This window comes from Pinus tabuliformis, chromosome 9, assembly GCF_031772625.1.
Source record: "Pinus tabuliformis cultivar Carrire ecotype Pingquan chromosome 9, CPIR1, whole genome shotgun sequence".
Lineage (NCBI taxonomy): Eukaryota > Viridiplantae > Streptophyta > Pinopsida > Pinales > Pinaceae > Pinus > Pinus tabuliformis.
Window position 1 is genome coordinate 1623647068 of NC_142307.1, and position 72089 is coordinate 1623719156.

At 36.8% G+C, this 72089-nt stretch overlaps 1 protein-coding gene and 1 long non-coding RNA gene across 2 annotated transcripts; both read left to right on the top strand.

Moving 5' to 3' along the window:
- The first annotated feature begins 15367 nt into the window (after nucleotides 1–15367).
- LOC149155025 (uncharacterized) lies at nucleotides 15368–15649 on the top strand. The gene is made up of 2 exons (XR_016263765.1): nucleotides 15368–15473; nucleotides 15611–15649. It is a non-coding gene; the product is annotated as an uncharacterized LOC149155025 (long non-coding RNA).
- A 923-nt stretch (nucleotides 15650–16572) lies between these two features.
- Nucleotides 16573–37264, top strand: LOC149155026 (uncharacterized). The gene is made up of 4 exons (XM_089444299.1): nucleotides 16573–16716; nucleotides 17094–17463; nucleotides 36789–36910; nucleotides 36997–37264. Exons 1-4 carry the CDS (start codon nucleotides 16573–16575, stop codon nucleotides 37192–37194), a joined length of 834 nt encoding a protein of 277 aa, XP_089300425.1. The 3' UTR covers nucleotides 37195–37264.
- The last annotated feature ends 34825 nt before the right edge of the window (nucleotides 37265–72089 follow it).

Here is a 72089-nt window from a genome sequence, read left to right on the forward strand (position 1 = left end):
TGAATAGTTTTGTCTTGATGTCTTTTATGGATCTAAGAAGTTATAAGAAGTTATGGGCAGTGATCTGGAGGATGACTTGGAATTTAGGCTCAGAATCTGAGATCGCATGCTCCTAACTGGAAAATTTTGGTTTCAACCACATGGATGCAGGCTTATGCATGTGGTTGGAGACTTTCAACTACATGGAGGGCTTGTTATGGGTGCGTTTGGGGACCTAGGTCAGAGAAAAGGGTGTCCAACTCAGGTTTTGGTTACCTAGGGTGGTTACTCAGCCTCTAAGTGACCTTAGGCCCTGTAGGATTTTATGAGATGTAAGTTTGTCTTCCACGGTCAACGCCACTTCCTTCATGGAAACTAGGAGGTTGGGTCATGTCATAGTAGCTCCTTCTCTCATGTTTACCCTGGCAGGCTGATAAAACTGGGTAGATATGGGAGGGGTGGTTACAAATCCCATCTTCCTGATTGAGTTTGAGATTAAAAAATTAAGGACTACCTTGGAAGTAGACTTAAATTTAATTGCAGCCCAAAAGCATAGGTTGAAACAACTAATGGAGTTGGATGAAAAACCCCTAGTTGTTGGGAAATGAATAGATATCATTTAGGAGCAACAAGCTAGGTGGCATGGTAAGTTTCTTAAAAATAAGTTGTTTCGGAAAGGTGATTAGAATTTTCTCTATGATTAAAGATTCAATTATTTTAAAGGCAAGCTACAAACTAGGTGGTTAGGCCCTTATCAAGTAGAAGTAGTTTTTTAAAACAGGACCATTGACAACTCTCAAATATCCTTTTTAGTGAATGAACATCAGCTCAGGTTGTATCACAAGCCTACCTCTAAGGATTCATTTGTGAACATTGTCTTATCTACAAATTTAGACCTTGAAGCTGTTAGGGTAGAGGAGGATCCTCCTGTGCTTCTAGTTACTAGGTTTTTTTGAAATAAAATAAAATATATAATTATTATTATATAATAATAAAAAAAGAAAGAAAGTATTCAATGGTCAAAACCCCTTTGGGGCACTATTGAATAATTGTGATGATCGAAAACTAGCTCGCTAGATATCAACGCCATTTTATTTTTCTGTAACAACACTCCACTCATTTTCTTTCTCTAATTGTTTTTGTTTCAAGATTTGTTGTTACAGATCCTATTTTGAATTTATTTGGTTCATGTCTAAGTTCAGCCTGAGATTTATTTGTATTTTGTTGTTACAACAAAACATATGAACAAGAATAGATAACTTCATAGTGTTGATACAGTACTCCTTATTGCAGTACAATTCTTCATCACAATATACCAATAAAATTTCACCATTTAATTTGTACCATGAATTGACTTTTACATAATTCAGTTATACAGCTGCATGACATCACAATGGTAAGCTTAGGATAGGTATGTACCTTTTGTCTTATTTGTAGATTTGGCACTTAAGAAGCGACATTATAATCGTATGTACACAAGTTGAGGATGGTTGTTATAATTAACTAGGGCCGAGGAGTGCATTATTAAAATGATGCATGATGATTTCACCCAAATTTATTCATCCAATTTATATACACCTCACCCTATCATAATACTACATGATCAGATTGTCCTAACATCATTATTTTCTATGATTAATTTAATGTAACCATCTTCGTTAGTACCAATATTCCTTTATCATTATTACTTTTTCCTTTATTATTCTTGTTGTTACATTTGGAGATCATTACAATTGTGTGGAAAGTCATTTTGAATTAAAATCCCAGATTTGGTAATAAGGAGGAGTCACTGTCGATAATTCTGACATCTTGATATTCTCCCTTGAGCAAAGCATTTGTGTGCGTTGAAGTACTTTGTAATAGGTTCTTAGCAGTGTTGAGTAGTATGGTTGTGAGAAAATATGGGTGGAGCAGCGGTCAAACATGAATCTAACTTTGTTAATGTGTTGTTACTACATCCAAAAGCATTGGAAAATTTTTGAAACGTTGGATGGCTAAGATATTTTGAAAAATTACAGGGCTTTAGTGAATTGGTCGCTTTGGAATTTTCCCAAGCCTTAAATGAACAACACTCTGTGGTCAGGGGATTTAGGATTGTTCTTACGAAATAAATTATTACAAAAGTGGTGGGGCTTCCCAGGATAGGAGAATAGTGGTTCTCAAGAAAAGTGGTCAATCCCTCAACCAAGCATATTTTTACTGGAAGGAGAAGAATTGAGGCCCAAGGGTAGGGGTTATAATAGAAAATATCTTCCTCGCCCTTGGGATGATGTATCCCTCTTCATTCAAAAATCCATCACCTGGGAGGTCCATTTTGGGATTGTTTTAAATTATCACTTCCAATTGTTGGCACACCTAAGGTCAAGGTGGTTGATTAATCTGCCATATCACCTGTTGAAGTCATCACAACAAATGGTAGAGGCTATGAAAGGGGCGAAACATCCAGAAACTTGTCTCACTAACCATGCACTCATTAAATTGATTATAATGTATTCACTACAAAACAAGGAAGCTCGTGGCATGGTTTGATAATAAGACCATGTGCTGGTGCGAGAGAGGAGCATGAAGAAAACGTTGAAACAACACCTAGCGTTGAAGCAATACCTCGTGCTAAAACAACACCTATTGTTGAAACGACTACATAACCTGTAAGAGGAGCATGGTCGATACACCTCTTAGGACTAGTCATCAGAACCCTAAAAGGCAGAGTTCCATTAGAACGTCTCTTAGAGCATCCTCATGACGGAAAAAGGAGTGGATAGAATAGACTATGGTGGTTTCGAGCGATTCATCAGAGGGAAATCAAGGTGTGTTCTCGATTCAAAGGGAAGTGTTGGAGGAATAAACTATTAGAATGGCGGTTGTTCCTGAAACTGAATTCGAGGAAGTAAAAACCCCTAAAGGGACTGGGGAAGTATGAGAAAAGGTAAGGGTGGAGAAAATGAAATTGATAAGGCCAATTTGTGGGGGAACCCCCAAGAAAATGGTGCAAGTAGTAGTCACACGAGAAGAGACTTGGGCATCTGAAAAACCTACTACTACGGTTGAGGAGGAATGTGTTGATACAGATGAACTTGATGAGCTTGAGGAACAACAAGATAAAGAAAAGTAGGAGAAGTCTACAAAAGAAGTTCCCTCTACATCTAAAATCTTGGTTGTTACACAAAAACCTGAAGAAGAACCAAAGAAACAGCATGAGAAAGAAGAATCAACATGAGAACCAGTAACAGAAGAACGAACATAAGAACAAGAGGTTGTTGCTTCACCAAGTAAGACATAAATTGGCCCTCTTATTCAAATTGAAAATCTTAGAAAGAAAAATGAGGAGTTAAAGAAACAACTTTCCTTGGTTAAGGAATAACTCCATTTCAAGAAGGAAACTAGATTAGATATGTTTCGCAGAGATTGTATAAATGACATCATTTACTTTCACAAAGACATTTTGCAAGGGCTTCCAACAAATTATTGATGAAGGCAAAATCATGGAAACTATTATTGTTTAGTAGGACTGCAAGTGGGAAAATAGGATGAAGAATTTCAACCTGCTATTCCACAAGAACCTATTGATGACATTGTTGTTACACAAGAACCAGTAGTCAAAGAAAAGTAGGAAGAAGAAAAACAGTCTGCTAACCCACAAGAACTTGTTTACGATGTTGTTGTTACATAAGAACCAGCAGCTGAAACAGCATGAATTGAAAATATAAAGATTGTTGTTCCACAAGAACCTATCGATGATGTTGTTGTTACACAAGAACCAATAGTTGAGATAGAGAACAGTAGGAGAAAGAGGATGTTGAAACAACATCTGAAAGAACTTACTTTAAGTCTAAATATTTAATGAGGGTAGCATAGCAGTGGGAGAAATTTGTGGTTTTCCTAAAAATGAAGTCATGTTCCTAAAGCAGCACGAGGAAATATTCAATAAGCTTAAGAGGAAGTAGTCTGAGAAACTAAGAGTTAAAGATTTTGTAAAAATTTAGAGGGAGAGGAATCAAGCAATAAAGCAGGTGAAAGAGTTGTAAGGAGAAGTTTAGTTGTGACAACAAGAAACAGAGCCAATCTAAGAGCCCATTAATGGTTTATTGTGTGGTAGGCTTCCTTATCCTTCTTACCCTTTATATTTGCAAGAGAAACACTACATCTTCCAATCAACAACACTTAAGGAAAAGTGCCCAAACATAGTTACCGATCAAATGAGAAAATTACCGATTACCTGTTTTTTGAGGTAGCAAAAAAACCACCCAATTTTGAAACATGGTTATTCAAAATACACCTTTTTTTTTAGCATATTTTTGACACTTTCAATTTTCTTATGTAACATATTTTTTTAAATGTTAGTGATTTGTATGTTGATTTTGAAAAGTGTTGATGCAGCATCAACCCATTTTTTTTAGAGGGTTTATTTTTGACACTTCAGATTTTTTTTTTGTATCAGGTATGAACATTTGTTCTAAAATCTTAGTGGATTTCATGCTGGTTTTGAAAAGTGTTGATGCAACATCAACCCTTTTTGTTTAGAGGACTTATTTTTTACACTTTAAATTTTCTAATGTATTAAGTGTGGATAATTTTTTTTAAATATTGGTGATTTTCATGTTGGTAAAAAAAACATGACCAAAAATATAGAAATAAATAAATAAAACCATTAAAATGTTAAAAAAAAAAAAAAAAATTGAAACAAAAATTATATATATATATATATATATATATATATATATATATATCAAAAAATAAATTTAAAAATGGGGAAAATTTTTAAAAAAACATCAAAAACATTTTCTTTTAAAGTTAAAAAAATAAAATAAAATAAAAAACATGCATGATTAAAATAATAATGATAATAATAATTTAAATTTAAATTTAAAATAAGAATAAGAATAATAATTAAAAAAACAATTTAAAGCTTATAGTTTGTTTCTCGGTCTAACATTGGCTCAAAATAAGGGCATCAGAAAGATACAAGTCCTAGGAGACTCAATGTTGATCATAAAGCATATGAAATAAATTTCATCAGCAAAAAACATGAACCTAAATCAAATTTCTAAGAGATCCCAAGGGATGATTCCCTTATTTGATTTTGTGTCATTTTTCAATATCCTAAGAGGGAATAATCAGGAAGCAAATAAGCAAGCAAATTTGGCTTTCCAGTTGAATGAAGAAAAAAGTATAGTGAATGAGGTAGAGGAAACGGTATACATTCCCTAATTGTATTCATGGGTTTCGACTATTGGTCCGAGGATGGAATTCCTAGCTCATCCAATAAGTTAGAAAGTATCAACAAGTTGGAATTTGCAATGTTAGTTGCACTTAAGCTCTTCCTACCCCCCTCCCCATCACTTCATTCTCTCTCTTTTTGAAACCCCCCCCTCCCCTCTTCTCCTTTATTATCTCTCCTCCCTATCCTTCGTCACCTTTCTTCCTCTCATCTCGTTAACCCTCACATTCTTATCGTTCCTCCTCTTCTCCTTTTCGTTATGCAACCCCCCAACCCCCCCCCTGCCTTTTCTTTCAACCTCCTGCTTATTGGTCCCTATCACATCGGCCCATGCTTGGCCCAACCTGTCCTTGTGCCTCGTGGCAATGGTTATCTTAGTCTATTGCAGCAACGTGTCTACGTCCTTCATGATGGAACTACATTTAGGCTTGGGAGATCACACAACGTGAGAATCCAACCCCCACGACATGAATTATGTTGCAAAGGTCGGCTTTCCAGTACAGGCGAAGGCAAGTTAATGGGAGATTGGGAGAAACATTTATTTCCTCTACTCAAAATTTCTTTGCCCGCTCATGGGAAGAAGGTGTGGGTGAGGATGAAGGACCAGGAGAAGAGATGGTAAATTATGGTTGTTAGTTGGGAAATTAAGGAGAAGCATGGGGATCTTAGCTCCATGAGTACCGATCTCCAGTATAGCATCAATATCTAGACCTAAACCTTTTATTTAAGGAGTAATGGTTTGATATGCTATTATGGTTTAAGGTTAATCTTTGCTTAGGTGGCCTCTGCAAAGGCCTATTGGTTGAAGCTCGGGTCTCCAAGGATCTGTTGTGGGTTCTGGGTCAAAGCGTCAGCCTTCAGGGAGGTCTTTGGAGGAGTTTGTTGTTGCAAAGGGAATCTGGGTGTCGATTTACCTCTGCGTGATGATTTACAAAGTGTTGGTTGTCTGAGTGAGGCCACAAATTGTGAGGATAAGCAGAGTCAAGTGGGGGATCTGGAGCAGAACTTCATGGGCATTCTAGAGTTGGGGATCTGTGGTATATTGGAGTTGTGGGTCTGTGGCATTCTGGAGTGGGGCATCTGTGGCATTTTGGAAAAAATCATGAGCATCCATAGCAATACAGCAAAGGACAGCTCTTTGTCTGACTCTTGGGGTTGCTGCAGGCCTACGACAGGGGGGTTGAGGGAGGGAAAAGCTCGGGAAGTTGGCAACGATAGGTAGGCCTGCAATGATTCTGTGCAGTAACATTTGGTGATTCGTGAAGGTTTGGAAATTCTACAGCAATGTATCCAACAACAACAATTTGAGACTTTGGCCATGCAAGAGCAACAATTGGAAAAGAAGGAGCGCATTTGGAAATTAGAAGATGAGGTGGATGTGTTGCGTTAGCAAATTGAACAATTGAAACTCAAGATGGACGAGAGCAGCAAGAGAAAGGAAGAAGAATTCACTGGCCTGGATCTGAATAGTCTAGTGCCAATGGAAGAATAGTTTGTTCTCTCACTCTATTTTTGCAACAAAAAAATCGAATGACACACTATAAATGTATATATTTACTATTTCAGTTATGTCGATTGTATAGCCATAGGCTACCAGAAATGAGAAAATTTTCCAAGAAGCATGGGAAAAAATCTCCAGGAAGGGATAGGGAACAATTGATGTATCAGAAACCCTTAGCAGACTCAAAAATATGATGTAAAATGTCAATTTTGTGCATGAATGGGCGCGATATATATATATATATATATATATATATATATATATATATATATATATGTATATATATGTATATATGTATATGTATGTATATATATATGTCTATATATATATATATATATATGTATATATATATGTATATATATATATATATATATATATAAACACTACTCATTCTGTTTAAAAAAATAAAAATAAAAATAGCTAACCTAGGCCCGCTAAGGCAATTTTTTTTTAATATATATATATATATATACAACTTGAGTGGGCCTAATGGTTAAGAGCATGTGTATCCTCCTAAGAGGTTACTGGTTCAAACCAGAGGGGGGTAGAATATGTATGCCTTCGTAGACTTAGCAGCCAAATTGTTGCGCAGAGATGGATCGCTTGTCCCACAAACAAGGGGGTCTCATACACCAATTTGGTGTCTGGCTTGGCCATGACCTTAATATATATATATATATATATATATTGTGGTTTTTTTTATTTTTAACTTAAAAAAATAAAAAATAAAAATAAATAAATAAAAAATAAAAAATAAAAAAAATTGATGTTTTTTTTGTTAATTTTTTTCTTAATTATGTGTCTTTTTGAAAATTTTCTTCTTTTTAATTTTATTTTTAATTTTTTTGTATAAGTTAATTTTGTTTTTAATTGAATTTAGGCTTGTATTATCCATATCATGAAAAGCAAGAAAACTTTCGATAAAAATCACATCATCAAAGCTTTGTCAATGCGTTTCATCGTTGGGACAAGATGAAGAACAAGATCTTGGCATCAAGTTAAATAGATGAAGAAAAAAAAAAAATTAATTACGTTTTTATGTGTTGTTTTTTATGTTTTTCTTTTTTATATTTTATTTTTTTTTGTCTTTTTTTTTTATGTTTTATTACTAACATGAAAATCAACAAAATTTAAGAAAAAATATCTACACTTAATACATTAGAAAATTTTGTTTCATTTTTTAATTTTTATTTTTATAGTTTACAAGTTAATTTTGTTTTTGTTTACGTTTTTATTTTTTATTTTTATTTTTTGTCCTTTTTTACATATTTTTTATATTCGATTTTTTTGTCATGTTTTAAAAAAAATAATAATAATGTTTTATTGCTTGTTATTATTTTTTCAATTTTTTTGTATTTTTTTTAATGTTTGAACTTTTGTTTACTTTTGTATTTTTCATTTTTTTTATATATTTATTTTTTATTTTATTCTGCAGTGTCTGTGTCGATGCTCAACTAGCAAGCTGATCCCATTGTATGCAATTTGATAGTTGATTTTAAAATTTTCATATGAATCGAGTATGCCCCCACAATGTGTCAATTTCATGGTTGGTCTTTAAGTTTTCATTACAATTGGTCGAGTTCACCTACACAGCTTGTCAATTTGATGGTTGATTTTTAAATTTTTGTTGCAATGTATCAAGTTGTCTTACGTTGAGATTTTAAAATCGTTATACATTTAGCATTTAAAAAATAAATTACTTTTGGTATAATAACTCTTTCATTTAAGTGTTCAGTTTTAAAGTTTTTTAATCATAAAAATTTTCCATAATGTCATGCTTGAAATATTTTGAAAACTTAAGTTTTTTGTAGACATAATCTTTGGTTTTAATTCCATGGTTGAGAAATTGTCAAGATTTTAATGTTTTTCTAAGTCAAAATATTTTATCTTTAATGGTATTGTTGAAAACAATTATAAGTATTTTTTCTTTAGCACCATGATTGAAAATTGTTGGACTTTTAAGGTTTTTCAATTAAATGATATTTTCTATTTAATGGCATGTCTAAATAACTAAAATTAAAATTAAAAATAAAAATAAATAAAAATATAAAATAAATAAATAAAATAAATAAAAATAAATACAAACAAACAAACAAATAAAAACAAAAACAAAAACAAACAAACAAATAAAAACAAAAAAAATGATGTTATTCCAGCATCAACACTCTTCGTTTTCACAGTGTCTTTTGCGCGCGCGCACACACACACATATATATATTCCAACATCAACATTTATTGTTTTCAGCCTGTTTTTTCATGTTTTTTTTTGTGTTTTTTGGTTAAAGTTTTTGTTTTGAGGTAATAGTTCTCGTTTGATCGATAACTTTGTTACCATACAAAACAAGACATATACAAGACTTCTTGGAAACCTTCCAAAGTGTTGATTTCTCAAAACAGCATTCGTTGTGCAAGTTGTACCTACATGATCTCACTTGTTTTGGAGATCAATCATATAATTTCGAACCCCCTGTGGGAGATGTACAACTCTGGGCTTTTTTTTCTTTTATCCAAAATCAGATAGGATGGAAAGTTACCTATGATATTGTAACAACCAATGAGGGACGAGTAGAACTGTGCATTAGAGAAAAACTTGGTTCAGTTGAAACTGTTACACATAAATACAATAAAAGATGGCAATTTCTGGCCACTAAGACATTGTTGATGGATCATAAAGAATCAATTCTATAAAGATGGCAGATAAACATAGAAGGGATGAGATCTAGTGCCTTAGAGGGAAGCAAGTTGAGATGGAATTTTTCTCAACAAGGATTGAAGAAGGGGGGCCCATGGTACTATCATAACCTTGAGCAGGCAGTCTCCAGAGTTCATCTATGTTGACTATATTAAGAAGTGCATTGCAGGTTGGATAGGACTTAGAATCAAGCTCCCTTTATTTGGTTGCCCACCTATCAATATCAACATCCATATCATACTATCGATAACCTTTGGGAGGAGAGTTGTTCATTTCTCAAGGATACAGGGCCAGAGGTGAAGACATGGCAGAAACTTACAACCTCACACAAATTCACTCTCAGCATGTCATGGATCAATGACATGATTCTACATGAGGACATGTAGAAGCTTAAGTTGGGAGGAGATGTTGGATCACGGAATTGTCATCTTTTTCATACTTATTTTCCTATTTCTTTTGCTCCTTTTTTACCAACAAGACCATATATTATTATTGTAACATCCCTTATCCATCTAGGTATGTCATTTTTCACTTGTCACTTTCTTAGTCCAATTCCACTTATATTTGACATTAGAACTACTATCTCAAGCCACTTTTTTATCATAAAAACTAATATATGGGTTATTTTAGGTTTGAATGGTCTGTCGAAGCTTGTTGTTACAACATTACATTTCAATTCCTTTACTGATTTGGATTAAAGGCTCCGTGAGTTGTTGTTATTACACATTCCTAAGCGTGTGTTGCCTTACCCAATCAGTTATGAAGACCAAATATATTCTAAATCAATACTTTCAAAATCGGATGATTTTTTGCTATCTCTAAAATGTGAGAACTCAGTTCAGTACATGTTTGATAGGAAACTTTGTTACCCCCTTCTTCATCCAAATAATTTCTCTTTGTAGTCAACTTCTCATCAAGTCCCTTTCCTTGATAAAAAATCTTTGACTTACAATATATTTTGTAGTTCCCTACTTTACCATATTTCCAACATTTTCTCATCAACTAACACAAGGATTTACATCTCCCCTTCAACCTATATCTCACTTTGGAGAATTTATATTTACTTCCATACATCAATTGCCTTATCATCAATAGTGCATATTTGGTCAATATTTCTATTTTTTTTTGCCTCATCTCCTCTCACAATATATATACTACCACATAACCAAGCACCAACATGGTCATATTACTAGTCATGACTAGACTATCCCATGAGTTTGGAAAAGAACACAAAATCCTAATGCATTCATCCTCCCTTATTATAGAGTTATTCACACTCAATAACTCATTAATCATAGTATTGAATGCATTTAGGTGTTTTTTATTGAATCGTCCTCTCTCATCCTTGAACTAAAGTTTCTTACAAGGATACAACTTGTCAACCAACGATTTTGAATGGTACAAATTTCTCAACTTGTTCTATATTTTCTTGGTCATGCCCCCCCCCCTCTCAAGACATTCAACAATGCCAAATATACAAAACAATTTCAAATCATACTCCTTGTTTTCCATTCAAGTTTCTCCCAATATTCCACCAACGTGCTAATTAGAGGTGTTTCATGTTACATAGTTATCCACTACTCTTGATCCACAAGGAGGTGTTCCATTATAAGCTGATAGAGCTCAAAATTTTGGCCATTAAACTTATCGATCTCAGTTCTTATACTACTATCCATCCTTATTTAATCAAATTTCTATCTAAATAATCCCATTCGAACATGCTTATCACAAATTTAATCAATAATGTATTTCTTGAATAGATCCAAGTTTAAGATCCATAACCTTTGGCAATAGAGGCATCCCCCTACATCCAAAACATGCTCTGATACTATATGTATAGAAATTCTGGAAGTATTAAGTGATATTTAATGATATTTACCAATATCGAACACTCTTTATGTCCAATTAAATACTCCAATTACAGACTCCACTAGACAGATAAACCAATCTAGAAGATCAATTAACACAAGTCTTTAAATTCACATGAGAGAACTTAAAGAACATAAAATAAGTAATTGCACACCATAAAGATTCACACATATTCAAACGATAATATTAAATGGCATCCCTTGTAACCATTACCAACTTGGAATGATGGGATAAATGAATAAACTTGTGGCAAATGGTTGTGAAATAACAGTACTATTTCAATATAAGAGATTTTACCCTAGAAACCCTTAATTGAGAAAACCAACCAACCTTTGAGCTTCAATTATATTATATTCTCGACCGGATATTTAGCAAAATTAATATGAATTTTGACATTGCTATACACCTAAAACCAATGTATTTGTACTCACTCAATCTTTGTCGATTGTGAGTTTTTAATTACTCTTTATCAACCTTACATCATGCTCTATTTATGGGCACAAAAATCCCAATTTGTAGCTCTTAAATCAATTATAGATGGTTGAATCCTATTTTCCAAGATCCTAAGAATTTCAAGATTCCTAACCATTTCTGACACAATTCCAACTATAGTTAATCGCTTGATCACCAGTCGACCACCAATTTAAGTCAACTACAAACGTGTGCATAATTGTGATTCTTTCAACTGCTCTACTCAATTTTCTTCTACTCACTATCTGTAAACTTCAACCATGGTTCCTATCCTCAGCTCAACCATCAATTTTTCTTCAACTTGACCATCCATTGACCAACCCATTGACTTGACTTCCATCACCTAGTCAACTTGTTCCCCTAATTGGTTATCCCTAAATAAACCTATTGAGGCTCATCCCTAGTCAATTTTCCCCACTACTCAGTCAACTAATTGAACTCTAATTGACCAAGATTACCTGCAAATAATAAAATACCTCAATAAATAGTTGAAGAACTCAACTATGGATGCTTGTGTGTTGGCATGTGCTTGGTAAAAGCACAATTGATTTGTTGGATATATTGTTTGTGCATGCTAGTGACAATGAGAATGATTTGGAAATATTTGTAATGGTCAGACTCTACCTTTGTCATTTTCAATTCTTGAATTCATTGGAGTTAACAAACCTATTAATCATAGCTAACTCAATATGGGAGTTTGTTTGTTTTGTTAGAATTCATCACTCTAACAAATGGCAAGTGAAATAAGGAAGATCCATGACAATAAATGGATATCTTGAATATGAAGACAAATATGCCCAATGTGTGCATGATTTTAGGGGATGAAAATGGTTTTCCTATCATTTGTACCATTTTATCTTGTTGTAGCCTTACATAGTAATACTTTGCAATGCAAAATTCATTCCTGAATCTGCTTGGTAAAGCGCATTATTGCGAGAAGGAAGTTCTAGCTGCATATTTTTTTCCTCTAGTTGTTCCTTGATATCATATTATTTAATGAATTTTGCACTATAAATCCTCATTAGAAAGTGTAGAGAATGTAAGATTGACTTGGATACATCCCATATCTAGATTGTTATCTTAGATAACTAGCAAACATTATGGTTGGGTAATTAGTTGTCTTGATATATGGAAATATGTCCATAGGATGGTCAGTTTCTCAATATTTACAATTAGATTGATGTTAGGCCCTGGAGTACAACAGGTTCCCATTCAATCTATGTGGTACCAATGTTTTGCCCAAGGTACAACTAGTTCTCAATTGATGTGTTCAAGATAATAGTTCTACAGGTGAATGGAGGAGCATGAACACTTTAGTTCTAATATAGAAGTGAGTTGCTTGGGTCAATAACCATTGGTTAGTGATTATGTAAGTTAAAATTGTTCTCACTATAAAAGCCAAGGGTTGATTGCAAACTAAATTTTGAGGTGGAATGGTGAGATTGTAGCAAGGAGAATAGAGACATTGTTCTGGATATAACAAAGAGTTATTTTGGAAGCTTAGTCATGGTAGTTTTATGAGAACAAATTGAGATCAAATGATGTTGGGAAAATAAGGTAAATTGTGTGAGTTATGTTGAATGAAAGTGTTCTTGACCATATTGTAATGTAACACACACCTCATATCTATAGAAAGTCTATGATGTCATATTTTGATCCAATGTATTAGTCCTTGAAAAGTTTGAGCTTGTATCTTGCCTAGAATTTGTACTTAAAAGAAGTATTGTAATGATATCTAGGCATTATTTCTAAGCTTGTGCCCGGTATCTCCATGTGATTATGTATGTTAATTGTAGGTACTTGCATCTATGTAACATGTAAAGGGAATATTGTTGCATAGACATGCTTAGCCCTTTCCCATGTTCCCCTAATTATTTGGATAACTTGTTTGGTATAATGCAAATACCTATATTATAGAGTTGGTAAATACTTGGGAGGAGTGGGCCTTGTGGGCCATGTGTTAGCTAGATACTCTATAAGTCGACCATGTTGGTTGTAGACTCTAGGAGGTTCCTAGAAACCAAAAATTTTACATTTCGTGGATTCATTAAGAAGTTGAATGAACCATGTAAGCAAAGGACATCTTATTAGACTAGTTAGGTACCCATACATTTAAGTGGATGGTTATTCTTTTATATGGAGTTTGATATTTTGGTGAATTATACATGATCATGGTATGAGATGTAAGTGCTAGGAGGGACTAGATATAATCTTTGTTGATTATGAGGTTATTCAATTCATAGTAGAGCATTTGTTGCAAAGGACTACATGGTGATGAAGACCTAATCTAATAGAGGTTAAGACAAGACATCATTAAGGGGTAGTGTGAGAATATTAACTCATAATTGTCTTATGTGTGATCATATTTGTGGTTGTTATGATTATTGGTCATTAGTGTGTGGATTTCATCTCTATGTAAGAAGCTTGCTTCCAAGACTTTAGGAGGATGTTAGATATAGTTGGATTTGAGAGATTCCCTCCAACTAGTTGGTTCCTAATTTGGTGTGTGATTGAGATTTTTTCCAACTGGTTGTTAGTATAGTGTGTATTCTTGCATTTATATATGTATTATTACATTGAAATAATAGAATACTCAACAATTTTTGGTGTGTGTAACAATTTATACTCCCATTTTCAATCACATGGTAGCCTAGCCTTATTAAAAAGGGGGGCTTCAATAAATTTTGTCTTTTATGAACATGTGCTTTAGCAAGTGCTTCAAAAATAGTTTTTCTTCCAAAAATGGATATTTCTTCTCTTTTTATTAAAAAGAATTGTTAGGTCTTTTTCTTCTCTAATCAAAACATTTATCTATTTATAATCAATTTGTGATATATATATATTTTGAGGAAAATAAAAAGAAATGAATAATTTGTTCTATTTATCATAATTCAACCATATGTTTTCACCATTTTTTTCCCAAATTAGAGACATCCTCCATTCTAATATGTCTTCACAATTTAGAAAAACATAATTCACCTGAGCAGCATTATCAACCCTTTAGGCAAATAGACTTGGTTTATTAAACGTGATTTATTTTAAAATAAAACTTCCAAAATCAATATTCTTAACCAATTAAACCATTATACATAGTTTAAATTTAATAACGTGAGAATATTTTTAATAATATACATAATTTAACTAATAAAACAACTATTTTGAAACCAATTTATGTTTTCTAGTCTCACTTCTATCTTGATATTATAAATTCTTAACATTACACATGGCACATAAATATAAATATTTTAATAACTATCCATATTTATAAACAATTTAATTTATATAAAATAGTAGTTTAATCATCTCTACAATTTTGGTTTGTTGCTTCAAAAATAAATGTGTCTTTATTTTGTTGCTTTAAAAATAAATGTGTATTTGGGTTGATACATCGTATTGCTCCTCAAGTCCTTCCAAGAGCATATGTAAGAACTATATACCAATTGGGTGTACCTAATTAAATTCAATCAAAGAATAAGACATTGAAATTCAAATATATTAAAGATCCAAGTGACTGTATTAAGGACTTTACGTACTTCACGACAATATACAGAAACTTCACAGTGCAATTTCAGTCGGTTAGAGCTCGGACGTGTGGCGTTGTTCTGTCAGCCGGAAAGCATGCCACCTGCTCAAACCCTGCGCTACGCGGCACGTCAATAAGCAACTGGCCAGACAAAATAATCCAGGTTCGAAACGACGCAAGGTTATCTTCTTCCACCGTCGAAAATTGCAGAAAACAGCAAGTACATTCATATTTCTTCACATATCACGCCCTGGTTCTCTCAGATTTCTGAAAATATCGCATAATTATTTGCATTTGCAGTGAAATTTTAGGCCTCAAATTGTGTGAAAATGCCGCATCATTATTTGCATTTTGCAGTGAAATTTTAGGCCTCGAATTGTGTGGAGAATCGAACGAGTTGGCGAAATAGTGTTTTTTTTTTAAGGTAAGAACTCAAATTGTAGTCAACTTCCGTTTGTGCGTTACAGATGAATGGCTGTTTTTTAGCCTTTTCGAAAATTTGTAACAAGAAATTTATTTTCAGACTTCAGTTTTTTATGCAGTGGAATTTACGAAGAAGGCGAGCCTTTAATATCTGTGACGAGCTTCGTTAGCTAAAACGCATGAAATAGATGAAACTATGATTTTATTAACCCTTTCCGAGATAAATGCTACTTCTGAGCAATGCGGCGGTCTGTGAAGCTTGTCCTTCCTTTAAAATATAAAATATGAGTTTTTCTTTAATTAAGCTCTGTTCCTTGCAAAAACAAAAATCGCAGCAAAAATTCACGATTCTGCTAGAATTTTTCGCAACAAATTAGCAGTGTGTCTTTTATTTTTTTCTTTTTCGCGTGTAAGAAGTCGCAAACCCTCTTCAAACATACATAAGCAGAAGTCTGAAGCTGTGTAGATAATAAGGTTAGTTTTGCCGCCGTTCGTTAAAATATGTACAAATATCTTTAAAATGTAGAGTATGTAATCCATAGCCAAGATGACCTTTAGAATGTAAGTAAACAATTTAATTTAGCCTGTTCGTGAAACTAAACCTAAAACTAAACCATGTTAATTGTTTCCAGCCAACTGTATTAATCGGTTGACTGAAAATAGTTTTCCCGAATTTTTCGAACAGTCATTTTTTTCCATTTCTTTAAAATTAGTCTCCTCTTTGAACTGTTTCTGAAATAAATGTAATCATGCTGGAACTACATTATGTTGCAACTATGTCTCACGCTTATCTCAGAAATCTTGTTAATACTGTTTTCAGTTTCAATTACCCTTGTCTGACACCTTCAGCCTTTTGCTGTAAGCTGCAGCCTGCGACACGAGCTTAAGATCATAAAATGGCGTCAGCAAAGACAACGGACCAGTACTCGCAAGCATCACGGCCATCTGCTACAGAAAAAGAAAAGGGTGTACAACAGCAGCAAACTGCAGGTGAATCAAAAGATGCACAGAATTTCAATCCTTTCCAAGTCCAAGAAGAGGTATATCTGAATTCCATAATTTTCTTCGTAACAGTGATCAGTTTTCTAATTAAATTTTCTTTCAAAGTTTGGGATTTAAAGAGGAATGACTCATCTCGTATATAGCTCTATATATGACTGAGACTCAGAAGTTAAAGTTTTGAATGAATGTGTCTTTAAATCTTTGAATGAGCTCTATATATGACTCAGACTCAGAAGTTAAAGTTTTAAGGAATGTATCAATGAATACACAATGAGGAACATTTCAAGAAAATTCGTGTAAATTAGATCAATACAATCGGCCTCTTTGTACCGGTTCGTTGTTTGGCAGTAAATTTGGACACTAATTTTAGGTTATCTTGACCAAAATACCATTCTCTCTTTTGGGACACTTGTAGGCAAAAGAGGCAGCGAAAGAGGCGTTTGTAGCCCAGCAGGAAGCTCAGGAAGTAATCAAACGTGCTTATACCAAGCAATTAGAAGCTCAAGATAAGGGTCGGCGAGCTGCTGAGCAGCTGTTTGCACAGCAAGAAGGTGGTAAGCAAGCAGCAGGACTCGCCGCTCGTCAGGCAGCGGCTACTGCTGTTGAGGAGCAGAAATCTGATGCTCAGAAGCAGATGGACCAAGCAGTTATTACAGCACAAGTCTTGGGCGCGCAGATAGCAGAGCAAACCGTGGCCTCCAATCAAAGCTCTGCTAGTGCAAGGCTTAATCCAAGAGGGAATGTACTACAACCAAGTAGTGTGCCCTCATTCCAGCAGCCTGGAGGTAACGGTATTTAATTAATTCTGAAAGAGTAATTTTTGAGATCATACCCTTTTAGTTTTCTAGTTGAATGTTAGTTGAATGTTAATCTCATGTATGGTAATTCAACAATTGAAACTTGTAATCTCTCTACCCGTTTCATGGCCTTTTCATGGCAAAGTTACAGGCCAGCTTAGCTTCAGATTTCCCTGAGAAGGGCAAACCCAGCCAATAGTTAACACACAACGGAGTTACTCATCTCAGAAGAATTTGAACTCAGCAGCTTACCTGCCTCTTGAACTTTGAAGTAGCTGAAGAAAACTGCTCTTTAATCTTCATAAATGCAATAATCTTCATAATTGCAATATGTTCTTATATCTCATCGACTCTGCGTTACCTTTTTTTTTTCAAACAGAAAAAACCTCTTTCTATTAAAAATAAAGAAAGTGCCTATATCACTATTTCGCCTGAAGCGGAGCATGATAACAGAGAACATACATTCAATCCACTGGATCCGTGGGCTGAAAACTTAGAACTAGGTCAAGATAGAGACACTTCAATAAGCCATTACAAAAGGTAAAAATGATTTATCCTGCAAACCAGAAGACCAAAGGCTATCTAAATGGCCCAGCAAACAGAAGTGAAAGATAGTCATCCAGCCAAACAAAAAAGTGGAAATGTAAGCCTCCAGCAATCCAGAAGAACGAGGAATCTGAAATATAGTCATCCAACCAAACAAAAAAGTGGAAGCCTCCAGCAATCCAGAAGAACGAGGAATAATGATGAAATAGAGGACTCGTCATACTGATATGACGAAAAACTTCCAGCAATCAAATCAGACCACAGGCTAGGATAAAGACAGTCCGGACCAGGAAAGGTTAGATCTTAAATTGGAATTTGTCCTTCCCCTAGAAGGATGCCATTGTCAAAGGACTGGAAGGAGATCCAGTCAGTCCCCCAAGAGCAGCCAGCCTTTGATAAACGGTATGCTTCGCTATTTTGAATTCGATAGATGTGGGAGATAGAAAGACTGGAATTCAGAGATCAGGGCTCTAATTCTTAATTTCCAAGGCTCGAGAACAGGGGAGTTGAGGGAGCCTCTCATATTTACCCAATCAATAATAGACTTGGAGTCTCCAAAAACAGTGAGCTCCCCAAGACCAAGCCAAGTGGCACAATAAAGGATCCCCCAGAGAGCCAGTAACTCTACACGGCTGTTGGATCCAAAGCCACAGTTCCAATGAAATTTGTAGAGCGTGATGGCCCTAAGTGAATGGCCATGCCACATCCACAAAGACCAAAGGACGAGCCACCATAAAAAAAAATTGACCAGGAAGACTGACCAAATGTCATGAGGAGGAGGACATTTTGGATTAGAAAGCGAGGATGAGGAAAATTCCATATAGAATGAAATTATTTTGCAGCTGGTCTACCAGATGTCCGGTCTCACTTGGTCAAAAATAAGGGTATTCCTTGACCTCCAAATTCCCCAAATGATGAAGAATACCAAATACATGTGGTGTGAATGATCTGCTGACCATCTACCAAGGCAAGAGGCAATGTCACAACGGTCCCAATCTGTTGGAGAACCAAGTTGATGAAGCACTGAAATCCAAACCAATGAGGCAAAAGGGAAATGGATGAAAATATGGCTGATGTCCTCTCCGAAGGATAGACAATGTCCACAACTACTCAGGTCTTGGGAGCCCCTTTTGCACATGATATCCCAAGTGAGAATCTGTTTATGCACCACTAGCTAGGCAAAGCATTTGAGTTTAAGAGGGAAATTTCATTTCCATGCACGGGTTAGCCAAGAAAAAACCTGAACTTGTTTAGAGGGCTGGAAGATTAGCTGATATGCCTCCTTGACAATAACCTTTCCTTGTTGAGTGCCTCCAAACCATATCAATTTGTCTTCTTTAGGAGAGAGAATTATCCCAGAGAGCTTTAGGATAGATATATAAGATTTCCATTCCGGTATCGATGGATCTCGCATCTCAAGTTCATTTGCATCTTTCCAATGAGTGTAGAAAGAAGCGCAAAGAGATGTGTCTGCCATATATTTAATCACAAAAATGCCCATATTATGAAGATAATTAATGAGAGTAAGAGATAGTAGATGAGAGCCAGACATACCTGAGAACATATCCAAGTCAATCTATGGAATAGAGCTTGAGCCTACATCCCATCTGAGGTTCCCAAAAAACCAATGCTTGGTCTTAAGAAGACTACGGCAAGATTGTGAGATGTGGGGAGGATCGGAGCACCATCATGCAACCAACTAATAAGATCTTTGTTCTGTAAGTATTTAGTCTTTACGATATGATGCCAAAGTCCATTACTGCAAACAACCCTCCAAAAAAAATTAGGAGAAGAGCCATATTGAAAGAAGCCAAATCTTTTAGGCCCTAACCACCAAGAGTGATCAGCAGATTGAGCATCTCCATGCTAGCAAGATGGATTTTTCATTCTTTTTGTGTACCTACCCACAAAAAATGGGAAACCATGGAATTGATTTTGTAGACTACACCCATTGGAATTTTGTAAATATGCATCCAGAAAATTGGAATGTTGTGGAGAACTGATTTTATGAGGATAAGTTGTCCTCCTAATGTTATCCATTTGGGAGTCCACAAATTAAGCCTCTTGTCAATTTTATTGAGTATCCAAGCCCAATCCTTGTTATTGTAGCCATTTGACTTCAGAAAAAAAACCCAAATGTTTAAAGCCCCATCCAAATGTTTGATCTCTACGTCAAAAATGTTTGTATCTCCAAAATTTGTGGCGCTTCGAGCTCATTTGAGATCAGTATGATCTTGTTATGATTTATGTAGAGGCTCGAAACAAGTCCAAAGTCTTGAAGAATATCAAATATTGCCTACCATTCTAAGGGATCAAATTTTCCAATCACCAGCAAATCATCAGCAAAGATTAGGTGGGATAGTGGAACCCGATCTGCAATGCAACTTTGTGTTACCTTGTGGTGGCTTTGCTTATGTACGTTGTTAATATTCCACCGGTTAAAGCCAAACTACTCACAAGGAAATAGCCTATTTGATTCATGTAGCAAATAGAGCCACCAATTTTCCAAACTAGTCACAAGGAAATAGTTTGTTCCATTCATGTAGGAAATAGAGCAGGTTTCCCATGTGCGTTTTCTTTGCAAATCTGGCAGGAATTAGAGGGGAAAATAGGCTAGTTGACTAGAACGAAGTAAATCAACCGACAAACCAACCAAGAGGGCCCTTCAAGGCCTTATGGACATTCGTTAGAGGAAATTTCAATCGAACAAGGGTTGAAATCAGGCTAGAGCTAAGGGTTGGTTTTACTAATCAGACTATTACTTATGGGGCCTGCCTCCTACTTCCTTCTAGCTGGCGAGTGTGAGCATGAGCTAAGGTGCCTTACAGTCGAAACTCGAGATCTCCATGCTCCTTTTCATGGCAGTGTTATATGAAGGTTTTGCTTCAAATACCCTTGACAAACGACAAACCCAGTCAATAGTTAACACAAATGGGAGTTACCCTTCTAAGAGAATTTGAGATCGGTAGTTTACTTGTGCTTTGAAATTTGAGATAGTTGAAGGGCATTGCAATAAATTCTCATATCATCCACTCTTCCTTACCTTGAAGTGAGTTTAATTGATACTTGTGCCACCATTCTATCACATTATTTGAAAGCAGAACGATGTCAATATATCCCCAATTGAAGCCAAGCTACTCATAAGGGGAATAGCTTATTTAGGAATGGTTTGTTTGTGTAGAAAATAAACCTTATTTCCCAATGGTTTTTCTTTACAAATCTTGCAGTATTTTTCAAGGATTATTCTAACTAAAATATTTCTTCAAACTTGACAGAAGAAAATAGGAAACTTGGTTAGAATGAAGAACCCCTCCCCTGTTGAGAAATCCATTAGGATGGAAAATTAATTGATTTCTCTTATTATGACATTATCTTGTGATGTTTCATTATTAGTTTTTATTCTTTGAATTTATCTTGTTTTTATCATCAAGACTAATGTCAATCAATAAATAGAGGAGGACACGAGATGTAGCACACAGTCAGGGAAAAACCCCTAGGTAGGGGAAAACCCCTAGGTAGGGGAAAACCCAGTCAAGAACTCTTCCTTCAATAGATTCAAAACAAAACCAAGATGACCAAGACCCTCATAACCTAGACCAAAGACTTCTTCCATCCATCAAGTCAACCATGTCACATCACGCTTCACTTATGATTCCTGTATTGAGTGTTTTGTTATATAATACTTTGTTTGTGCAACATAGTCTAGCAATCCTAGACAAAATTTGGTATTTTGCTTCAATCTTACAACTATGTCATGCTTCAATTATACTTTAGTAGTGTCATACTTCAGTTATGTGGTAGGCTAATCATACTTTGCTCCTGTAGCAGCATATTCTTGCTTCAGTCTTGTGACAACCTACTCATGCTTCGATCCTTTGGTAGCCTATTGATGCTTTGGTCCTATGAGATCCCTAATCATGCTTCGAACCAATCATGCATCAGTTTTTTGATATTTCAGATGTCTCGGCCCGTAATTATATTCCTTCAATCTTCTAATTATCTTGCTTTACAACTAACCAAACTTGTTGCTTCTCCCTCTTGTTGAGCGAAGTTTAAATGTCTATTTATAGTTGTTTATGATTAAGAAATGAGCCGACACGAGTAGTTTCTGAGGCTGACATGCAAGGTGACTTGATGGAGGAAGCTTTTGACATCACAAAATAGATTTGAATTTGACTCTAAAAATCCTAAAAGCTTACAATGGAGGCTTGACCTATGACAATTGACCCGAGCATGAAACCCATGCTTTAATAAGTCAATTTAATTAATAATAATAATAAAATTTCTTTCTTTAGATAAATATATTTCATTATGAATCAAGTACAATTATGAGTATCGGATCTAGTTACATTCTTCAACACTCCTTCTTAACTAGGGAGGTATCCATACTTACATATATCTATAGAGGTACATGGAAGATCTCAAAACACATGATTTATGAAGAATTTAGGTGCACTTAGTGCCATGGACTAGATTCCTGACCAAGGTAATCTATCTGGGTGGGACTAAGATGGACTAAAGCTTCCATACACTTTAGTTACCATTAGGCTTACTTGCTAACCATCGACCTCAGGATCTAGTGTGTAATGCAAGGTCAAATCTCTATGACCAAGGCCACCCTCCCTACTTAGCTAACTAGACATCAACACACAGGTCGCCTAGATGTCCTCCCAAGCAATGTGTATTACACAAACAACATCAACAGCCTCGATTATTCAAATCGGTAACAAATCTCTCCCAATCAAACAAATCATTAACATCAAGCATGTAAAACATGTTTCCAAAACTCTAATATATTTACTTGTACAACCACAACCCCAATTAGTAACAACCTTTCGAGTACATAAGTAAACAAAAACCTTTGGGGTCTTCAAACATCTTGATGTTGCTTCACAATTTATCACAGTAGGACTTAGATGCTTCCCAAACAAATCTTGATATAATTTTACTCAATAATACAACTTATTTTCCTACTTCACATGTAGCAACATATTCTACAACACGATCCTGCTTTCCTTCCTTCTTTTAGCAACACCTCAATATACATTCTCCAATTTCTTCTTAAAGGTATCCATCCTTACTATAATACGCCCTCCCTCTCAACTTGGGAGATATACCCTTTATTTTATCCAAGCTCCCTCTTAAGTTAGGGATATTAACTACTTTCTATGATATCGGAGAATATTTTATGGCTTCCATCCTTCTTATCATAGTCATCTTTATCATCATCATTCATATAACTTCCTTCGTCATGCTTGCCAATCAAGTCAACTTTTCTTACGAATATCTTCAAGATTATGTACTTGCACACCTTAGATAGCAAGTACAACCAAATACATATATAGAAGCATGAAGTTAACCATATTAAAATCATACAATAATGGAAGCATTATACTTTAGAAAACAAATACCTAGACTTACGTTCATAATCACTAAGAGACATATACTTTTATACTTTACGTTCATAATCACTAAGAGACATATACTTTTATACTTTCTTGCTCTGGTTTTTTACAAGCACTAGATCACATTAGTAATTTAATCAAGATATCAATCTCATTATATCTAAGGCCTTAATATTTCTTTTAGAGATATGACAAACTCTTTAATGATATATTGCAAACCCTAGAAGCAATTCAAACAAACAATGCATCTAACAATTTTCAGAATTCATATGTTAGACTTCTACTAGGATTTAATGCAAACCCTAGATTCCATCTTTGAGATAATAAACCTTAGATATCAATAGTCAAAACCAATTATAGCACAATCTAAGGTTTCAACAATATGACCAACTTCTACTAGGGTTTGTTGTAAACCCTAGATTCATCATCAAGGCTAAACATCATATCCTAGAATATCACACTTCGACTAGGGCTTAGTTACAAACCCTAGAACTATGATCATCAATAATTAGGTTAGCACATATATGTTGTGGGGAAAAGTATCCGATGCGGATGACCCTATCCCTACTCTAAAGGTGACAGTCTTTAGCAACAACTGAAAGTAAAGCTTTGATGTTTTCCTTTATGAAAGTACAGAGAGAAGGAAGAAAAGATTAACCAACCTGGTGTCTTTCGCTTAGTCGATCCTTGTCCTCTCTCTTTGTCTCTTGTTCCTAACTCTTTGCTCTCTTTGCCGGTCCAGCTACACACAGATCCTGCACAAAACAAGAGAGGAAACTACAAGATACAAGTACTCATAACTGATACATGGATTAGAGTGAATCAAATATACATGTAAATACAATACATCAATGCAATGCAAGTATATAGGAGAACATGCAAAACTTTATTGATAGAAGTAACAGGGTTCTGAGAAGGTTACAACCAATGATGGCTCCAATCCAGCAGCACCTCCCCAGCAGCAAGAACTCTCCTCTTCACCTCTAGTAAAACAATCACCCAATAGCTCTAACTGTAATCCAACAGCACCTCCTTGCTTTACACAAAATTCCAGCCTCCTTAGACCTCATAGAAGAGCTCTATATATAGGAGAGAAGAAGAGAGGATGAGTCAGCTTGAGGCTGGCATAGAGCTGACTAGTGTCCTCTCCCTCTTCAGTTAATCTTCAGTTCTTGAGTCCACTTGGAGATCTTTGCTTACACATGGTGATCAAGTACCTCTTACTCATCACAGGGCGAATCTCATGAACCAAGTGTCAGTTTGGAAGCTTCCTGGGCAGTTGACACCTTGCAGGATGACTGTGCCACTTGGCCAATCTCGCCCAGCGCAGGTAGCCTTCATTAATCTTGACTTCCAGCGCAGGTACAAGGAGGAACAGTTGCATTCTAGCGCAGAAGCTCAGTGGAGCAGCTGACATGATCCAAAATTAGCCTGTTTTGAAGTGTTTTCAGGTGGAGAACTGATTGGAAGTGTTGTTGTTTGATGACCTTGTTCTTTTAGGGGTAAGAACAACATGTTTAGGGACTGAGGATCCCTGTAATTATTGACATTCCATGCTCCATGACGCGAGGCACAAAAATGTCTATAACAATATACATATCTAGGATTTCATAATCATGCACACATCATAGAAATGTTTATCAAACAAACTCGTGACACAAATATCAACACATTAAAGTTAGACAACAATTTTGATCAGGCTAGGGTTTCAATCAAACATACACCTAGGGTTTCATTCCCAAGATCTTATTTTAGATATCATAAGGGTTTTTCTAATAAACCCTAATTTACCAAAAACCCTAAAGGTCTAGGATTACCATCCAACCCTGGAGGACAAGGGTTTCTATCATCAAAACCTCAAACATCAAAAGAATAGTATTTTCTAGATTTCATCAATAACCCTAAGTAGGTTAGGTTTTTCACATTAGCATCGACATACCCTTAGGTTATGGTTTTACATAGAACCTTTTTAGGGTTCCACAAAAAGATGAATGATTTTAATGGGGGTAGATTCAATCTAATGATTAATCACCCAAATAAGAATCTTTTAAGATTCAAAATACCTTTGACATAACGATGTTAGTAATGTAACGCAAATTTCAAAAGATAATGAACATACCTTTTGTATTAAGATAATAATGTGTATAATCTAAGACGTACCTAGATATGTTCCTTAACAAACCTCATGGGATTCCTTGCCAAGTTCTCTCTTTGAATTCAGCCATGATATTTTATATTTGATTTCTTTGAGTTGGTTTGTTGAATGCCCTTTGTGTGAGGAGGCTTTAAGATCGAATATTGTCCATATTTTGAATGTGCCTAGGATGAATGCCCTTTTTGGTTACTAGGATCAATATCTTTTCATTTGGATTTCTACCTTTGAATGTATATCTATATGACAGTCTTTATAAGATATATACTCATCTTCCAGCGTCAGCTTTCTATATCACTGTCGAGATTCATATTTTTTTTTAGTAGAGGATCTTTTATCATTATAGCTTGCTTCTTTGATGACTGGTGATGATATATTCACACGTTTTGTGGCACAGAAAATATGATGATTCCAGACTATTTAAAGGAGCCTTATGATGCAAGAGCATCCAGCCCCTTAATTAATGGAGGAATCCAAAGCGGAGCGAAGAGGTGCATGTGGACCAGGGGAGCAAAATAGGAACTTTTCTATTTTAAAACAGAGAAAAATATGGAATGGATAAAGTCTCAAGGAGACTTGTTAATGTAATATGCCATGTGTTCATATGCATGTACGTGTAACGAGAGCTTTGGGACTTTTGTTAGAGGATTGATCGAATCCTTCCGTGATCCGATCCAACAATGTTTCCATATATATATGTGTTGAACCTGCGTGTTCAAGTGTTAAGGAGAAAGCATAGAATAGAACTCATGTAACAGAGAGTGACCACAATGTAGCTGAGAGGAGAACCCATTACTAAGGCTAAAATGCCTTAGATTTGTTGCTATGTTGTGAATAATAGGAAAATGTGTGTTTAGCATGAAATTGTGCGCTTGTGTGTGTTTCATATATGTGTGTGTGTGTGTGTGTGTTAATGTCTTCATTTCCTAGTTGTAAGTGTGTTCAAATGTTGCAGGTTGTTCAACCATCGATCACGAGAAGGATGGATGGCGACCCAGAGATATTTATGAAATTTATGCGTGCTTGACAAAGTGTGGCAGAACTGTGTTTAACACAAAAACCCTTCAAATCCAAGCAAGATTAAGTAAAAGAGGAAATAGCAAGAATACACAGGAACCGTTGAATTTTAAAGATCAACGGTCCAGATCCTTTATCGCATCGACGAAGCCCTTAGGGTGTTATTGAACCCAACCATCATCGCAGAGCGATTAGCGATAAAGCGATGGATCTTGGACCGTCAGATCAGAAACCTAGATCGATGGCCTAGGTGTGATCAGCAATCGCATTTGACAGAGGTCAAGATACGGCGGAGTTGAATAGCCGATAAGCGATATGCCGACAACGATATCGTCGATAGGTGACATGCGATGAGCGATGCGCTGACAATGCCAATGGACCGATCGTTGAAATGGAGGTGTTAGTAATCGGAGGTCGATGTTGGAACAGCGTTGCAAGAAAGCGATAAGAAACGGACCCGACGATATATATATTCGGGCTAGTAATATTTGAAGTCTGGTACTAAGGGCTTCAGCGCTTGTTCCTGTGTTTTCCGGTGTATTTCCCTGTAGACCCGATGTATGTATGGACGTGGGTTTTAAGGCTAACCATGTATTTAAAAATCATCCGATGGTGAAAAAGACCCGATTGTATAATTGCTCCGATGAAGTATAAGTCCACGGTTTAAAGGCTTAAAGCCTAAAGAGACGCTTCCGAAAGGCTTAGTGGAACCATAACCCACAGGCCTCAAGATCAATATTTCTAAGGGAAAGGAATTTTGGTTAACCCCCAAAATCTTCTTCCCATCAAGTGGTATCAGAGCAGATGAAGATTCTGCACACAAAGGAAGATTAAAGAAATTCCTAAGAGAAGGATTCCAGAGAGAAAGAAGGAGGAGCGGGAGGTATAGTTTTTTAAAGTTGGAGAGTTTATGATCTTAGTGTCGTGCAGATAGTGGCAGCAAAAGGTGAGACAAGTTGCAGCAACCTAGAGCATGGAGTGCTCATATGGTTCCAGAGGAGAGAACCTGAAGGATGCCAAAAGACTGAGTGAGGATGGCTTGGTGAGGTATCATGTAGCAGGGGAGGACTGTTACTACAAAGGTTGGTTGCAGCTCACAAAGATCATGAAGGCAATTCCACTGAAGAAGTGAAGTGGGTACTGGGTAGAATTGCTAAGGACAAGGAGAAGCATATGACCAGAAGGTCATAAATTTTTGTGCCTCGAGAGTCTGATGTAGGAGCATCTAGCACCCTTAATTAATGGAGGAATCCAAAGCGGAGCGAAGAGGAGCACGTGGAACAGGGGAGAAAAACAGGGACTTTTCTATTTTAAAACAAAGAAAAAGATGGAATGGATAAAGTCTCGAGGAGACTTATTAATGTAATCTTCCATGTGTTCATATGCATGTATGCGTAACAAGAGCTTTGGGGCTTTTGTTAGAGGATTGATCGGATCCTTCCGTGATCCAATCCAACAATGCTTCCATATATATGTGTGTGTGTGTGTGTTGAACCTGCGTGTTCAAGTGTTAAGGAGAGAGCATAGAATAGAACTCATGTAACAGAGAGTGACCACAATATAGTCGAGAGGAGAACCTATTACTAAGGCTGAAATTGCTTAGATTTGTAGCTATGCTGTGAATAACAGGAAAATGTGTGTTTAGCATGAAACTGTGTGCCCTTGTGTGTTTCATATATATATATATATATATATATATATATATAGTTGTAAGTGTGTGTTCAAATGTTGCAATTTGTTTGAACATCGATCACGAGAAGGATCGATGGCGACCCAGAGATATTTATGAAATTTGTGTGTGCTTGACAGAGTGTGCCAAAACTGTGTTTAACACAGAAACCCTTCAAAGCCAAGCGAGATTAAGTAAAAAAGGAAATGACAAGAATACACAGGAACCGTTGAATCTGAAAGATCAACGGTCCAGATCCTTTATCGCATCGGCGGAGCCCTTAGGGTGTTATCGAAACCCAACCATCATCACAGAGCAATCAGCAATAAAGCGATGGATCTTGGACCGTCAGATCAGAAGCCCAGATCAATGGCCCAGGTGTGATCGACAATCACATTTGACAGAGGTCAAGGGACGACAAAGTTGAATAGTCGATAAGTGATATGCCGACAGCGATATCGTCAATATGCGACATGCGATGAGCGATGCAGCGACAACGTCAATGGACTGATCGGCGAAATGGAGGTGTTAGTAATCGGAGGTCGGCGTTGGAACAGTGTTGTGGGAAAGCAAAAAGGAACGGACCCGATGATATATAGATTCGGGCTGGTAATATTTGAATTCCGGTACTAAGGGCTTCGGCACTTGTTCCTGTGTTTTCCGATGTATTTCCGTGTAGATCCGATATATGTATGGATGCGGGTTTTAAGGCTAACCATGTATTTAAAAAGCCTCCGATGGTGAAAAATACTCGATAGTATAATTGCTCTGATGAAGTATAAGTCCACGGTTTAAAGGCTTAAAGCCTAAAGAGATGCTTTTGAAACGCTTAGTGGACCCATAACCCACAAGCCTCAAGATCGATATTTTTTAAGGGAAAGGAATTTTGGTTAACCCCCAAAATCTGCTTCCCGTCACCTTACACCTTTGCTTTACTCTCCAAACAACTCAATTTTTCATGGGCTCCTTTATTAACCATTAGACCTTCAAACATAAGTTTTATGTCTTCGCTCATTTTTTTGTAGATCAAGGAGTAACCTTTTTCTTCCAAGACTATTTTTCCTTTTTGCCAACAAGGTGATATTCAACCTTCTTCCACCATAGCTTTGATACCATGTTCAGAAATCCATTAGGATGGAAAATTAATTGATTTCTCTTATTATGACATTATCTTGTGATGTTTCATTATTAGTTTTTCTTCTTTCAATTTATCTTATCCTTATTGTCAAGTATAATGCCATTCAATAAACAAAGGAGGACACAAGATGTAAGCACACAGCCAGGGAAAATCCCCTAGGTAAGGGAAAACCCAGTCAAGAACTCTTCCTTCAGTAGATTCAAAATAAAACAAAGATGACCAAGACCCTCATAACCTAAACCGAAGACTTCTTCCATCCATCAAGTCAACCTTGTCACATCATGCTTCAGTTTTGAGTCCTAGATTAAGTATTTTGTTCTATAATACTTTGTTCCCGCAACATAGTCTAACAATTCTTGACAAACTTCAGTATTCTGCTTCAATATTACAACTATGTCATCTCATACTTCAGAATTGTCATACTTGAGTTTTGTGGTAGCCTAATTATACTTTGTTCCTATAGCAACCTATTCTTGCTTCGGTCCTGTGACAACCTATTCATGCTTCAATCCTGTGGAAGTCTACTGATGCTTTGGTCCCGTGAGATCCCTAATCATGCTTTGATCCAATCATGCTTCAGTTCTATGATAGTTCAGATTTCTCGGCCTACAATTATATTCCTTCAATCTCGAAATTATCTTGCTCTGCAACTAACTAAACATGTTGCTTCTCCCTCTTGTTTAGCGAAATTTACATGTATATTTATAGTTGTTTTCGACTAAGAAATGAGCCAACATGAGCACTTTCTGAGGCCGACTTATAGAAGATTAGTTTAGAGGCCGACTTGTAAGGTGACTGGATGGAGGAAGCTTTTTACATTACAAGATTTGACTTTGGCTCTAAAAATAAAAAAAAGCCTATAATGGAGGGTTGACCCAAGCATGAAACCCGTGCTTTATAAGTCAATTTATTTAATAATAAATTTTATTTTTCTTTCTATATATATATATATATATATATATATATATTTCATTATGACTCAAGTGCAATTATGAAGACTGGACCTAGTTACATTCTTCAACATCCCCCCAACCAACAAATGGCCTTATTGACATGCACTAGAGGCATTTTCAATCGAACAAGGTTGAACTTAAACTAGAGATAAGGGTAGACCTCACTAACCTAGACTAGGGATGAGGGTGGACCTCACTAATGGGGCTCGCTCTTGTTGAATTCTAGGGCATGCTCTTCCTTCTAAGGGTCGACCTCACTAATGGGGCCCGCTTTTTTTGAATGATAGGGATTGCTCTTCCTTCAAATATCTAGGTGGGCTTGGGATAAGGGGCTTTGGGTGCCAATAGTTATGCTTAAGCAAGGTCCTAGTCTTGGTAATAAGCTCTACGTATGTAGTGAAGGTCCTCATTATTGAGTGTTATCCGTGCAATAATATCTTTTGGTGACAAAAGTCAAGGTTTCACTTTGAACAAAGAGTTGTTTGTGTTGACCTCGTTAATAGAACTAGTTTTTTAGGCCTCTTACTCTTACTCCCTTTTAGTCGATTATTTGGGCTTGAGCTAAGGGGTAGCTCTATCTAATTGAGCCCTTTCCATCGCAATGAAGATGTGAAGATCTGACTTGAGGTGTCATTAGCAATGATACAACATAGGGCATGTAGCCTTAAATAGTTAAATAGTGAGTCTATGTGCTTCCCTCCTTTATTGAAGGCACATTGGTCATACTTTGGCAAGTTATATAGTGAGTCTATATAAATATATAGTAATTTGTGACATGTCAATGTATCTAAATATATTAAAACCAAGGATATGATCTTTATAGAAGTAAGGATACAATATTTATGGATGACCATGGTTATGGTTTCAGGTTGGACAATTAGTTATCCAAGTATGTTACCTTCCTTTGAGGATATATATAGGAATTTGTGGCATGTCAATGTATCTAAATATATTAAAACCAAGGATATGATCTTTATAGAAGTAAGGATACAATATTTATGGACGGCCATGGTTATGGTTTCATGTTGGACAATTAGTTATCTAAGTATGTCTCCCTCCTTTGAGGAGATGATAGTAGGTTATTTATGGGTGGGTGGTGGAGATGACAATAACTTATATATGGTTGGGTGATGATACCATCGTGTACACTAAAATGAGTATTTTTACCTAGTTTGGGTTTGGTGCCTAGCTTGGATTTTGTCAGAACCATAGTTTTAAAAATTGGAACCGGGTTTTGAGCTAGCCCACCTTACTAACTTGGCTTCAACCCAAAAGGATCGAAATCAATTATTGAATTGAATTGGATACAATGAATTGGATATATATATATATATATATTCAAACCATGATTCTAGACTATTAATTTTTTAAAAATTGGAACGGGGTTTTGAGCTAGCCCACCTTACTAACTTGGCTTCAACCCAAAAGGATCGAAATCAATTATTGAATTGAATTGGATGCAATGAATTGGATATATATATATATATATATATATATATATATATTCAAACCATGATTCTGGACTATTAATTAATTAGCCTTTGAGTCCAAAAAAAACGATGTCTGAAGCTATTGGGCTACTAACTTACTATAAATCATTGGTCCAAATGATCATTCATCGAATTGAATTGGATACAATGAATTGGATTTGAATAAATATATATATATATATATATATTAAAACCATGATTCTAGACTATTAATTAATTAGCCTTTGAGTCCAAAAAAGACGATGTCTGAAGCTATTGGGCTACTAACTTACTATAAATCACTGGTCAAAATGATCATTCATCGAACTCATCATTAATTCACCACTATGAGAAATGGGATCGTCAACCAAAGATACATAAACATCATCACTTGAGCTTTATAATAAGATGGTAATTGAAAAAACTTAGTATGTCTACTCTTTCAACTATAGGTACTCTTTCTGGAGCAATATGGGCCAATGAAGCATGGGGATCTTATTGGAGCTGGGATCCAAAAGAGACTTGGGCATTAATTACTTGGACCATATTCGCAATCTATCTACATACTAGAATGAATAAGGGTTGGTAGGGTGAGGAACCGGCAATTGTGGCTTCTTTAACCAATGATTTTGGTTCCATTGAAAAATCTTAATATGTCTAATCAATGATTTTGGTTGGAATTGAAAAAGCTTAACATGTCTAACCAAAAATGATTTTGGTTTAAGTGAAGTGTGCATTTTTGTTCACCCGATGGAAGAGGGTTTAACAATCAATATTGCCAATTAATAACCAATATCATCAACATTAAGATTCATGCCCTCGAGTCTTCATATATCACCAATCAATTTATAAAGTTATTTAAATTTATTGAATTTTGAGTGGGATATGAAATTTTACTTTCTTCATATGAAGTCCAATAAAGTTGGAACCACTTCCAAACATCTTGGGAGAGGGTTGGTTAGTTTTTTTTGTTTAAGCTTAGGGTTTAGGAGGGCGTTGGTTTTATAGTCGAGGGGGTTGTTTTGGAAAAGAAACATTGTTCTAAACCAACTGAAAAACTACCATTTTGGGTCTTACACTCCCCTCACACATGTGGGTTCTAACAAGCTTTGTTGGAGAAAAATCGGGTTGTTTTGGGAAAGAAACATTGTTCTAAACCAACTAAAAAACTACCATTTTGGGTCTTACACTCCCCTCACACATGTGGGTTCTAACAAGCTTTGTTGGAGAAAAATCACCCAGTTGCAGCGGATTAGTACCAATTATGTTCCAAACCAATCAATCTTAAAATTAATTTTCCTATCAAAATAATTGGGTGAAGTTTTCTAATCAACTGGTTTAACCAGTCATCAATTCAAACCAATCAATTTTTGTCCAAAATCCAGCAAAAAAAAAAATCGCAAGTTCAAGTTTTTTAATTCTCAAAGATTGAGAACCTCGTGGTATTTTACACTTTTGAATCCATTTATGCATTCAAACGTGCATTTTAAAGAATAAAAATTCATAATCTTATTAAAAATTTGTATTTTCAGGTTCCAGCCAAAAAGTCGTTATGTCTATTAGTTAGACTACGCTTTAAAATTATGGTTAGGTTAGAATGTAAGTAGGGTTTGGATTTTATGCCTATGCCATGTAATAACTTTGGCTTCTTCCCTTGTATAAGACGCTTAACGAAGACACTTAACATGATGATAAGACGCTTAACAAAGATACTTGGCAAAATGAAAACTTCCAATGAACATAAAGCGTTATTGATTAGCTCCTTTATGGTTGTCGGCAAAGGAGCGACGTATATGCTTGGGGGTCTCCAGGACAGGCGCTCATGACAGCTTGGTATGGTCCATCCATAAGCCGGTCAGCGTTAAGAACATTTATGAAGACATGTTTTATGTTGTTTCAGGGAATCCACATCCTCTTTTTCCTACGTGCTTTTGGAAAGCTGCTTGTCCGATGAAGATGGTTATCTTCTCCTGGTTGTTATTCTGGAATAAAAACCTCACATGGGAGACATTGCAAAGGAGATGTTGGCAGGGACCTAGCAGATGCTCGATGTGCCTGAAAGCTTCGGAAGCAAATCTACATATGTTCTTCCACTGCCCAGCGTCCCTTAAAATCTGGTATGATTTGTCTATGCATTTTGTTTTCCCTCTCATCCGTTTCTCTTTTGTTCAGGAAGGCTTTCTTTGGTGGAGTGGGCAACCCCCCTCTAGGAGATAGTTGTTCATAATCACCTTCTGGCATCTATGGATCTGGAGGAATGCGCACACTTTCCAAGACTCTAAGGAGCCTATCCAGGCTATCTTCCAGCGTATTCTGGCCTATCATGAGTCCCTCCATTGACAATTTTTTGTATAAATATGTTTCTCTTTTGATGTCGTCATTTTAGATCTACAAGCAGACTCTCTTGTTAGAAAACTAATAAACTTGGAGCTTAACATCTCTATGTCACATGTTCTTTTTGAACATGGTTCCTCTTTTCAGCAGGCTGGGCGCAACTGTTTCATCCATATGTCCTTGATGGTTTACTTTTTTGGTATAGTGTGTAAAGTTTTGGTCCGGGAGAAGTTTTAGGCTCTTCCCATATTATCTTATGTCGCTCTCCTGATCCGGGTCTTTCTGATAAGGATGGTTAGGCATTAGTCCTGCTGGTATAGAACTGTCATACAGCAATATGAATGAGGTCTGGGTATAGAACTGTCATACAGCAATATGAATGAGGTCTGGGCATCCAGCCGTATCAGTCTCTCTCAGTTTTTGTATTCTAGACCTTTATATATCCTTAATATAAAGCTATGACGTTTTTTTTCTTTTGTATTCTAGACCTTTATATATCCTTAATATAAAGCTATGACGTTTTTTTTCTTCTGAAAAAAAAGCGTTATTGATTACTCATGAGGACTCCTTCCCCCCATTTCCGCCCTTCCATAATAAGAGTGGTCTATATTGGAATTAGGGTGCAAGAATTTTCATTCTTTATAAAATAACAAATTATGAATGGCTGAGATTTAATCGTGGCAGAATATTCTTCATCTTATACACAATCACAATCCAATGGATGAAATTGTAGCAGTTTTAACAGCTTTTCAGTTGCAATACGAGGTTACCAGGTTTTAATTCCAAAATATAATTAATAAATTTTACAGAACTCTCCATTCTCCCATCCGCTAGTTTCATCACCGCGGCTTGGCTCTGACATTGCTCAATTCAGAGTTTCATTACTCTTTATGTTTGTGAGACTCTGCAATTGTGAAAAAGAGCGAGAGAATTAAAAAGGGAGTACTGCATTTTGTAATGGATATTAGATTTAGGTTTAAGGTTTGGTTTTTCTATCATATGTCTCATGTTTGTGTATATTGAAAGCAATGTTCACCACGGTTCTCTTAAATCTGCCTGGGAATTTAAGGACCAGTGCATAAGTATAGTGAATATCACAAATCATAAATTTTCATCCACAGAAATATCATCACAGTACCATACCATCCACAGAAGTACAAATGGTTCACATGGGAATTCACCATGCAGTCCTAATCAAATTAGGGTTAACCGCAAATGATATTAGATTAGGGTTCATATGTTTTTCTCTTACCCCAGATAATAAAATCAACCACAAATTCACTTAATATTTCTTTTTAGCATATAAAATTTGTAATATATGATCTTATTTATTTTAATTTGTAATATGTTTTACTCTAGTAAACTGAACTATTTACAAGCTTATATGCATAAATTTTTAATATATTTTTATGCATATGAATTTGTAACATGCTTAGTTCAGTTTATCATTTGTATGCTTTACTTTTTCAATTTCTTTTTGGAGAAAATAATCCAATGTTATGTAATGGTCGACACCTCGTGTAATCCATTATGTCAATGTCAAAATAATGTAATGGTGGACATCTAACGATGCTTAATTATATGCCATTCAAGTGGTGGTTATTAATGATATGCCATTCACTTTGTTGTTGTGGACCCTTTTGAATTTCACATATCAGTCATTTCTGGATTAACAAAAGATCCAGGGTTCTTGAAAAGAAGAATAGAGAAAAAGATATTTAACCATGTGGATGATAGCATGCATAAGTACATTTTAATGGAACGATAATGAATGATTGTATACATAAGGACATTTTTAATGTCGTATTCATACTCTGCTCATTTTTATAAATAATTTAGTTTGGATCTTAAAAGATTAGCTAATGTATTTTTGAAATTCACTTAAGCGTCGTCTATTCTACCTTTTTGTCTATTCTACCTTATTAAAGGTAGAAAATAATACTTATCAGCATATATCAACCACATTTACTATAGAAAATAATACTTATCAGCATATATCAACCACATTTACTAATACGGTTGTAGAAAATAATACTTATCAGCATATATCAACCACATTTACTAATGCGGTTGTGCTGGTTACTATCCACCAGTAAATGTGGTTGTGCTTGTTATTATCCAACAATAAAGTTGAATATAACATTATGCGTTGGTTTTCCCCTGTTATTATCCAAAAATAAAGTTGAATATAACATTTGGCGTTGGTTTTCTTCATTGAAGACCAATCTAGTGCAGTACGACATTATCATCCAATGGAAATACAATCGTTCGTAGCCCTTGTGACACCTTCCTGGTTGATATGCTTCCTCGTTTTATCTTCCATCATTACCCCCTCCATCAATGGTTTTTTAATTCTTGGGAAAATAAAATTCCCTATTTACTAGCCTACATATGCTTTAGAAGTTCATCCAATGGAAATACAATCGTTCGTAGCCCTTGTGACACTTTCGTAGTTGATATGCTTCCTCGTTTTATCTTCCATCTTTACCCCCTCCATGAATGGTTTTTTTAATTCATTGGAACATAAAAGTCCCTATTTACTAGCCTACATATGCTTTAGAGGTTCATTTTCCTGGGCAAATTTATTTAAAAAAGCGTGTAATGTTTCTATTTTATTTTGATTTTGGCAGGTTTAACTGTGGAGCAACAAGTGATGTTTGGATTGGCCAATCAAATGGCTTCCGCTGCTGTTTCTCAGATGTCAGTTGCTCAGTCCTTGGCTTCTAGCACACAAGATCCACAAGCCTTGCTGGTATGTTATTCTATTGTTCTCTATCTATTACATTTCCTCTTCTTAGGATTCCAATGGGTAATAGATAAGCCTATTGTTATCCTCAGGGGGCGAAGAGTCAAGCAGATGTGGCTCAAGCTCAAATGGTTCAAGCTCAACAGGCCGCTCAAGCAGCACAGACACCTGTGACCGCGGTACAGGCTCTCACTAGCATTAGACAATCCTCTCAACAATCTGATCAAGCAAATGAATATGTTTTTGGAGAAACGGAACGGCAATCAACTCAGCCTATGCAAGTGGAATGAAGAACCACTGATTTTTGTTACGTGAGCGTTGTTGTAATAGTCTTATTTCTTAATTTACGCCTTCAATTTACGTCTTAACTTGTAAAATTGTATCCCATTTTCAATAAAAATTAACTTGTAAAATTATATCAATTATAGAATTATATTTCGTTTTCGATGATGAATTTAACCGGTCATCTGAAAAGTGTATTATTCCGGCATGACTCTGACTGATGCGACATCACCGGAACCTCCCGTCGCGCCTCGTCCGCCGGTTCCCTCTCCTTCACCTCCTCTCCGGCTGCACGTTACGTCGACTGCGGCTGCATTAACTCTCCGCCAACCTGTGCATTTCAAATCGAAATCCAAATGCATTACCGCACCAATTTTTCACCAAAACGAATTGGTTTTGATGCTAAGGTAAAAAGTATGAAGTGAATACTTTCAACTTTCATGCCTCAAGAATCTCTCAAAATTGAGGATTGTGAGCTGAAAAATATAAGCAACAACTCATACAGTTTTCAGAAATTTTTTACTGTGCCAAACCTCTGGGATGTATATCTTCCTCGGATCGCTGAGAGATTAAATCCAAGCAAATTCGCAGAACTTGTTGGGATTTTGCCTTGTTCTACTCGTTCTAGTCACGATTTGTGTAAAATCCATCCACAAATATCTGAATTGTCATCCAAAATTTCCTTTTAGTTCTTTTATATATGTGTTTTCCTTTTATCAAATAGTTATTTATTTACGTTTTTGGGATAAATTTGAGTATTCACATTAGATACTTCATAATTTTTTGACATATACTACTACTTGATCAACTAAAAAACTAAACAACCCTCCTTTCCAAACTACAGAACGATGTTCTCCGTACTTCTTAACAGAAACAAGGATCCATACGCACCACAAAAACCAGATTTCCTTCTCCCAAGCCAACTGAAACCACAATGGCTGAATGAATGACAACTTAATAGAGAAATAAAATTTGCTCAGTATATACAGAAACTGAAAAATAATGCCACTCTGCACTTTTTTGCATCTAAAACAATTTTTTGCTTTTGCATCATAGTCTTTCAGATCTCAGAATGAGATCTGTATTGTGTAGCAATGTCTAAGAAGTTTTTTAGTTTTTTGGTTTTTTAGTTTTGGAGGTATTAAATGTTGGTAATTTCTGACAATTTTTTTGGTTTTTTTAGTTTTGGAGGTATTAAATGTTGGTAATTTCTGATAATTCCAAACAAAATGAATAGAGGATAATGCTATGTTTTTAACACAGAGGAACAAAAAAAATTGTTTCCAAAGGACACGGTTTCAACAACACACATAAAAAGAAACTCCTATTCATTAATAGGATAGCTATTACAAAATTCTTCCTTTCATAGACTGCTGTGCATTACAAAAAAAATGCTTTTGTCTCTGCTGGAAAAGACACTTTGTCTCTGCACTGCTGTGCATTACAAAAAAAAATGCTCTGTCTCTGCTAGAAAATACACTGTTGTGTCCTCTTTCATATTCAACAAGCATGTCCTCTTTCATATTCAACAAAAGAAAATTACATACGCATGCTGCATATTACATTACATTTTCAACAGCAAAAAAAACATAACATTTTCCCCTTTAACGCTGCTTCGTATATTTTGCCCCTATTGCATTACATTACATTACATTATTGCATTACATTACATTACATTCACGCTGCTATAAAAAAAAATTCTTCTTACATTCTCTGCGGCCACTTTTCCCATCGCCATGTGTTTTACTTGTCCCAAACCGACTATATATGTCATTACGTGATCGGTTTCTGAATGAGAGAGATTCCGTCACCACATGATATATGTCATTTCTGAACCAGAGAGATGCGAGTTATATAAGGACCAGACCAGATATATGTGAGTGAGGGAAGCATTTGAACCTGACTTAATAACCTAGGTCTCGGTTGGAGGAGGCTAGGACATATCGGGAAATTAGATATATGAACCTGCTGGCCTTACTCGCTGCTTTTTCTTTTGCTTTGTATCGCTGGGATCGCTGGTCTTGCTTGTTTTGGTGTTGGTCTTGAAAACCTCTCCCTTATGGTCGAGCCTGCTTACGCATCCTCCGCCAAGCTAAAACGGCCAAATTAGTTGGGACGTGTGCCATAAAAACAAAAACTACTCCCATGAATACAAAAAAAATAATAAAATTAAAAGACTTTACCTATGTTTACCAACCGTAGTTAATTCATTAATTCATTAATTGTTTCACTGACAAAATTGGGGGTCAATGAGAATTCACTTCACATCAAGTAATATGGTGCAGCCTGTACATCAATCGTTGATCTGCCCCAAATTAATCGGACGGCTGACGATCAATCCTGCACGGCCCTTTCTGCTAGACTTTACGCGCCGGGGAATGGTAGTTTTGGAAAGGACTGCTCAGACACGTGTCCATCGTTGATTGTGAACGCTGCCTTTTGAAAATTACCAGCATTCGTTTAAAAGCGGTGTGGGGAAGTCTTGCGATTTTCTGACCTGCAGTGGAAATTACCATTTCAACACTCCCCTTTAATTTCAACCACTGGGTTATCAGTCATACCCAGACATTTCTTCAAAAATTCAAAACTTTTCTCCCCCAATGGTTTGGTCAGAATATCAGCAACCTGCTCCTGAGTTCTGCAATGTTTTAAAACAATTTCTCCATTGTTTACCAATTCTATGATGTAATGGAACTTTGTGTCAATGTGTTTCATTCTCTTATGAAACACAGCATTCTTAGATAATGCAATAGCTGAACTATTGTCACAAAAAATCACAGTTCCTTTTGCTTGCTCTTGGCATAAACTGCTTAACATCCTTCTCATCCAAATTGTTTGACATGCTACTGTTGTAGCTGCCACATATTCTGACTCTATTGTAGACTATGCTACAATAGGCTATTTTTTAGAAGCCCATGAAATGGCTCCTGAACCCATGTGAAAAACATAACCAGATGTGCTTTTCTGATCATGTACACTTTCAACCCAATCACTATCAGTGTATCCAATTAAATCTGAACATTCTGAAGTAATATATAAAATGCCAAACCTTTTAGTACTTTTAACATGCCTCAGAATCCTTTTTGTTGCCTGTCAATGTGTTTCTTTTGGCCTCTCCATGAATCTGGAAATTAAACTAACAGCATACATTATATCCAGTTTAGTTGCAGTCAAATACTTGAGGCTGCCAACTATGCTCTTGTACAAACTAGGATCAAAATCTTTGTTGTTGTCCTCTTTGCTGAGTTTTAACCCCATCACTGTGGGAGTGATTGCTGTTTTGCTCTCCTGCATATTAAATCTTTCCAACACTTCATTAACATATTTCGCTTGTGAGATAAAAATCCCATTTCCATTTTTTTCTACTTCTATTCCTAAGAAGTATCTCAGCAAACCCATGTCAGTCATTTCAAATTATTCTTTCATGACTGTTAATAAATTTTCAATAAGATAATCATCATTACTTGTGAAAATAACATCATCAATATATAACACAACAATTAGTAATTTACCATCCTTTTCTTTGATGTAGAGGGTGGGTTCTCCCTCACATTTTTCAAATACATTTTTCAAATCCATTTTCCAGTAGATAGGAATCTATCCTATTGTACCACGCTCTTGGTGCTTGCTTCAGCCCATAAAGAGCTTTCTTCAATCTGCACACTTTGTGCTCGTGGCCTTTCTTTTCATAGCCTAGAGGTTGTTCAATGTATACCTCTTTCATTGACACTCCATTTAGAAATGTTGACTTCACGTCCATTTGGTAAACTTTCCACTTATTTTGTGCTGCTATGGACAACACTGCTCTCACGGTTTCCATTTTAGCAACTGGTGCAAAAGTTCCCTCATAGTCTCTCCCATACTGCTGCTTATATCCTTTGATAACTAGTCTTGCCTTGTGTCTTTCTATTTTGCCTTCAGCATTACTCTTGGTCTTGTAGACCCATTTAACTCCAATGACTTCCTTTCCTTTTGGTAGTTCAACTAAGTCCCATGTCTTGTTTCTTTCTATGGCATTGATCTCCTCATCCATAGCTTCTATCCATTTCCTATCCTTAATTGCTTCTTCGAAATGAACAGGGTCATTAACATGACAATATAAAGCAAACAAAGAATTCATACCTTCATTTGCTGCCTCTTGTTCATAAATATCACTTAAATTTCTTAACTTCTTACCTCTTTCATTTGGCGTACAAGTGCTTGAAGAAGCACTTGAATTTTCTCCTTGTGGTGTGCTTGGAGAAGCACTTTCATTTCTCCTCAAGGGTGTCTCTTGCTGCCCTTGTGTTGGTGCTGCTGTTTGGGGATGTATTTCAGCTATCTCCTCATCATCTTTATCATGTGACAAAGAGTTTTTAACATTCATTGTTTTCTCTATGCTTCCATCCCAAGCTTCCTCCTCAATGAACTGAACATCTCTACTCACAATAAGCTTCTTGGTGGATGGGCCATATAACCTGTAAGCTTTGGATTCCTCACTGTATCCAATGAAAATACATTTCTCCCCTTTGCTATCCAACTTCTTCCTTAATTGATCTGGAATGTGTGCATAGGCCACACATCCAAAAACTTTCATGTGGGTGACTCCTTGCTTTGTCCCACTCCATGCTTCTTCCGGCACTCTGTTCATGACTGCTTTTGTAAGACATATATTCAAAATGTACGCTACACAGTGTACAGCTTCAGCCCAATAATCATTTGGCAAATGCTTTTCCTTTAACATACTCCTCGCCATATCCATGATTGTCTTATTCTTCCTTTCGACAACTCCATTTTGCTGCGGAGTGTACCTAGTGGTAAACTTCTTATGAATTCTATTTTCTCTACAAAAACGTAGAAATTCTTTGGAGATATACTCACCTCCTCTATCAATTCTTAGAACTTTGATATGCAACCCACTTTGGTTTTCTACAAGTGATTTGAAATTGCAAAATCTTTCAAACACTTCACTTTTATTCTTCAGGAAATAAACCCAAGTTTTTCTAGTAAAATCATCAATAAATGTTAGTATGTAGTGGCTGCCTGTAAGTGATGGAGTTTGCATCGGTCCACATAAATCTGAGTGGACAATCTCTAAGGGTGTTTTTTCCCTTATGCTTTTCCCAGATGGAAAACTTTCTCTGTGTTGTTTCCCCAAGATACAACCTTCACAAAGGTTGTCTGGTTTCTCTATCAATGGTAATCCTCTTACCATTCCTTTTCTATTCAACAAGTTAAGACCTCCAAAGTTGAGATGTCCAAATCTCAAGTGCCACAACCAATTTTCATCTTTTGGTTCGCTTTGGAAAGCCTCTTGTGTCACTGCTGCTATTTCTTCTCCATTTTTTAAATCTGCTTTCATTCTGAGAGGGAACATCCTGTTCCTTGTCATCTTCACTTCAGCAATACATTGTTTGCTGGGTGTTTTATCCATGATGGTGCATACATCATTTACAAAGAAAACATTGTACCCCTTTTGAACAAGTTGTCCAATACTTAAGAGGTTACATTTCATTCCAGGAACATAATAAATATCTGCTATGGTTTTCTTTTCACCTTTCCTTGTAAAGACATTTACTTCTCCTCTTCCCATAGTAGAAACTTTATTATCAGTCCCTAGTGTGACTTGTGACTTCACACTCTGATCTAACATAGAAAACAGGGCTATGTTTCCTGTCATATGGTTGCTGCAACCGGAGTCTAGAAACCATACATCTTCACTCTTTTCTTCAACCATATTACAGGCTAAAAACAAATTATCTTGGCTTATATTTTCTCTAGTGAAATTTGCACTAGTTCTATTACTCATATCATGCTACTTCTTCCTACATTCATTTGCATAATGCCCATATTTTTTACAATAATGACATTGTATTGTCTTTATCATACCTTTGTCCTTGAGCATGATGTTGTCCACTTTGTTGGCTGCTGCCTTGGCCTTGATTCTGATTTGGATTGCCGCCTCTTCCTTGAGCATTTGCTGGACTGTTTCTTCCACCTCTGTTTTGGCTTCTGCCTCTTCCTCTCTTGTTTCCTCTGCCTTGACCTCTTCCTCTTCCAAAGAACATCTGGGTCTTAAAGGCATTCTCTAGAGATGAGTTTTCATTTCTACTCAATCTCTGCTCATGTGTTATCAGTGATGCATGTAGTTCATCTACTAAGAAGTTTGTGAGATCCTTTGTCTCTTCTATGGTGGTGAAAATCACATCGAACCTTGAGGGTAGGATCCTCAATAGTTTCTCCACAATCCTCCTTTCTTCAAGAATCTCTCCATGAGACCTTATATGTGTGACCAAACCAATCACATGTGTAAAGAATATGTCAATATTATCTGACTCCTTCATGCAGAGACTCTCAAAATCTCTCCTTAGCAACTGTAGTTTTGCTGTCTTCACTTTATCCATGCCTTGATATGCTATCTTGAGAGTTTCCCATGCTTCTTTGGATCTCTTAGCTACCGCTATCCTTGGAAACATACTCTCATGCACTGCTTGATACAAAAAGTAGAGGGCTTTAGAATCCTTCTTCTTATTGCTCTTCAACAGATCTTTCTTTGCCTGAATTAAATTATTAAACTCATTTTCATCTGTTGGTTCTTCAAAACCATCCTCAACAAATTCTCATAGGTCTTGGGAAGCAAGCAAAGCTCTCATAGTTATTGCAAATAGTCATAGTTTTTCCCATTAAATTGTGGGAGCTGAGTATTACTAATATCCATGCTAGTGCTGGTTCCAGCCATTCTTGCACTCTTAACTGTGCTTCAAAATACTTGATTGTGTATTAAAATAGTTGACTGTCCTCAACAGTAATCACAAAAACTAACTTGAGAAATACCTTGGATTCTTTCTTAACTGAGTCTTCACTCTGCTGGAGAAGCTGCTGCAGCAAGAAATCCTTCCTTCAGCTTCTTTGACACCTTCAAAGAGCCTGGACAAGCTCTGATACCATGTTGGGAATTTCTGATAATTCCAGAACAAAAATAACTGAACAGAGAATAATGCTCTGTTTCTTAACACAGGAAAAAAAAAAAATGTTTCGAGAGGACAGAGTTTCATCAACACACATAAAAAGAAACTTGTTTTCATTAATAAGATAGCTATTACAAAATTCTTCCTCTCAGAGAGGGATTTCACCAAGAACTCTTCAGATGCAGTCCCAAAAAAATTTACTATGTCTCTGCATTGTTGTGCATTACAAAAAAAAAGCTCTGTCTTTGCTGGAAAATACACTGTTGTGTGTAAAAACCTTTTTTTTTACATTCACACTGCTACTGCGTATTTCCTCTTTCATATTCAACAAAAGAAAATTACATACGCGTGCTGCATATTACATTACATTTTCAACAGCGAAAAAAAACATAACATTTTCCTCTTTCACGATGCTGCGTATATTTCCCCTATTGCATTACATTACATTCACGTTGCTATAAAAAAATTCTTCTTACATTCGATGCGGTGAGTTTTTCCCATTACATATTCAACGAACAACTGGACATAACCATTTGTTTTACTTGTGCCATAAAAACAAAAACTACTCCCGTGAATACAAAAAAAATAATAAAATTAAAAGACTTTACCTACGTTTACCAACCGTCGTTAATTCATTAATTGTTTCACTGAAAAAATTGGTAGTCAATGAGAATTCACTTCACGTCAAGTAATATGGTGCAGGCCTGTACATCAACCGTTGATCTGCCCCAAATTAATCGGACGACTGACAGTCAATCCTGCATGGCCCTTTCTACTGGACTTTACGGGCCGGGGAATGGTAGTTTTGGAAAGGACTGCTCAGGCACGTGTCCATCATTGATTGTGATCACTGCCCTTTGAAAATTACCAGCATTCGTTGAAAAGCGGTGCAGGGAAGTCTTGCGGTTTTCTGACCTGCATTGGAAATTACCATTTCAACATTAAAGAGAGAATTCAAGTTTAATTTGTTGAATTAGGAAGTTTCTTGATTTTGGAGGTATTAAAGAGAGAATTCAAGTTTAATTTCCTGAATTAGGAAGTTTTTGTAATTGTTGGTAGGCTAGAGTATCTCTTGTTCAATTTAGAATCCAAGAAGAGAAAAAAAGGGAAAAATTGCCCTTTTAATATAATGTTGTCTGAACCAGTATCTCCAATATGGGTGTTTGCATTCAAATTAATTTTTTTCAATCGGGTTTTTGAATGGAAGGTACCGCAGGGAGATCGAGGAAGCATTCACGATCTCGATCCATGGAAGAAGTATATGTGTCTGCTTTCACTGTATTTGGTAAAGGTTTATTTGAGTTGGAGGATTTTGATATGGATGATCCCCATTCCTTGCAGCCTAAAAATTCACAGACACGGGCTCTGGAAGTAGAAGCTTGGCGAGACAGGCTTCCAGACATGCAAGCCGAGAGCAAGAAGATGATTTCCATTCTATGGATTCTGTAGCTCTTCATCAGTCATGGTTCAATACTTATTATGTTTATTACCAGAAGAAAGACACATGAAAGTGGAAACTATCCTGAGCTCACAATCTCAATAAATCGTGACTAGAACAAGTAGAACAATGCAAAATCCCAACAAGTTCTGCGAGTTTGCTTGGATTTAATCTCACATCCTTAGCAATCCGAGCAAGATATACATCTCAAATGTTTTCCACAGTAAAAAATTCTGAAAACTGTATGAGTTGCTGCTTATATTCTTCATCTCACAATCCTCATGACAGATCGCTCATGCATGAAAGTGCAAAATATTTGCCTCATACTTTCTACCTCAACATCAAAACCAATTCGTTTTGGTGAAAAATTGGTGCGGTAATGCGCTTGGATTTCAATTTGAAATGAAAAATTAGCGCGGTGATGCGTTTGGATTTCGATTTGAAATGCACAGGTTGGGGGAGAGTTAATGAAGCCGCAGTCAACGTAACGTACAGCCAGAGATGAGGTGATGGAGAGGGTACCGGCGGACGAGGGGCGTAACGTGCAGCTGGAGATGAGGTGATGGAGAGGGCACCAGTGGACGAGGGCCGTAATGTGCAGCCGGAGATGAGGTGATGGAGAGGGCACCGGTGGACGAGGGGTGACGAGAGGTTCAGGTGACGTCGCATCAGTCATAGGCATGCTGGAATAATACACTTTTCGTGTGACCTGTTTTTCCGAAAAGTCGCATTATAGACAGAGTCGTCTAACGAGGCGGAGGAATTGCCAGGATGGCCAAGTGGCTGAAATCTGGGAAAAAAAATTTCAAAAAATCTTGTAGAGGCAGTGTTTGAATAGTATTTTTGATGGTAGAAATGGATTCAGCACCATCAAAAATGTCTAGGACACCTAAAATTTTGAAGTTTAACAACTATAACTTGGATTTGCAAAAATCTTTGCCCGATTTTCTCTAAATATGCCCGGAATTTCCATAACTTTCCGGGAAACTCCTCCGCCTCGTTATAGACTACTCCGTAAAATTATATCTCATTTTTAATAACTTGTAATTTTACCTTATAGAATTATATTGTCATTTAAATTTAACTTTGTAGAGTCATATTTCGTTTGCCATGATAAATTGTAATCTAGCATGATAAATTTAACTTGGAGTGAATTACATATCATATTTAAATTAACTTGTAGTTGAATCCCCAATTTAGGATATTGACAATATACACAAGATATCATTTGGCAATTATTAAGATATTTCAATCAGCAAATTGGGGACTCTTTAACTAATAAAGTTGCCACACTCCATTTAAATATAATGAAAAAAAAATGAGCCAAGGAAATCCTTTTAACTAGGTTTGGAATGAGGTTAGGCGGACTCTATTAGAAAATCAGAAAGGCAGAATGATTTCCTTATACTTGATAATTACTTGTGATGTTCTTGATTTCTTAATAGGTTCTTTATATCTTCTTTCTTTTAGTTCATCAGCAATTACCAAAGCAATAGAACATAAATCAATGGACACCAGATATAGGCTCATAGCCATGGAAAAACTCCTCTCTAGGGGAAAACCTAGTCAGTAATTTTTCTTTCAATAATTTTCCAGAATTATTCCAAGACTCTAGACTTTTCCTCCAGACCAAGTCAGCCTCCTTCTCTTGCAGATAATCCTACTTGACCTGACATCATCAGCAACAGCAACACTTTCCTCGACCCAACAACTTCGAACTTGCTTTGGTGACATTTATCTTCACTTATAAACTCCGATCTTGGCCCAATACAATTTCCTAAGGCAACAACTACAAATAATAGCAACTTCTACTTATAGCAGCAACAATAGGCTACGACATCAACAAGAGAATTTGATCTTCCAAACCGAGGCACTAGAGAGAGATAGATGCACCAAAACTTCGATTTTCCTTCCTTCCTCCTCCTAGACCAAACTAGCACTCCTTTTTCCTTCTTTACTCCACTTCATACTTTTTCTCAGCTTCAAGAGATATTAAACTTGCTTGAGTTGAATGTCCTCTAAATGGAATTCAAACTGCTTCATTTATAGTCCTTGGGTGAGGTTGAATATCCCTTATTGAGGCTGACTTGATCATCTTAAGGCTAACTTGATGTGGAGGTAGCATAATTCATATTTGACTCAATACTAAACATTTTTACACGAGTCAAAATCCCAAGAAGGGTCTCTTTAAAATTACAATGACTATATCAACTCAAAATAAATATTAGAAGTCCTCAATGGGGAATTTGACCTAAAACATGATGACCCAAGCATAAAACCCATCCTTTAATAAGTAATAATAATAATAATAATAATAATTTATTTTGTTAACTAATGAATCCATGCACGTGAGGATATTTTTAGATAGAGAAGGAATGACTTGTTATAGAGTTTTGTGAACCCAACATTTCAGACTACCAAGTGAGTCCATCATCAGGGGATGGATACATCATTAATATCTGGAGAATATCTATTAACACATCCCATCATGATGGACTCATTTGTTGGTCTGAAATGTTGGATTCACATAACTCTATAACAGGTCATTCCTCCTCTATCTAAATTTTTTTTATTTCTTCTTTTGACAAGTACATTACATAAAGACTCAAATACATTAATGAAGATCGAACCTAGTTACATTTTTTAACACCCCCTCTTAACTAGGGAGGTATTCATCATAAACAAGTACAAGGAATTTCTCAACCATATAAACTGTGAAAAAATTTAGGCACCGCAATGTGATGGACTAGATTCTTGACCAGAATAATCAATCCATTGGTCTCTCAACGATTAAGACACTACAATGCCATGGACTAGATTCTTATCCAAGACAATCTATCCAAGTGGGACTAAGATGGACTCAAACTTTTAGCCTCTCTAGGTACCATCAGTGTTACTTGCTAACCATCAACCTAGGGACCTAGGTGTGTATCCATGGTCAGATCTCTATGACCCACACCACCCTCCCTACTTTGGGACCTAGACATAAACAGAAAGTGTCTTCCAAATTTCCTCCAAATAAATGCTTCATTCACAAAGCCTCATGATTCCTTGATCCAGCATCGAGGAAAACCAATCTCTCCCAAGAAAATTGATTGGTAACTGCCATGCTATCAAAAACATTTGAGATATTCACCTATACAAATACAACCCCAATTAATAATACACTTTCACATATTCATAAAGAAACACAAACCTTCAAGGTTTTACTGATATTGCTTCTCAACATGGTAGGCCTATCAATCAAATATTTGACAGGAGATACTTTGCTTCTCATCTTCACATACAGCAACATATCCTTCAAACTTCATTCTCCAATCAAAACTATGCTCTCCCTCTCAACTAGGGAGATTTTCTCTATCCATACTCCCTCTTAAACTCAGGGAGATCAACTTCTTCTCATCGGAGAATTTTTCCATGGCTTCCATCCATTTGATTAGAGTTATCATTATTATCATCATTCTCATCAACTTTACTCACGATCATCTTCACCATCTTGAAGATTATGTACCTGCACAACTTAGATAGCAAGTACAACCAAATCTATAGAAGCATGAAGCTAGTCGTATTAGAATCATGGAAGCATTTCAACTTTATATATATCATATACCCAACCAAGAGATACATGTTCTTCAAGATTTTTCTAGGGGCTTAGTTACAAACCCCAAACTACTTCATCAAGGATTATTTCATAACAACTTTCATTACATCTAGGGCTTCAATGTTTCTAATAATGGTATGACATACCCTACTACAACATATAGAAAACCATAAAAACAATTCAAACAAATATAGATCTACAAAGTATCTAACAATTTTCAGAATTCATATCTTAGACTTCCTACTAAGATTTAGTGTAAAACCCTAGACTTTACACAAGACATTCAACAATCAAAACCAATTATAGCTCAATCAACAATATGACAAGCATCCACTAGGGTTAGCTACAAACCCTAGATTTTCTTATTTCAGCAATCACTATATAGTATCATAGATTCCATATTGTCATATCACACATATATTAGAGAATTTAACTAATACTAAGGTTTAGCTGCAAAACTCCATATTTACCAAACAACGCCATTCTAGAACACAAAACTCATACAAGGGCTTAGATTAAACTCTAAGACTTACAACCAACAATAATTAGGTTAGCACACACATCTATAAATTTATCATCAATCATTAGCATAGCATATGTCAGGTAACATATTAGACATATATTGACCTATACCAAGCTAGGGTTTCAACCACATGGAAATATATATAAATGCAGGGCTTCATTCCTATTAGATCTTACATTACATATAAAAGGTTCAACCAAACCCTAAATATCTAGGGTTTCATAACATAGAAAACCAAACCCTACTATACTAAAACTTCAAAGGTTCGATATTTCAGACAACATCATTTCAACCCTAACAAGTTAGGGTTTTCATGATCATACCAAAATCCCAAACATGACATCATTAACAAAAAAAACTTCAAATAGCATTTCCCAATAACCCTAAGAATTTTTAGGGTTTCAAACATTTACATTATGACGTCCTCATGTTAGGGCTTTTCAAAGAACTTGTCTAGGGTTCTATAAATTTAATTAAGAATATAAGGGGGTAGATTTATCAAGTGATGAATCGCCCGAAACAAGAATCATTATGATTTAATACAGCTAGACATAATGATGTTAGTAATAGATTATCAAATGAATAAGCATTTATTATAAAGAAATCAATGTTTCATGATGTAAGGCATACCTTTGTTCCTTGAAAAACCTTGTCTTGGAAGACCTTCCATACTCCTTGAGGATATAGCACATATTTTCCTAATCAAGACAATAGAGGGAGAATGGTGATTAGTATTTAATATAATCAAAACTTAAATAAGTATATGAAACTAGAAATTGAAAGGAAATGAGATATTTATCTTTGGGAGATGTTGGGGGCTCCCTCCAAAGCTTGAGGGATACCTATAAACTTATAAAACAAAAGAAAAATGTCTTTTCCAAAAACATGTTAAAACCTATAAATTCTAAACATAAAAAATACAAAATGGAATATCTAAGACAAGAAGAAAAGGGCAAAGGACTTAATAGTGTAAGTAAGTCCCTTATATTCGATTCTTTGAGTTTGGAATTCTTTAGGTCTTCTTCTTCAGCAACATTGGCTTCATCTCTTTCTCTCTTATTGTTTTTTGGATTGTTAGGACAGACACTCGTGTAGTGACCCTTCTTATGACATAGATAGAATTCTACTTTGGACATGTCAACCTTCCTCTTTGGTCCTTTCGATTTCTTGAAGTTTCCTCTGTGTTGAGCAATATATGCATTTGACACTCCTTCGAGGTTGGCAACTAATGAGATCCTTAATTCTTCTTGACTGCAAGCAGTCCATAGTTCTTCAAAAGTGGGAGGTTCCTTCCAACTATTGAGTCCTACAACAAATGCACCCCAAGTAGTTGTAAATCCTAGTATAGTAGTGATCACAAGTTCTTTGTCTGGAGAAATTTCATCAATGACCAAAAGATCATCTATGATTCTTGCTATCTTCACAAAGGAGGAGGACATTGTATCTTATTTAGTCATATTTGTGGTCCTTAGTTCATTGTTTAGGCTTGGTATTAATAGTGAATAACTTTGACAAAGACTCGTACATTTCTTAATCATGGTCAATGTTGGCTATGAATGGGATGCTGAAGAAAATGTAACTAGGTTCGGTATTTATACATGTAATTCTGATCTTTGTACTTGTAAAGAAAATAAATATATTTTTTGTAAATTATATGGATGAGTTTCTTTCTCATTTCATAGGTCTAGGAAATTCAAAGAGTCAAAATCATGTTAAAGAACTCTTCTTGAGCATTTATGTAATATACATGGGTCAACCTAGTGTCACGTAGCCCTCCAAGACAAGCACCATCCTCCAAAGAAGAAGACTGCAAGCTAAGCGATATGAAAGACAGTCAAGAAGACATGTCGGCTCAATAAAAAGGTCACAACGATTCACCATAATATGTCGGCTTAAATAGATGGGTCAAACCACTATAAATAAGCGTGTGAACTTAGAGTCAAAGAAAAGAAAATAATTTCAGATATATCTCCAAAAAGCTTCGTATGGCACAATGGGTTCAGGTATCTCACATAAAGAAAAGATGACAGGGTTTCGATTGAAGAAGTCTCCATGATATTCGATGGATATTATAGGAGCATACACTCTGGATATGAAGATGATTGAACTCCTCCATACGTCTCGGTGAGTACAACGAAGTATAGCATCACGGAAAATGATGGATACTCTGTCTCAGTGTAGGAGGAAACTTTGTCTTGGCATTACTATGATCACAATCTCAATGGAATGAAAAATGCAATCATGACGCAGCAGTCACTGTAATCTCACAGTGATCGAAGTCCCTGTAACATACTCTCGATATACGATCTCAACATATGTGTAATAAAGAAACATCACAGGACATCTCAGTAATAAGTATCGTGGTAGTTGTGTGACGTACTGAACACAGTTGTAATTGCAACACAGTTACAATAAATATCAGTGATCTCATCACAGCACACTATCAGTCTCGACATAATCATGATGACCTCGATAATCCTACAAGAACACTCAGTCTCGATGGATAGGATTGTGATGATCTCACTATATCTCGATGTATACTCTGTCTTAAGAGCAGCATATGTATAATGATGAAACGCAAGAAGAGAAATCACAGTCATCAGTCTCGGGATACATGTGATGAGAATATCTCTATCTTGACATACTCATGATCTTGATAGAAGTAATGAAGACCTTAGTAAAGGTGCAGTAATGATGACTTCGGTGAAGCAACAGTAATAATGATGATTTCAAACAAAGAAGAGGATTGGTGTCTTGGTCTTGGAATGGCTCAGGAAGTCAAGGGTCGTGGTCTTGGTGTTCGTCAATAAGAATCTCTATAAGAAGAATTTTGTGCGGGTTTTCCTCTCCAAGAGGAAGACGTTTTGACCCTAGAAGAATGCCAATTTCTTGTGTTCTCGTCCCTTTGTTTTGATAACTATTTGATGAATTAAGAAATACACACAATAATGAAATCAACAAAAGATTGTGTTAATAATCTAAAGATAAAATGCCTCACAAATAGTTATCACATAGAAGAATCTCACTAACGACATATGCCCTAGATTCTTCAACATGGTATCAGAGTTATGGTTGCAGTCAAAGGAAGGGCAGAAAAGAAACATTTCAAGGACCAAGTTTCTAGCAGAGCATCAAAGCAAGCTGAAAGGATATCAAGATCTACATTGCAGGATCAAACCCTAACAATCTACAACAACAGTCTACATTAGCAAGGGTTTTTGTCTATGCAATCAAGGAGACAATCTACAACAAGCAAGAACTTGTGTCTCCACAGTCATCATCGAAAGGCCACCAAGACTCTCATCAGGATGTCTACAAATCAAGATAGCTCGAAGGATTTCAAAACGAAGATCACATCATCTTGGAGAAATTTGAAACCCTAGCAGCAATTCTGATTCACACTACGAAAGAAGATCATCTGATGAAGCAACAGATCATCCTCATGAAAAGGAGAAACCTCTCTATTGAGGAAAGGCTTTCTCATTTGAAAGAAGATCATCCAAGAAGAAGCCATCATACATCTTCTTCATCAACATGATCAAGGTGAAGAGTTTTTCTTCACAAATGAAGTAATTACTTTTCATTAGTCAATTTGGTAAAATGACTTCATGATTGCAAGGAGATCTACAAGTAGATGAGTCATCGAAATTCCTTGCATAGAATAAGGAGGATCACCATAATCCTCATATAAAATAAAATTCATTGATGTCTATAGAAAGGTCTCTGAAGATCGAGCATTGTTTGAATGCAACTTCGTATGAAATCACTCAAAGGTCTTCTCATGCCTATGTAGTAGAAGAGGAGACATAAAGAGAGATATATGAAATGATAGAAGATATACTCTCTGAAATTGTAGTAAAGAAGGTCACATCACTTATACCTACACAAAAATAAAGGTATCAAAGAATGAAGGAATATATTCATGAGAGAGATCTGGGAAAGATGGAAGAAGCTGAAGAAAAAGGGCTAAGGAAAGAGGGAGCAACAAATCTCCACTATGATTAGATGGTCTCCCTCACAAAAGGGGCCCTATCATAAGCTCCTAAATCTTTAGATATGACCACGATATTAAGATGCATTGTGGCATCATGAAAGCATTAGAAGCAAGAGTTCGTGGCATCACCATGGGAATCATGGAAAACAAAATCCATGATAGTCGAACATGAAGGACATAACTCTTGGGAACCTCATTGAACATTGAAGCAAAGGAAGAAGTCATCCAAGACAGGTCTCATCATACATAAAGTCAAAATGGAAACATCTGCCATAAAAGGATATACAAGATCCTCAAAATTCTCTAATAGAATCTATTGGAAGTAATGCTTCCATGTCATGTATAGTTGTCATTAGGAGTCCCTAGGCGTCAGTCTAGAAACTATTGATTCTTATGTTGTGAGTTGGAATCATGATCCAGATGTATCATAATCGGTGTATTATGTCCTATATATTTGTAATTCTTGTGATCGATAAAATATTGAAAAGTGGTTTATGTTGTCTGAACAATCTCTCACTCTATCTCTATATTACTAACATGGTATCAGAGCAAGTACTGGCTTGACTCCCTCTAGGGAGGGCCAAGAAGATGTGAAAGCTGCAAAATAATAATAATAATAATAATAAATTAAAATATATATATATATATATATATATATATATATATATATATATATATATATATATATATTTATTTATTTATTTATTTATTTATAAAATAAATAAATAAAAAAGTAAAATAAATTCATTGATTGCGTGCAGCTTAAAACCGTGGAGCCTTTCATTCATTCCGCTGAGCCAAAAGGTGGTGTGAAATTCATAGAAGTAGCCACAGATTGGGACATTTCTGCTCGATTTGTCGTAGTGGGAATGTTTGTTGTTAATGCTAGTCTCACCAGCATCAAATCGTTGCGGCTGCAGCCATCGGTGGTATTGATTAAAACATTCAATGCAACACGAGTATTATATAAGTAATTCGTGAGGAATTACTTCAACACGACTGCACGTAAGGGTTTGTGGTAGATAATAGTTAATTTCAAGCATAAATTGAGGGGAGCAGTCAATCCTAGCAATGAGTATCTGTAAACGTGGATCCAAAGACCCTCTGCATAATTTTGGTTTCTGGAGTGTTAATCAAGCATGCACGTCATCAAATTCATTGGATCCTATTGTACGCCTACATAGCCTTAGCTGAGAGACGTCTGATGCATAGGTATCAGGTATCAGAAGGCTGGTTTCAACGTCACATTCTACTCACAGTGCGGACTCCAACCATTTGGCCACAAAACCACGCACCACTTCATGAAGGAAAAGCAAAAGCGTGATGATTGCTACGTTAGAGAATATGAGGGCCATCTTTGGAGCACTTTGCAAGGAGGATCCCACCATGTTGGGCATCCAAGAGGCTTAGACCAATTGCCAAAGTTTAAGGGTAGAGGATATATTTGTATATAAATAATGGAGAGCTATTTAAAAAATAAATAAAGACTGTGAGAGATTTAAGTTCTTTTGTGTGGTTTGAGTTGATGAAGTTTCTTATTGTGTGTTTTTTTATTAGTTATAAAAAGGATTGATGGTTCTTAAACTAGAAGCCTCGGTGTTTGAAACATCAATTCTTGTGTGATTTCAAGTTGTTTAATCAACTCTTGAGCACATTTAGTATCCAGACCTCCATCCTATCAACTGATGGATAGCCCAAAAGCGAAATATCTGACAGATGATGGTTGGTCCATAGGATGGCTCATTACTTGATGGCTCTTATTGCGGAAGCCCCGACGAGCCGAGTTTTCAATATTGTTGATCCTGCAAAGTTCATCAATGATGGTTAGAGGTGGTTACATTTTAAATGGAGGTCAAGTGACAGCTCGAAGATGTGGTGGTGAAAGAACAGTGTTTGCGAGATTCCAGAGTGGATGTGGGCGGTGATGAAGACCAGTCAGACATATATTTATTTATTTTTGTAGTATGTTTCCCATGTAAGAATTAAGGGAGGGTGTTGGAAGTAATGCTTCCATGTCATGCGTAGTTTTCATTATGAGTCCCTAGGCATCAGTCTGGAATCTGTTGATTCCTATGTTGTGAATTGGAATCATGATCCAAATGTGTCATAGTCAATGTATTATGTCCTATATATTTGTAATTCTTGTGATTAATAAAATATTGAAGAGTGATTTGTGTTGTGCGTAATCGATATATGCTCTCTCTTATATTTTTCTAATAGTGTCCTAGTCAGAGGATTCACTAATCAAGAGAGGAAGCAAGTGTTTCATCAGAAACTCCAACTTATGGAATTTATGGGATGATGGTATGATGTCATAAGAGATGAAGTAGATCAAGGGATTCAAGACACTTTAATCAGGGAAGCTATTGGAAGAAGCCTAGATGACCTAAATATAAAATGAGGTATGTATGCTTGTATTTAATTTTTATAATGTCATGTCATATGGTTGCAAGTAATATAGATCTTCACTTCTATCTTAAGAAGCATGATCGAGGGAAAATGATATCCTCCTCTGAAAGGATGGAGAAAGGCATAAGTCACACTAGATGAAATCAACATAATATGTCCTCATATGAAGTATGAGGTGATTGACTACAATGAAGAAAATTTGATTAAAAGTTGTTGGGAATGGAATGTGTGAGGAAGGAGGAGATTGTGAGATATGTAACCATGATTAAGGAGTCAACATCCAAAATACCAAGAAGATTTGAATATGAAATCTCCCGAAAAGATATGAAGACTCTGATGAAAGTCTGAAAAAAGATGAAGACCCTTGACAATGGATATCTTTGGGAGATGTGTCAATGTGTGTGCAAGATGTTGATACCTAAAGAAATATGTCGTGATGAAGATCCAACTAGTAAGGTACGATTTGATTTAATGATATACTTGATTTCTTGAATAATATATGGATAAGCTCATGCAAGGCTACTTACAAGTACAACTAACATTCATGTAATGAATGGAAGAAGCATGATGAGAAAGAAGTAGTCATATGAAGAATGTTCTAGAAATGAAGAAGCCCAATTTCCATGAATAAAGGAATGACATGATGAACTGAGGAAGAAAGTGATCAATGATTGTTTCCCTACAAGAAAGAATCTCAACTAACTTTCATGACATTAAGGAGAGAAGTTGATCAAGCAGCTGAAGGACCCACGAAGAAGATGTTGTTGATGTATTGAAGAGTCTCTAGCTAAGAGGAAGCTTTGACAGGTCCCTAATCAAGAGGGAGCTTGAATTATATCACCCTTTTATTACAAAGGAGAGACAGTCGTTTTTTTCTATTTCATGTGTCATGCACAAGACCAGGACTAACAGCTATAAGTCTAGGTGAAGGCCATGAATAGAAATGTAGACACAACATTCTTGTCTTCACCTTGGAAGAAATAATGGAGGATTGGGTAATAATTTTGCATCTAATACTCTTTGAGTATGTGTAGGGGATCCAAGATAAGAGTAGGCAAGAGGACCAATATCTTTGAGGGTTGGGAATCCAAGATAGGAATATTCGTAGCAAGTCATACTCAGTGAACACTCGGGTGGGTATGTACCTTGGGAGACAATGATGAAGGTGTCTATAAATCATTGGTCTCGCCAGCATTGTAGCTCATGGTCTTATGAAGAGATGGATTTGTTAGTCAAGGCCTTGCACGGTGACAATGTTGGTTGATATGATGCTATACAGATGGGATTACCAAATCCAAATCTTCTTATGACAAATTCTTCAGATTGAGAATGACCAAGTACCATTGTAAATACCTCCCTAGTTAAGAGGGAGTGTTGAAGAAAATGTAACTAGGTTCGGTATTTATACATGTAATTTTGATATTTGTACTTGTAAATAAAATAAATATTATTTTTGTAAATTATATGAATGATTTTCTTGCTCATTCCATAGGCCTAGGAAATTCAAAGAGTCAAAATCATGTTAAATAACTCTTCTTGAGAATTTATGTAATATACATGGGTCAACCTAGTGTCACGTAGCCCTCCAAGACAAGCATCGTCCTCTAAAGAAGAAGATTGCAAGCTAAGCAATATCAACGATAGTCAAGAAGACATGTCGACTCAATAAAAAGGTCACAACGATTCACCATAACATGTCATCTTAAATATATGGGTCAACCCACTATAAATAAGCATGTGAACTTAGAGAAAGAAAATAAAATAATTTTGGATATATCTCCAAAAGGCTTCGTATGGCACAATGGGTTCATGTATCTCGCGTAAAGAAAATATGGCAGGGTTTCGATTGAAGAAGTCTCCATGATAATCGATGGATATTATAGGAGCGTACACTCTAGATATGAAGATTATTGAACTCTTCCATATGTCTCGGTGAGTACAGGGAAGTATAGAATCACGGAAAACAATGGATAATCTGTGTCGATGTAGGAGGAAACTTTGTCTCGGCATTGTTATGATCACAATCTCAACGGAGTGCAAAATGAAATCACGACGCAACAGTCAATGTAATCTCACAGTGATCGAAGTCCCTATAACATACTCTCGATATACGATCTCAGTATATGCGTAATAAAGAAACATCATAGGACATCTCAGTAATAAGTCTCGAGGTAGTTATGTGACATACTTAACGTAGTTGTAATCACAACACAGTTACAATAAATATCAGTGATCTCATCACAGCAAACTATCAGTCTCGACATAATCATGATGACCTCGATAATCCTACAGGAACACTTGGTCTTGATGGATAGGATCGCGATGATCTCACTATATCTTAATGTATAATCTGTCTCAAGAGAAGCATATGTATAATGATGAAACGTAGGAAGAGAAATCACAGTCATCAGTCTCGGATACATGTGATGAGAATATCTCTATCTTGACATACTCATGATCGCGATAGAAGTAATGAAAACCTTAGTAAAAGTGCATTAATGATGGCTTCGGTGAAGCAACAATAATAATGATGATTTTATACAAAGAAGAGGATTGGTGTCTTGGTCTTGGAATGGCTCGGGAATTCGACGGTTGTGTTCTTGGTGTTCGTCAATAAGAATCTCTATAAGAAGAATTTCGTGCGAGTTTTCCTCTCCAAGAGGGAGAGGTTTTGGTCGTGGCAGAATAGCCAATTTCTTGTGTTCTCGTCTCTTTGTTCTGATAGATATTTGATGGAGTAATAAATACAAACACTAATGAAATCAACAAAATATTGTGCTAATAATCTGTTGTGTTCACCAACAACCCCCCTTCTTCACTTGACATTAGCAATAACGTCAAGCAAAGAGGGGACCCTGAACAAAAATCCCAAAAAATATTTTTCTAAAATTTTTGTATTTCTCTCCCTAAGGCTTAAATCGCATCGCAAAGAAAGGCTGAAGCATTGCTCGAGCGCGAAAAGCAAGACTGCGAAGGAGCGATGCGAAGTTCATCGCGTCGCATACATCACACGCGCCCCTTTAAAAGAAGACCTTCGAGAAATGCCGATCACCGATATGCGATATCGCAAATCGCAAGCATCGCGCTATACGGCATAACCATTAAACAAAATTTGCGATATCTGCAATTTGCGATCTGCGATGGCAGTGATTTGCGATCTGCGATCTGAAAAGACTTATCACACGATAAACCCAGGATTAAGTGCGCGCCTTGAAGGAATTTAATGACCGCATGCTTGAGTATCTAGGAATGATTGCATTACATTTATCGAAGAGTCAAGTCCTGATGAATGTCAGGGTTATGCATTCATTAGAGATTAATACTTTCGTGTCAAATCTTTTCATTTCCCTTCTTCTTTGCGTAGACTGCAAGACACGCAACTAATATAAGTTTATATGCAGGAAACATTTGAGGGAAAGAGGAAAGCGCCAATCAGATAGTTAAACGCAAACGGATGCCGCATGCAGCAGAACCGCGGATTCCAGACTATCATCCAACTGGCACTGATGAAATTAGACTATTCAGGACTCAGAGTCAAAGGCGCACAAAAGCAGCGTGTTTAGAAAAGATCTTGAAGCTCAGACTTGGTAAAGCAGAGAAAGAAGTGCATGAGAAGGAAGACGCTTCAGGAAAACCTGGAACAAAGAACAGAAACAATTCTTAAAACAGGGGGATGTCCATACAGCACGACTCCTAACCCACTCAGTCATTCGCACGACCGGAAACTGAAAACAGCAACAGCAAAATCAGTTCGAGAAGAACCTGGGTTATGCTAAGTATACACGTGGCGAATACACCCAGCTAGAGAAAGGTTTTCGAAAATATCTTCTGGTCTGCCGGAAGGAAGTGTCAGCTCCTGTTATTTCCACTTTTATCTCCAGAGCAAAAGAAGAAAGCGGCTAGCCGACTCTTCCTAGGAAAACGTTGCACTGTTGACAGCACTAAAGAGAATATACAGAAATGGTCAGAAATTAGATTTTAAGTTTAGAAATAAAGTTGCTTTTAGTAAAAGGGCGGTCATTTGAAGCCGATTCCCTAATTTCATGTAATTAAGATTGATTAGTTAGTGGTATTTAACCCTTCTCATGGTTTTTGGAGAAGGGTCCGGAAATCTGTCAAAAAACTTATCCTCAGAACATGCACTTATGCACCCTCAGAGGAGGTTTTTGATGAATAGATGGATCAAGATTTATTTATGTTTGCATTTTAATATCTGTTACTGATGTTGCACTTCTGTACTCTTAGCAGATGTTAGAACAAGTAGAAATAAATCATTATTACTTGAAGTTTATTGGTGAAGTTAGTCATAAATGGTACTTTTATCTCTTGACTAGATTCTGCTAGTATCCCTAAAGTGATATGTAGCTGAGTTCTTTATATGTTATTGTATGAATGTCTGCATTACCATTTGGCACTTCTGTACGGTGGGATCATTTAATCATGCTTAACATATAGAAGACTGATTATGCGATATGTTGTTCACAACTATTCTGCCTAACTTCTTATGCAGAATGGTTTATCTTTATTGGTTTATATTCTGATATCAGTTGAATGATCTTTATTACCAGCTGCTGTTAGAAATCTTTCTAGATCGCATAAACAAAAGAAAAACACCCCGGGTTAGCATAGATCAGATGTATTTCTCTTCATTAGATTACATTAGCATAGAGTTAGTTTAGCAGTTAGAATCGAGACTAGTTTAGAAAAACCTCTAGATTAATATCATCAGAATCTACGCACACACACACACCCATCACATTGGGAAACTGGTCCCATTACCCCCAGTCCGACCCGCTACTCCAAACGGGCAAGGAGCCGCCAACCAGGTTCCGGACCGGGTGGGTATCCCCCTTGTTGTTGACCCGACTTCGGGCCCCTCAACATTTCTGGCGCTAGAAGGAGGGCTTGAGCTATGAATGGCGCATAATTCAAAATTCAAATACCATTCTAAGAGCAAATCACCCTCACCAACTTCCCCGACTTCCCCGGTATGACTAAACTCGGAACTGGAAGTCGCTCGGACATCCACCGCTGCTATACATCCCGATACATCAGAACAACTTATTGTCGATCCCCCTGAAGTTCAAACCTTGATCCTTAAACTCCAGGGATTCTCTATTTTTAACCAGAAATCTGATAAATCTAAAGGCAGCTTGACTTCGCAATACAACCCTGCTCATCCCCTGACCCGATTGAAGAGTGAAAAGTTCGGCATTCAGCCAACTGAAATCCCTCTCCCCACTAGGAAAAGAGCAAGGAAAGCACTTCAAGAGTCTGACAGAGAGACTCTTTCATCCACCTCGTCCATTTCAACTCCCTCTCCGCGAAGTCAACCACCCACATCTCCACCTCAAATCACTCATCCATCTTCCGCAACCCTTCCTCCACAATCGTCAAAGATCGTAACATCTCTATCTTCTCAACCTCGAAGATCATCTTCTGCACTTTTATTAACCAGCAACTCAGCAATGGCACAATCTCCATGGAACAACCCTAGGGCGGTTTTAATGCCTCCACCCCTGAGTCCAATACCTGCCCATCCTGAGAAGTGGTTACCAAAGTTCAATCCAGAAACTGGAATGCTAGCTGAAGAAAATATCAATAATTTCATGCTTTCTGTTAATCTCAACGGGGTCACCAACAAAGATGCCGTGGTCCGACTCTTCCCCTATACGATGCAAGGGACAGTCGGGTCATGGTACTTTTCGCTACCCTCCGGATCTATCACCAGCTGGGATATTTTTCAAAATCAATTTCTCACCAAATTTGGCGATGATAGATCGACAGCGACACTGATCAACGATCTGTCCAATCTTAAAGCTGAGGCTAGGGAACCCATTAAAGATTTTAACTTACGGTTCAACAAGATCCTCAATAAAATCCCCGCTGCTTCCCAGCCCAGCGAGGAAGTAAGATGCGAATGGTACATCACGGCCTTACCTTCAAACTTGGCCATCTTCGTAGATAGGGCAAGCAAGACAACCTTAGTCGAAAACTTGGCTGAGGCATTGGCAGTCGAAAGACGCGTAGTAGCCCTAGAAAAGAGATCTACAATCGAAGAGCGTAAATCTAAGAAAATCTCTTTCAAAGAAGAAACCAAGAAGAAGCAAACGAAGGATCCTTTCGACATGGAAGGATTACAAAAAGTCTTGAAAGCCATGTCTAATGAGATGATTGACATAAGAAAGCAAGTAGCAGAATCGTCCCCAAGAAAGCCTTTTAGGAATTTCAAAAGAAATCCCCCTATGGCGACGAAGCCACCCAACGTGGTCTCAAATGTGGAATCTGAAGAAGAAGAAGAAGAGAGCACCATCGAAATGCAGACCGACGACGAAGAAGTGGTGGAACTGCAAGGAATGTGGGATTTCATCCTCCCACAAGAGGAAGATCAAGAAGCACTTCCGATTAGCACACGAAGCAGAAATCAACTTGATCCTCCCCAGACTACCCCAAAACAGAAGGGCGCAAGCCCTCCAGCGAAAGAAAAGGTCGCAACAAAGAAGACAACCCCTAAAGCGACCTCATTTAGTCCAGTCCAATCAGAGCAATCGCCTCCATCAAAGACACTAATAGTGTCAGATGAAATGGAGTATAACATCATCGACGACATGAAGAAGACTAGGGCTAATATCACCCTGTACGAGTTGAGCAAATTGAAACACCAACAGAAGATCATGATGAAAGAGTTACATGCCGTACCTACTGCACCTCTACCTACAGCTATAGCTTCCCATAATATAGGAAGACCCCCAATCAATTCGATCAATAAAATCGATCCAAATGACATCGCTTTGATTGGAGGGAGGTCTAGATCTCACACTCCTCCTTTCCTCCTCACTTATGAGATCTTTAACAGAAACGTGCATAACTACTTGGTTGATTCTGGTGCTTCAACCAATATTCTACCCAAGTCATTATGTGCCAAACTTAATGTTCAACAGCAAAAATCCACAGTGCGCATAGTTCAACTTGATCGATCATAAGTCAAAGTGATAGGCGAACTTAATCAAGTGAACATAAGACTGTCGTCCAACCCCAAGGTATGCCAGGTCATCGATATTCTAGTTGCTGACATCCCTGAATTTTATGGTCTAATTCTTAGCAGGGATTGGTCCGAGAAGCTCCACGGATACTTTTCGACTGACTGGTCACACATGTGGTTACCCTTCAACGGGAAGCCAAATCAAATAAAGGCTGAACGAGAACTGCACCAAAAGTACATAGTGACGGATTTGGAAGGAGAGAACGAATCCATAGCATACAACAACAGCATCATAGGAAACTACTCGGTAGACTCTTTCCTTGGAAATTTCAATGCTCACATATCACCATATTTAGAAAATTCAGTCATGTCCCAAGTAGAAAACTTTTCCCAGACTGATGATTCAAAATGTGTTAGTTTCTAAGATAACCCTGTAAATACTTCTTTATTTTGGAAATTATATTTTGATGGCTCTAAGTCCAATGAGGGAGCGGGAGCAGGATGCGTCTTGATTAGCCCGGACGGAAATAAGACCATGCTCACATGCAGGCTGAAGTTCGATTGCACGAACAACACAACAGAATACGAAGCCTTGGTGCAAGGCCTATACAAAGCAATCGGCTGCAACGTCAAATATCTTCAAGTCTTTGGAGATTACGAGATCGTCGTCAAACAGGTACGTAACACCATACACTACCTGTCTAGTCATTTAAAGCACTATCAATCTTTAGTGCAAGATCTCACTGCGCATTTTACAGCATTCAATATTTCATCAATCCCAAGACTTCACAATGCAAGCGCAGACCTGCTAGCAAACGTAGCCTCCAGACTCATCCCCTCCGAAGACTTTAGTCCAGATAGGTTTTCCATAGAATTAATTTTTAAACCGTCTATCCCTGACAACATCACCAACTGGAGAGTATTCAACGACGACCCAGACATCGTAAGTTTCCTTACCTCTGAAGGATCCTACTCAAACCAGATAATCGACGAGGACTGTCATGACCACCAAATACAATAAAATGGCACTGATAATGCTATACCCAAATCAGTGGTCAAATCAGAAGATTTGTATGACTTAAAAAGTCGGTTCAAAAGGTCAGCTAACGCCAAACTTTACAGTTCAACTTTGAACTACGAATCAGTGAACTTAGGAACCGAAGAGAAACCCCAAAACGTCAATCTAGGCCAAGGCCTGGCTCCTGAAGAAAAGTCAGCATACATCCGTCTTCTACGACAGTACAAAAACGTCTTTGCCTGGAACTACGATGAGCTGAAAACTTATAACACTTCTATCATTCAGCACACTATCCCTATGATTGACAACGAGAAACCCGTCCAACAGAAGCTCAGGAAAATCCACCCCAACCTGGAAAATCAGATAAAAACTGAGTTGAATAAGTTGTTGAGAGCCAGAATAATTTTCCCGGTCAGACATTCCAAATGGGTATCCAATATGGTACCTGTTAGGAAGAAAAACGGAGATATTAGAATCTGCATTGACTTCCGGAATCTCAACAAAGCCTGTCAGAAAGACAATTTTCCCCTCCCACCTATGGAGAAAATATTACAGGCTGTAGCAGGCTCAGAATTGATGTCTTTCCTAGATGGATTTTCAGGATATAATCAAGTGCTGGTACATCCAGACGATCAGCTAAAAACCACCTTCCGAACTAAATGGGGTACCTACGCGTATCGGAAGATGTCGTTCGGTCTGATCAACGCCGGCACTACTTTTCAAAGAGCTATGGACATTGCGTTCAAAGGGTTAGTCAATAAATCAGTAGTGATTTACCTGGATGATATAACTGTGTACTCCAAGAACCGAAGCGACCATCTCAAAGATTTGAAGCAAATCTTTCAAAGATGTTTAAGGTATGGAATCTTGCTTAACCCGAAGAAATCTTTTTTCACGTTAAGTGAAGGAAAATTGCTAGGGTTCATAGTGTCCAAATCGGGCATTCACATTGAACCTGACAGAATCAAAGAAATTTCCGAGATATCCATGCCCCATAACAAAAAGACCATGCAATCTTTCCTAGGATAGATCAATTTTGTGAAAAGATTTGTCCCAGATTTTTCACGTATTATTTCTCCTTTACAAAAAATGATAAAAAAGAATTCAAACTTTAAATGGGGTCTAGACGAGCACGAAGCGTTTAACTTAATCAAACAAGCCATCATCAACGCTCCATCCCTAGCAACCCCAAATTTTTCAGAACCATTCATCTTATACACGTTTGCCTCAGAAAATTCTTATGTTGCGATCTTGACCCAGGCAAACCAAGAAAAGGCGGAAGCCCCAATCGCATTCTTTAGCCAAACTTACAAGGTGTTGAGCTGAAATATTTGGACGTAGAGAAACAGGCGTATGCCGTTTTCAAAGCGGTCAAATATTTCAGACCCTTCTTGCTAAAGGCCCATACCAAGGTCATAGTACCATTCCCAGCGGTAAGAAACCTCCTGATTCAGAAAGACGTGGGTGAAAAGAGGGCGAATTGGATCACCGCCTTGCAAGAATACGACCTGGAAATCAAGCCGGCACACATCGTAAGAGGCCAAGGCTTCTGCAAGATGTTAGCCGGAGCATCGCAAATCCCCGAAGAATCGCCTGAAGAGGTACACACGTATGAGGTAAGCCTAAACGACGCAGAATCATTTTATGCTGACATCATTTATTTCCTGAAAAACGGATATGCTCCATTTCACCTAGATCACATCAAAAAGAGAGCCCTGAGGTTGAAAGCTAAACAATGTCAGCTCGTAGATGATGTCTTGTTTAAAAGAAACTATGATTCTGTGCTTCTTAGATGTCTTGAGAAAACTGAAGCCGAAAAGGTTTAGCAGGAACTCCACGATGGACCAGCAGGTGGACACTATGCTGGAGAAGCCACCGCACACAAAATCTTACGTGCAGGATACTACTGGCCCACGTTGTTCAAAGACTCGTACAATCACGTAAGAAAATGCCAAGTCTGCCAAACGGTTGCAGGGAAACAAAAGAAGTCATCCATGCCACTGCAGCCGGTTAACATCGAACAGTCGTTCAGCCAATGGGGCCTGGACATAATAGGTGAGATCGTTCCTCACTCCTCTAAACAGCATAGGTATATCCTCACTGCAACTGACTATTTTACTAAATGGGTAGAGGCAGTTCCTCTCAAGACAGCTAATTCTGAAAACATTGTTGAATTCATAGATCAGTTCATCATTACTAGGTTTGGATTGCCAACGGCCTTAATATTTGATAACGATTCATATTTTTCTGGAAATACCATGATTGAGTTCGCACTCAAAAGAGGGTTCAAACTAAAGTATTCCGCCAACTACTATCCGCAAGGTAATGGGTTGGCTGAATCAACGAACAAGAACCTAATCAGGATCATCAAAAAGACAGTCGACCAAAACCAAAAGAATTGGCACAAAGCGCTGGTAAACGCCTTATGGGCAGACAGAATTACCAAGAAATCCTCTATCGGGACTTCTCCCTTTAATTTGGTTTACGGGAGAGAAGTAGTTCTTCCTACTCACTTACTCATTCCCTCCTTGTCCTTAGTGCAATACATTGATGAAGTACCTACTTCTCCCTTACAACTAAGGCAAATGGAAATAATCAAGTTAGAAGAACAACGAGAGCAGGCCAAGAAAACCCATGCTCACCACCAAGCGCTGATAAAATCCTCTTTTCATTCGAACATAATGACCAGAAAAAACTTTCAGATGGGTGATTTAGTTTTGAAGTGGGATAAGGCTCACGAAGAAAAGGGCAAACATACGAAATTCCAGAAGCTATGGCTTGGTCCTTTTCAAATCGTAGAAGTCATAGGCCCATCGACTTTTGTGTTGCAGGACTTGACAGGCAGGAGAGATTCTCTGCCTGTAAACGGACAAATCCTCAAAATGTATTTCCCATAGAAGGTCATCCTTCTGTTTTTGTAGGATAATTTTAATTTTTTTTTATATTTTTTTTTTTTTTTTTTTTTTTTTTTTACGTTAGTTTTCCATTTTTTTTTTCATAAATAGGGTTGGTTGTGAACGATCATAAATAGTATTCATGAAGAAACATACCATTTCTCTATCAGATTTTGATTTCACTTGTATAAATAGCAAAACTTTTCGAAAAATCTGACTTTTATTATTGACAGGTAGAGTTAACTTTAGCCTGAATGTGATGTTAGTTCCAACTTTACAAAGAAATCTGGGATGAAAGTAACTTTTAGCAAAAAATTGTTTTATGCCAATGCAATGAAAAGTATCATCGATAGCAAAATAAGTATTCTCTGCAAAACTGTTGTTCTTAAACTCTATTATTGTCGTCCAGAGCTTTCTTAAGGAAAAACAATGACTTCCTCCCTGCTAAGGAGAATCGCAGCATCCAGAGAAACAATCCAAGAAAACACTATATCTCAAAGAATAAGAGGTCTCATCGTGAGCCGGCTTATCATGATCACAGATATTATAACTTGCTGACTTTGCCACTACTGTCTATCAAAACAGGGCAATGACTCAAGATTGTTGCAATCGAAAGACAAGGGGTCTCATCACGAGCCAGCTTGTTCAGCAAAAGTGTAAATCAAGTGGATGACTGTGTCATAATTTGGCCACCAAACCAAGACATTGTTCTTTAGAGAATAAAAAATTAAAAAAGAAAGAAAAAGTGTCAAAAGGGTTTTTCTCTGGAATGTTGTAAATAACCTCAAGCAGGAAAAAGGATCATTGCTGGATAACATGGTAACCCTATCGAGGCTATGGACGCTTGCGGGCAGCAGAGGCTCTACCTATGACAAAGGAGCATACTTTACAAAGCCAGTACGCAGAGAAGACCTTATTTTGTCTTTGAAAAGACTGAGTAATGACTAGGTATGAATACAAGAAATAACCCAGAGGAAACAAACAATCAGAATGAAATAAGAAGTTGTGACGAAGCATCATTGACAGGATAAAAGGTAATACTCTATCTGTCCATAACAAAATTTAGGCATAAGAAAACTTTTATGTTTTGGAAGTGAAAATGCAATAGAACAAGCAGAGATAACTGGTTCTTCACAGTGAATCGCCATTGTTGTGGTCACCAACAACCCCCCTTCTTCACTTGACATTAGCAATAACGTCAAGCAAAGAGGGGACCCTGAACAAAAATCCCAAAAAATATTTTTCTAAAGTTTTTGTATTTCTCTCCCTAAGGCTTAAATCGCATCGCAAAGAAAGGCCGAAGCATTACTCGAGCGCGAAAAGCAAGACTGCGAAGGAGCGATGCGAAGTTCATCGCGTCGCATACATCACACGCGCCCCTTTAAAAGAAGACCTTCGAGAAATGCCGATCGTCGATATGCGATATCACAAATCGCAAGCATCGCGCTATACGGCATAACCATTAAACAAAATTTGCGATATCTGCAATTTGCGATCTGCGATGGCAGCGATTTGCGATCTGCGATCTGAAAAGACTTATCACACGATAAACCCAGGATTAAGTGCGCGCCTTGAAGGAATTTAATGACCGCATGCTTGAGTATCTAGGAATGATTGCATTACATTTATCAAAGAGTCAAGTCATGATGAATGTCAGGGTTATGCATTCATTAGAGATTAATACTTTCACGTCAAATCTTTTCATTTCCCTTCTTCTTTGCGTAGACTGCAAGACACGCAACTAATATAAGTTTATATGCAGGAAACATTTGAGGGAAAGAGGAAAGCGCCAATCAAATAGTAAAGAGAGAATGCCTCTGTAAACGGATGCCGCATGCAGCAGAACCGCAGATTCCAGACTATCAGCCAACCGGCACTGATGAAATTAGACTATTCAGGACTCAGAGTCAAAGGCGCACAAAAGCAGCGTGTTCAGAAAAGATCCTGAAGCTCAGACTTGGTAAAGCAGAGAAAGAAGCGCATGAGAAGGAAGACGCTTCAGGAAAACCTGGAACAAAGAATAGAAACAATTCTTAAAACAGGGGGATGTCCATACAGCACGACTCCTAACCCACTCAGTCATTCGCACGACCGGAAACGGAAAACAGCAACAGCAAAATCAGTTCGAGAAGAACCTGGGTTATGCTAAGTATACACGTGGCGAATACACCCAGCTAGAGAAAGGTTTTCGAAAATATCTTCTGGTCTGCCGGAAGGAAGTGCCAGCTCCTGTTATTTCCACTTTTATCTCCAAAGAGAAAGAAGAAAGCGGCCAGCCGACTCTTCCCAGGAAAACGTTGCATTGTTGACAGCACTAAAGAGAATATACAGAAACGGTCAGAAATTAGATTTTAAGTTTAGAAATAAAGTTGCTTTTAGTAAAAGGGCGGTCATTTGAAGCCGATTCCCTAATTTCATGTAATTAAGATTGATTAGTTAGTAGTATTGAACCCTTCTCATGGTTTTTGGAGAAGGGTCCGAAAATCTGTCAAAAAACTTATCCTCAGAACATGCACTTTTGCACCCTCAGAGGAGGTTTTTGATGAATAGATGGATCAAGATTTATTTATGTTTGCATTTCAATATCTGTTACTGATGTTGCACTTCTATACTCTTAGCAAATTTTAGAACAAGTAGAAATAAATCATTATTACTTGAAGTTTATTGGTGAAGTTAGTCATAAATGGTACTTTTATCTCTTGACTAGATTCTGCTAGTATCCCTAAAGTGATATGTAGCTGAGTTCTTTATATGTTATTGTATGAATGTCTGCATTACCATTTGGCACTTTTGTACGGTGGGATCATTTAATCATGCTTAACATATAGAAGACTGATTATGCGATATGTTGTTCACAACTATTCTGCCTAACTTCTTATGCAGAATGGTTTATCTTTATTGGTTTATATTTTGATATCAGTTGAATGATCTTTATTACCAGCTGCTGTTAGAAATCTTTCTAGATCGCATAAACATAAGAAAAACACCCCGGGTTAGCATAGATCAGATGTATTTCTCTTCATTAGATTACATTAGCATAGAGTTAGTTTAGCAGTTAGAATCGAGACTAGTTTAGAAAAACCTCTAGATTAATATCATCAGACTCTACGCACACACACACACCCATCACATTGGGAAACTGGTCCCATTACCCCCAGTCGGACCCGCTACTCCAAACGGGCAAGGAGCCGCCAACCAGGTTCCGGACCGGGTGGGTATCCCCCTTGTTGTTGACCCGACTTCAGGCTTCTCAACATAATCTAAAGATAAAATGCCTCACAAATAGTTATCACGTAAAAGAATCTCACTAACGACATATGCCCAAGATTCTTCAACATGGGACAAGGTTTTCCTTTATTCCTTCTACCATTAGGTTCATGGCCACTAATTCCAAATCTATGAACTTCACTTTATCATCGTCACTGGAGTCTTTTGTAGGCTTCTTTACTTTTTCTTTCTCCAAGTCTATTACCTTGTTCTTTTCAAGGATGAGGTCAATCCTATTCTTCCAAGATCTGTAGTTTGAGGCTCCTTCAAGTTTTTTCTCTCCCTTGATTGTGTTAGACATCTTCTTTGAATATATTATACTTATTCCTTGACATAATCCTTTTGAATGATCCCTTGATCAAGTGCTGGAGACTTCCTTTAGCTTCTTTCTTCACCAAATCTCTGAAACCATGTTAGAAATTCATAAAGGTAGAAATATTTTGCTATACTTGATAATTACTTGTGATTTTCTTGATTTCTTATTAGGTTTATTTATATATTCTTTCTTTTAGTCCATCAAGCAATTACCAAATCAATAGCACATAAATCAATGGACACTAGTTATAGGCTCACAACCAGAGAAAACCCCTCTCTAGGGGAAAACCTAGTCAGTAATTCTTCCTTCAATAGTTTTCCTAAGATATTCCAAGACTCCATACTTTTCCTCCACGCCAAGTCAACCTTCTTCATCTCTTGTAGATGATCCTACTTGACTTGATAGCATTAGCAGCACTTTCTTCGACCCAACAACTTTGACCTTGCTTTGGAGACTTCAATCTTCAATGAAATACTTTGATGTTCACTTATAAACTTCGATCTTGGCCCAATACAACTTCTAGAGGTAGAAGCTACTAACAATAGCAACTTCGACCTATAGCAACAGGAACATGCAGTAACTGGCTACGACATCAACAAGAGAACTTCGATCCCCCAAACTAGAGCACGAGAGAGAGAGATAGATGCACCAAAACTTCGATTTTCCTTCCTTCCATCTACTAGACCAAACTCGCACTCCTTTTGCCTTATTTCCTCCACTTCGCACTTTTTCCTAGCTTCAAGAGATATCGAAATTGCTTGAGCTAAATTTCCTCCAAATGGAATTCAAACTGCTTCATTTATAGTCCTTATGTGAGGTTGAATATCATTTCTTGAGGCCGACTTGATCATCTTAAGGCTGCCTTGGTGTGGAGGTAACATAATTCATATTTGACTCAATACTAAATCTTTTTATATGATTCAAAATCCCAAGAAGGATCTCTTTAAAAGTACAATGACTTTATTGACTCAGAATAAATCTTAGAAGTCCTCAATGGGGAATTTGACCTAAAACATGATGAACAAACCCATGCTTTAATAAGTCACAATAATAATAATAATAATAATAAAATTATTTTCTTTATTCTTTCGACAAATACATTACATGATGACTCAAATACATTAATGAAGACCGAACCTAGTTACATTTTTCAACAAAATTTTTATACTAAAGTGGCTACACTCAATTTAGATGTAACCTAAAAGAAAAAATTGAACGGGGGAATTCCTTTTAGATGTAATCTGAAAAAAAAAAAAAAAAATATATATATATATATATAGAATAGGGGAATTCCTTTTAACAGTAGGTTTGGAATGAATGAATATATCAAGGAAGAGATTCCAATACACTTCTTCTAACACATGGCCTACTAACGATACTGTGCTCTGCAACCCTAACCGTAGGTCTACAATCTTTGGCACTTTTACCATTGATCTTACATGGCGTTAGGCTCGGAGAGGGTTTTTCCCCTCCCAAGGATTATTTGGTGATGTTTCAGGCCTTGGTGGTCAGCC

Excerpts from the sequence above, each read along its gene's own strand:
- LOC149155026 (XM_089444299.1), top strand. The coding sequence starts at position 16,573 with ATGGCGTCAGCAAAGACAACGGACCAGTACTCGCAAGCATCACGGCCA. Across the intron at positions 16,717-17,093 it reads CTTTCCAAGTCCAAGAAGAG|GCAAAAGAGGCAGCGAAAGA; the intron begins GTATATCTGAAT and ends GGACACTTGTAG. Across the intron at positions 36,911-36,996 it reads AAGATCCACAAGCCTTGCTG|GGGGCGAAGAGTCAAGCAGA; the intron begins GTATGTTATTCT and ends TGTTATCCTCAG.